This window comes from Equus asinus, chromosome 26 (assembly GCF_041296235.1).
Source record: "Equus asinus isolate D_3611 breed Donkey chromosome 26, EquAss-T2T_v2, whole genome shotgun sequence".
In the NCBI taxonomy this organism is placed as follows: Eukaryota; Metazoa; Chordata; class Mammalia; order Perissodactyla; family Equidae; genus Equus; species Equus asinus.
This window is the reverse complement of record NC_091815.1, coordinates 29,052,564-29,120,751: the sequence shown is the minus strand read 5'-3', so window position 1 is coordinate 29,120,751 and position 68,188 is coordinate 29,052,564. Positions and strand designations below refer to the sequence as shown.

At 55.6% G+C, this 68,188-nt stretch overlaps 4 protein-coding genes across 5 annotated transcripts; 2 read left to right on the top strand and 2 right to left on the bottom strand.

The window, feature by feature from the left end:
- The first annotated feature begins 8,523 nt into the window (after positions 1 to 8,523).
- KCNN4 (potassium calcium-activated channel subfamily N member 4) lies at positions 8,524 to 20,903 on the top strand. Of its 2 annotated transcripts, XM_044758976.2 has the most exons (9): positions 8,524 to 8,886; positions 11,950 to 12,045; positions 13,316 to 13,743; positions 15,438 to 15,573; positions 17,817 to 17,927; positions 18,052 to 18,170; positions 18,520 to 18,589; positions 19,800 to 19,967; positions 20,399 to 20,903. In XM_044758976.2, the coding sequence occupies exons 1-8, from the start codon at positions 8,728 to 8,730 to the stop codon at positions 19,962 to 19,964; spliced, it is 1,284 nt and encodes a 427-aa protein (XP_044614911.1). In that variant the 5' UTR covers positions 8,524 to 8,727; the 3' UTR covers positions 19,965 to 19,967; positions 20,399 to 20,903. The 2 variants fall into 2 exon arrangements, with proteins under 2 accessions (XP_044614911.1, XP_044614913.1); XM_044758978.2 differs by lacking the exon at positions 17,817 to 17,927 and having other exon boundaries at positions 8,590 to 8,886.
- Positions 20,904 to 30,508: 9,605 nt separating this feature from the next.
- Positions 30,509 to 49,682, top strand: SMG9 (SMG9 nonsense mediated mRNA decay factor). The gene is made up of 14 exons (XM_044758972.2): positions 30,509 to 30,802; positions 33,652 to 33,807; positions 36,056 to 36,130; positions 36,223 to 36,487; positions 36,585 to 36,682; positions 38,276 to 38,388; positions 41,530 to 41,641; positions 43,807 to 43,902; positions 44,317 to 44,402; positions 46,788 to 46,894; positions 47,668 to 47,775; positions 47,922 to 48,050; positions 48,367 to 48,511; positions 49,166 to 49,682. The coding sequence occupies exons 2-14, from the start codon at positions 33,658 to 33,660 to the stop codon at positions 49,242 to 49,244; spliced, it is 1,563 nt and encodes a 520-aa protein (XP_044614907.1). The 5' UTR covers positions 30,509 to 30,802; positions 33,652 to 33,657; the 3' UTR covers positions 49,245 to 49,682.
- A 1,347-nt stretch (positions 49,683 to 51,029) lies between these two features.
- LOC139042231 (interferon-inducible GTPase 5-like) lies at positions 51,030 to 52,816 on the bottom strand. Its single transcript, XM_070499537.1, has 3 exons — positions 52,677 to 52,816; positions 52,380 to 52,621; positions 51,030 to 51,799 (listed from the first exon to the last, which is right to left on the bottom strand). The coding sequence occupies exons 1-3, from the start codon at positions 52,814 to 52,816 to the stop codon at positions 51,030 to 51,032; spliced, it is 1,152 nt and encodes a 383-aa protein (XP_070355638.1).
- A 3,629-nt stretch (positions 52,817 to 56,445) lies between these two features.
- On the bottom strand, positions 56,446 to 58,395 carry LOC106848434 (interferon-inducible GTPase 5). Its single transcript, XM_044758974.2, has one exon. It carries the CDS (start codon positions 57,933 to 57,935, stop codon positions 56,541 to 56,543), a length of 1,395 nt encoding a protein of 464 aa, XP_044614909.1. The 5' UTR covers positions 57,936 to 58,395; the 3' UTR covers positions 56,446 to 56,540.
- Positions 58,396 to 68,188: the final 9,793 nt, after the last annotated feature.

The following is a 68,188-nucleotide window of genomic DNA, read 5'->3' as shown; positions in this document are numbered from 1 at the left end:
AGCTGAAAGGTGGTAGGGAAGCAACATTACCAAACTTGGATTTATAATTGGTCTCCATCATGCATTGAGATCCTCCTATGTTCCTGGCCATGCACTGGGCACTGGGCCACGGAGGGGAGTCCCAGGCCTGGAGGAGCTCCCAGTCTAATGGGAGAGCTCTCATATCCATGCTCAGACAGCTGCAAGCCTATGATGGAGGGATGTGCAGGGACAAGAGGAGCCGGGTTGGAGGAGGGATACATTGGGGCTGGTGCCAGAGGGAAGAGAACCTGGTGACAGGTCTTAAAGCATGCCACATGGACAGAGAAGGGAACAGCATTCCAGGCAGAGGGACCAGCCTGTACAAAGACAGAGACACAGAGGCAGAAGTAATCTCAGTAGACAGTCAACAGACATTTGTCATTGATTTTTCTGTGCTGGGTGATCCTGGAGAATCCTGTCCTGAGGAGTTCTTGGTCTGATGGGGGACTCAAACTAGGACCCAGAGGGACATAGCCCCCAGGGAGATCAGGGCAGTAAATAAGGGGAGTGCTGGGGCTGGAAGGGTTGGCAGGTAGAGAAGAAACCTCTGATTGGGAGTTGGGGCATCAGGGGTGACTTCAGAGAGGGTGGGGCCTGTGCTGGGTCCTGAAGGATGAGTAGGAGGTCACCAGCTGGACAGAGTGGGGATCAGCACTCCAGGCAGAGCCCACAAAAGATCTCAGGAAACATTTATTAAATGGCAGAGACAGAAGGACAGAGGCAGGAACAAATAAGAGACAGAGAGAGCTGCAGTAATCTATTCTTCAGAGCTGGGTGATGCCAGGGGCCCAGCGATGAGTCAGACCCAACCCTGCCCTCCTGGTCTGGAAAGAGGCAGTGATAAACCCGGAGGCTCGTGGCTGGTAAAGCATGAAGAAAGAGGATCTAAGGGAGCGCCAAGGAGGAAGACCAGGAGAGGCCTCTGAGAGGAAGGAATCTCTGAGGAGGCACCTAAGTGACAAGTAGGAATTGGCACAGCTGCCGGAGGAAGGGCGTTCCGGGCAGGAAGGACAGTATGCACAAAGGCTTGGTCTGTGTAGAAGGTGTGAGAAAGGAAGATGAGGATAAAGAGGGTGGCAGTGTCCCTGAAGGGCTTAAAATGTCAGGTGGGGATAAAGTTTCCTGAACTTTCCCCTGCAGCCGATGGGGACCCATGGAGGGGCTTAGAGCTGGGGAGAGGCACGGTGGCAGCCAGGTGACAGGACACTCTCCCTGTGACCGTGCAGGGGACAGACCAGGGGAACTGAGACTGGAGGCAGAGAGACGTGGGAGAGGTTGGTGATGGGGTCGCTCATGCATGTCTCCAGGGTCAGGGGCCTCTGAGGGCTGGAGGGAGGAGGAGGGACTTTGAAAACAGCATGCGAGGGCTGTGGGTCTGGAGTGAAGTTCCGTACAAGTGAGGATAGAGGTTTCCTGGAGGTTGGGGTGGGCGCTGTGGTCATAAAGGAGCATACAGGAAGATTCTGGGGCATGGCAATATTCCCTCTGGGTGTGTGTGGTGATTTCACGGGGTTCACTGTGTAATTATTTGTGCCAAATATACCTCTATGTTTTATGCACTTTCTGCATGTATGGCGTATTTCATACAAAAATAATAATAATGCCAACAGCGAAGTCAAGGTGAGAGCCCAGGTCTTTGGACTCCCATATTGTGGCTTTTTAATCTTTGGTGATAGAGGTCAGGATACTGGCTATCTCTGGTGTATCACTTGGGAGAGGGTACAAGAGAACCTCCTGTGACGATGGAGATGCTCTATGGCTTGCTCCAGGTGGTGGTCACACGTGTATACACACAGGTAGAACTGAGTCAATCTGTACACTTAAGATTTGTGAACTTTATGGGCCAGCCCCAGTGGCCTAATTGTTAAGTTCAGCATGCTCCATTTTGGCAGCCCAGGTTCAGTTTCTGGGTGCAGACCTACACGACTTGTCTGTCAGTGGCCATGCTGTGGCAGCGGCTCACATACAAAAAGAGGAAGATTGACGACAGATGTTAGCTAAGGGTGAATCTTCCTTAGCAAAAAGAAAAAATTGTGAACTTTACAATGTGTAAGCCATATCCCAACAAAAAGAAACAATTAAAAATATGACATATAATTAATGATATCATGTCTGGGATTTGCATTAAAATAATATAGGAAGTGAGGAAGTGGAGGCATGGATGAAATGCCATGAGTTGATACTTGTTAAATGGGTACATGGAATTTTATTGTACTCCTCTGTTCACTTCTGTATGTTTGAAGTTTTCCATAATAAAAAGTATATATATGAATGCATGTATACATGTGTAGACAGATGATAGATAGATAGATAGATAGATGATGGATAGATAGATCGATAGATGGAACAAATATCTGTTGAACTCACAGTGACCCAGGCTCTCCCTCCCTTCAAAACTCAGATGTCTGCCTTCTGTGGGCAATCCAGATGATCCAATGCCTAGATCATACACCCAGCATTGCCCCTTTCCCAAGATTCCTCTGCCCTCCCCAGCTCCAGGAAAGTGGGAGCCTAGGTCAGCACCAAGGACAGATCCATAGCATTGGTTCTCAGTACCACAGACAGCAACTCAACTAATGGGGGGACAAAGGACAGGGAAATGAGGAAATGACATCCTCCCCTCCTCCAGGACAGTGTGGAACAGGGTGAGAGGGCAGAGTCGAAGGAGAGCCAGTCAACAGTATTGAATAAGAGCATTCCTTCAACAAATATCCACTGAGCCTCCCCTACGTGACAGATTGAGATCCGTCCCAAACAATAAGAAAAATAAGAAAACAGGATCACTTATATAGTCCTAAGTGCCATGATAAAGACAAAACAATGAAATAGGATACAGGGTTATTTATGGGGCTGGAGGGGACCGTTTTTGAAGAGGTGGTCAAGGAAGAGACTATTTTGAGCAGAGAACTGGATGAGGTGAGGGGACGACCCATGAGGAGGTTGGAGGTAAAAGCATTGAGGCAGAGGGAACAGCAGGCGCCCAGACCTGGGGAAGGAAAGGGCTTAGGGTGTTTGAGGATCAGCAAGGAGGCCAATGTGGTGGGGCAAAGTAAAGAGTTTTGGCAAGATAGGGGTAAACACATAGAGAGAAAGAGATAGAGAAAGAAAGACAGGAAAATATGAAAGACAAGCAGAGATTGAAAGAACCAAGAAAGACTCAGAGGGAAAAACATAGAAGTGGGGCCGGCCCTGTGGCCAAGTGGTTAAGTTCACGCGCTCCACTTCGGCAGCCCAGGGTTTACCGGTTTGGATCCCGGGTGCAGACATGGCACCACTCATCAAGCCATGCTGAGACAACAGCCCACATAGCGCAACTGGAAGGACGTCCAACTAGGATATACAACTATGTACGGGGGTGCTTTGGGGAGAAGAAGAAGAAAAAAAAAGAGATTGGCAACAGATGTTAGCTCAGGGCCAATCTTTAAAAAATCTTTAAATCTTTAAAAAATCTTTAAAAAGATGATACTAGCTGCAATGTATAAAGTGCAATTTCCATAATCTATTCCATCATTCTGTTACCTATTCATATCTACATATTCATACACAGTATATATGTATACATATTCATATATGTATACTTTTTATTAAAAACTTCAAACATAAAAGTGAACAGAAGAGTATATTTCTTGTTCTTATTGCGTAACAAATCAATCCAAAATTTAGTATCTTAAAACAAAAAGTGTATTATTTCTCATGATTCGAGGGTTGACTGGACACTTCCACCCTCTCTCTGGAGGTCACTCATGCGGCTTCATCCAGTTGGGGCTGGGCTGGGGCTCTTGGCCAGGGTACCTTGATTCTCCCCTGCATGGCCCCTCCCTGTGAGGAGCTTGGGCTTCCTCGCAGCATGGTGGTCTTAGAGTTCTAAGGGGACAAAAGCAGCAGCTTTTAGTTCTCTTAAGAACTGGCCCAGCATCTTTTCTGCCACATTCCATTCGTCAAAGCAAGTACAAACCAGTCAGATTGAAGGAGAAGGGACATAGAGCCTAGCTCTTGGTGGGAGAAGCCATATGCCAGCATAGAGGGGAGGAAGCATTGGCAGCCAGCTTGGGAGACAGTGTAGCACAGGGGCTTAACATATCCCAGGTCCCGTGTTGAGGGAACCGGACACTCCACCCCACCTGATCCTCAAGCAACCGTGGGACATAGGTCTCATTATCCCCAGTTTATAGCGACAGCAGAGCTACACATGAACTCAGGGCTGTCTCTAAACCAGGCTGCATGAGTTTTATATCCCACACAAAAATAAAGTTATGTCAACGCTTGAACCAAGGTCTCTAGCCTCCCAGATTGTCAGATATATATATCATTTAACACAATAATATACATAATTGGTAATGAGTGGAGAACACAGAGATACAAAGGAGAAAATAAACAAAAACAGAGAGAAATATAAAAGAGAAAGAAAAAAGGCATGCACTTGGAGACAAAGACAGGAGCAGAAACTAAGAAGAAGGGCCAGCGAGATAGAGAAGCAAAGACTCACAGAGACAGAGGGAAAGCGAGAGATTGACAGAACCACGAGACTTCCTTTAGCCTGGAAGCTCCAGGAGGACGGGGATTTTGTCTGTTTTATTACTTATACATTACCTGGCAGTCAGTAGGTGCTCAATATAAGAGGACAGGAAACTAGGCTAGTCAAGCAGAGTGCCTGCAGTTCCTAAGGCCACCACGAGGTGGCAGTATCCCAATGCCCTGAGGCTTCTCAACGCTTGAATCCAAGACTGCGGCGGAGGATTTGCCGCCATAGGCCTCTGACTTTCAGGACGACTTCCCCCAGGCTCAGCCCCGCCCCTCCCTGGACAAGCCCTGGGCGACGAGTGACCTTTCCGCCTGAGACACCCTCTTCTTCACTCCCCTCCGCCGCCCTGCTCAAACAACCCTTTGTCCCTGGCCCCTTCCGGCTGGGCCCTGAGGCACCTGGGTCCTTTCCAGGCCCGGAGATGGGGCTGGGCCGAAGGTGGGGCAGCTGGGCCGAGACCAAGAGAAAGTCCCAGGGATTCTGGAATCAGTTCGTCTAGCCTTTCCTGGACCCGGAGTATGGGATCTAGCTCCCGCCCTCCTCTGACCCAGGGGTGCAGGCCCCCAGCCCCCTCCTCCCTCAGACCCAGGGGTCCAAGCCCCCAGCCCCTCCTCCCTCAGACCCAGGAGTCCAGGCCCCCAGCCCCTCCTCCCTCAGACCCAGGAGTCCAGGCCCCCAGCCCCTCCTCCCTCAGACCAGAAAGTCCCAGCCGCAGAGTCCACACCCCTAGTCCCCTCCTCTCCCGAAGCCCCATGCAGCAGCCCTCAGCCCTGTCCTCACACGCAGACCTAGGTATAGTGGTCCTCTGGTGTTCCCCCTCCCTCTCTTTTACAGAGACCCCTCTTCCCCTCCAGTCCCCCCTCCAGGGTTGAGACCAAGGCTGACTCACAGGAAGCTCTGGGGCCCTGAGTCACCGCCATCCCCCGGCTCAGCCCCTCCCTGGGCTGGAGGGAGCTGGCTCTGGGGCCCTGTGTCCTCCCGCCTGCCCTCCCCAGCCCAGAGCTTCCCTGTGGAGGCAGGTGCTCCCCCGCTGCGACCCCGAGCTGCCCACCCCAGTGTCTCCCACGTCCAGCTTTGCTCCATTCTTCTCGTCTACTTGTGATCTCTTTGGAGATAAAATTTCCCTCTCTCTCTAACTTCCATGCCTTGATTCTGGCTCCTGCTTTCTGTTCACCTCTGGGTCTCTTCTCAGTCCATCTCTTTGAGTTTTTAAGTTCTCTCTCCCTCTCCTCTGGCTGCACCAATCAAGGTCTCTCTGATTGCCTCTCTCTCCTCCTGGGTCAGTTTCACACTGAGGCACGGAAGCAGTGGAGGGCCTGGAGGTCTCTGTCCCGTGGCCTCTGACTCTCTCAGGTGGCCGCAGTCTCTGTGTCTCCAGCCATTGGCCCCTGAGTGCGGCTGGGGTGGAACTGGAAGGGGTAAGGCTATCCTCAGCTGTGCCGGTGAACAGGAGCGAGAAAATGAGGCACAGATAAGCATGGAGAAGCCCAGAGAGAGAGACCCAGAGTCGGCAAGAGACAGACACAGAGCACCAGAGGCCGAGAGAGAATGAGACAGAAAAGAGAGAGGGAGACAGAGAGAGAGTCAGAGAGTGAGAGATAGACAAAAACAGAGACAGAGGAGGATGAACACACAGAGGGACATAGAGGCAGAGAGACAGGGAGAGAATGAAATAGAAAAACAGAGGGACACAAAGATGGAGACAGAGATGCTAAGAGAGACAGAGAGACGCAGAGGCAAAGAAAGGAAGAGACAGAGAGATAGAAAGAGACAAAGGCATAAAGGAGCAAAAAACAGAGACAGAGACAGACAGATGGAGCCAGAGGTCAAGATGAACCCAGAGGCTTCCATTGCGGGAGACTGAGGGAGGAGCCCGAGGTGAGGCCCGGAGAACAGGAGAGGGAGGAGAGAGGCACAAGAGACGGGTGCCAGGCCACAAGGGGGGCGGGTGGCAGGGGCGGCCAGGCAGCAGCCCCGAGCGCGCCAGCGGCCGCGTTTTCTCCGAACAGACATGCTCGCAGTGTCTGAGTACACCCAGGCGTGTCCATCACCATCCCACCATGTCTCACCCCGAGTGGGAATCACACACGTGCCATGGGGCGGGGCACCAGCGCCGGTTGTGTTTTTGTCACTGGGAGAGTCTGTGTCTGGTGTCTCTGGGTGTGTCTGTGTGGGTTGTGTTGGTGTGATGCCAGCATGTCTGTGCGTGAGTGTCTCGTTTCCCCATGGCTGGCGGGTCCATGTTCCTGCATGACATACAGCATGGGAGGGGAGAGGGGTTATGTCTGTGTGTTCCCCCAAGGGTGCCATCCAGGGGACCACCGGCTGTGTTGAGATGAGTGTGTGACGCTGTGCGAGGCATCTTGTGTCACCACACCAGTGTGTCCCCGTGTGTTGCTGCATGAGGGCTTGGATCTGTATCCAAATGTACAGTGTCCAGATCGTGTGTTACTTCTGTGCTGCTGCAAGGGGTCACATTCTACATTGTGTGTCACCCTTGGAGTCATTGTGCATCATTGTCTGTGTGTCTCTTGATGGGAGTTGTGTGTGTAAAGTTGTGCATCGTTCAGCGATGTGGCCCTGCGTCTCACATCAAGGTGTCTGTCCATGCCGGGGGCCTCTGCTTTCTCGGCCAAGAGCGCAGCCCGGGTGCCCACACTCAGAGTGTGTTGTGTTTGTGCAGCTGTGTATTATACTGTGCTGGGGGGTGTCCCCTGGTGTTGTGTGTGGTGTCATTGCAGGCCTAAGTGCCCGCAGCATCAGTGGGTCACATCTGCTGTTTCATGCGACACACGGTGTTTGTGACAGGTGGTACTGGGAACTACTGTGTTGTTGGGTGTCTGTGTAATACTCTGTATGTGTTGGGTTTGTGTGGCCACACTGTTGGAGTAGATCATGTGCTGGGCCGTAGGGTGGGTGTGGAGTGTGGTGTTTGGAGGTGGCTTGTCAGTGGGAGGCGATGGTGCTTTACTCTGTCCACATTGCGCTGGGCTCAGGGTCCATGCAGCCTGTGCTCCCCAGCCCCCTCCCCTGGGGCACCATTCTGGGCTGTGTCCTGTGTGATGCACCAAAATATATCTTTGGGCACATGCTGCTTGGGTCGCTGTGTGTGTCACTGTGCACCGCAGTATGAATGTGCGTCCATTCATATTGTTCTCTGACTGGACGTTTGAATGGCGTTGCACACTGGCGTATATTGTGTGTCAGGGTGAATCCGTGTGTCTTGCGAATCATTCTATGAGCATATGTGTTTGGGTCACCACATGCCATGATGTGTGTCAGTGTGCACGTCGCCATGTGCCGGGTGACTGGGGACTGCCAGGGGTGTGTCCTAAATGTTGTGTGTCTGTACACGTCAGGTGTCATTCCAGGGGTGTGTAACGTTTGGGACACTGCAAGTGCACTGTTTACATAGATATGTTGTGTGTGGCATTTGGGTATCACTCTGTCAATACATATTGTGTGTTTGTGGAACACTTGGTATATGTTGTGTTTGTGTAGTTACAGATGTCCAGAGTCCCGGTGTGGCTGTTTGTGTCGGAGAATGTTGTGCCAATTTTGACTGTAATGTTTGTGCCTGTGTGTGGACAATATTTGGGTGGCCGCGTGTGCCACGGGGCGCTGTCTGCCTCATTGGCGTGTGTCACACCACGTGTGTGGTGTCTGGGTGTGGCTGTGGGTTTCAGAGTTTGTCGGGAGTTGTGAGTCACTTGGTGTAGGTTGTGTTGTGTGCCCCTGTGTGTTAGGTTTTGATTCCGGCCAGGCTGCGTGTAAGGGTATATCGCCTGGCGTCTTGTGGTGTGTGGGTGTGGCTGAGTGTAGGTGTGCTTTACTCGGGGCAGACCGTTGTGTGTGATGAAGCCCATTGTGTGTCAGCATGTGTCTTTATCCACGTGGATGCACGCCTCTTCCTTGCTCTGCCCCAGGACACACCCCAGCCCCTCCTTAGTCTGAGAAGGGGGGTGGGGAGCCTCCCCTCTGCCCAGAGGCCTCCTCTGCCCCTCCCCGCCCCGCCGTCACCACCCCCCAGAGGGCACAGACTGCGCTGTGCCTCAAAGCAAGAGCCCCAGAGCCAGCGTGTAGAGCAGGCCGAAGACCTGCAAGCCACAGTGGCTGGCCTTTGTGTGCTGCGAGGTGGGGGACCCTGGGCAGGAAGCTGGCTGAGCCCCAAGACCCCGGGGGCCATGGGCGGGGAGCTGGTGCTGGGCCTGGGGGCCCTGCGGCAGCGAAAGCGCCTGCTGGAGCAGGAGAAGTGGCTGGCCGGCTGGGCACTGGCACTGGCAGGAATTGGCATCGGACTCATGGTGCTACACGCAGAGATGCTATGGTTCGGGGGGTGCTCGGTGAGTGGAGCCCTTATCCTGGGCCACAGGAGGCTGGGGGCCTGGACTTCTGGGTCTGAGGGAGGAGGGGCTGGAGGATAGACTCCTGGGACCTGGGGAGGTAAATGCTGGGGACTCTCTCTGCGAAAGGAACACAAGAGGTGTCACAGCATCTCAATCTTTGAAGGTGTTGCAATTAGACAGCAGGAGGTCCAGGAGCCCTGGAGGCCAGGGGGTGGCTGATCAGATTCCTGAGTCTCCCACGAGCAGATTGGGGGCAGCTAACCCCAAGTTCGGTGAAGGGAGGGTGGGAAGAAAGACTAACTTTTTCCAGTAGGCGGCGGCTCCTCGGTCCTTATCTAAAGTTTACCTAGTACCTCTGTGGCAAAGGGCAGAGACCAGAAGAAACTGGCTGGGGTGGGGGTAGAAAATGGAAAACAACCCCCTGCTCTCCCATCTCCATCATTAAGAAGCTCAGCTTCCCCATAATCTACACACTATTTAGTCTCGGAAATAATGGAGAGGTAGGTTTACAGTAGCCAGCCTGGACTCCTGAGTCCCAGGGGAGGAGGGGCCGGGGGCCTGGACCCCTGGGTCTGAGGGAGGAGGGGCTGGGGGCCTGGACCCCTGGGTCTGAGGGAGGAGGGGCCGGGGGCCTGGACCCCTGGGTCTGAGGGAGGAGGGGCTGGGGGCCTGGACCCCCGGGTCTGAGGGAGGAGGGGCTGGGGGCCTGGACTCCTGGGTCTGAGGAAGGAGGGGCTGGGGGCCTGGACCCCCGGGTCTGAGGGAGGAGGGGCTGGGGGCCTGGACTCCTGGGTCTGAGGGAGGAGGGGCTGGGGGCCTGAACTGTTGGGTCTGAGGGAGGAGGCTCAGAGCATCTTTTGGGGGAAGCGGTGACTTTGAGGCTAGTGTGAGTGGGGAGGACAGGTGGGGCCAGGACAGGTTTGAGCAGGCTCCCGACACATTCCAGCCCTGGTCTGGGCAGTGATGGGGTGGATGGAGGCCACGGGTTGGAATCGGTGGCTTGAGGACAGAACACAATTGCTCAACAGGAAAGGAGGGGTTGGAGACCTGTCTGGGGTAAGGGGTGTGGAACTGGGCTGGTCGGGGGGCACTGATTTGAGGCTGGGGTTGGGAAGATTCCTGGGAGACGAAGGCTCAGGGTTGGATTTGGGGCTGGGGGAGGCAGGCAGCTCTGAAGTGACCGGGAGCCACACGGAGGGTTGAGGCAGGCTGGCTTCCTTTGGTCAGGCAGCCGAGGCGAGGGCAGCGGGCACTGAGGGGGTGGGGCCGCCGAAGCCCATGCCAACAGGAAGCATGGTCCAGGCCTGCCCGTGGCTCCTCCGCTTCAGCACCCCACCCAGCAGGGGAGGCAAGGACAGGGGAGCCCTGGCAGATGGGAAAGGACAGGGGGCTTTCCTACCCCACCCCCTCCCTCCACCTTCTCGACTCTCCTTTCTTCCTTTTCTCTACCACCTGCCAGGCTGCTCCCTCCAGCAGTGGGACTCTGGGAAACCTGCTGTCATTCTCTGAGCCTCAGTTTCCCCATCTGTAAACTGGGGGTGAGGATTGAAATACCTGACCCTAGGAGTCCTCCTCAGCCCCCTTTCTAGACTGACTTGATAACATCCATGCCCCCCGCCCCATCTCAGTCTGATGCACTCATTTTGCAGGGACCCAGACACCTGTTCACTAGGGAGGAGGGCTGGAGGAAAGACTGGTGCCAACCCCAGGGAGGGCAGGGGAACAAGACAAAGACATGAGGAGGGGGATGGAGAGAGGTGCAGAGAGGCAGAGATGCACAGAGAGACAGAGACGCAGGAAGAGAGAAAGGTACAGCCACAGAGAAAGCGGTCCGGGATCTGGGGGAAGAGGAATTGGCAAAGCAGAGAGGACCACCAGAGTAGTGGGGGCGGGGGGCATGGATGCAGTGTGCGGAGGGGGGCTATATCTGGTGGGGCAGAGTTTGGGACAAACTGAAGAAAGAGACTGGGAATGGGGAGCCATAGAAGGATGAAGGGGTGGGGGAGGGCTAGGGACAACAGCACCATTGTTCAGGGAGGGGTGGGGGGGCAGGCCCCCCGGAGCAGGAAACTGGCCCTCTTCCCCTGCACAGAGGCGGGGCTGGCCGGGCCGGGGGGGGGGGGGGGGGGGGGGGGGCTGGCTGCTGTCTTGGGAGAAACAGGTGCTGAGCCAAGCCTGGCAGACCAGGTGGCCCCCTTCCCCTGACAACACCCCCCAGGCAGGGACCCCCCACCCCCTCCTAGGGAATCCAGCAGTCCCAGTCCCCTCTAAATCACTCCCTCCAGAATTCTAGGTTCCTCCAAGGTATTGCCACACAAAGAGAGGGAAACAAAACTTCTCCGTGGTTTCTGGAGACATGTGCTTCCGGCCAGATCTGCCCTGGGCTTAGAGCCAGGAGAGAGGGCAGGAGGTGGGGGGTGGGGGGTAGGGGGAGGAGACACAAGGGGAAGGACTGGGGGGCCTTTCCCAGAGCTGGGGCTGGGGTCTCAGGGATTCTGCCCCCTGGATGAGAGCAGGGGAGGGTGTCATTTATTCCTTGAGGACTGAATGATAATTTCTAGGCTCCTCAGGAATTGGGGGGAGGGGAGCTTGAAGTTGCTTTCTAGGGCAGGACCGGCTGAGTGGGAAGGGGTGGGGAGGGGGCACTCTCTAGAGGCAACATGTCTGTTTCTAGACCCCCCCCCCCCACACACACACACACACAGGACTGAAGAACTATTTCTGATGGGGAAGGGGACGGGAATTAAGAAGGAATGTGAGTTTCAAGGTCTCCCCTCAGGGGTGCGGGTCCCAGGAGAAGAGCTGAGGAGGAGGGTGGACGCCGGCATCCAGGACAGGGTTGCCTGGTTGGGAGGGAAGAGGGCACTCTCCCTGGGGGCCAGGTGATGGTCTTGAGACTTCCTCAGAACTGAGACACCAGGAGGCACTGGGTTGGCGGTGGGGGTGGGGGAAGGAGGCTAGGAAATTGGGGAGTAAGAAGAGATGGCGGATTGGGGAAGGTGGGGGGGACTGAGCTGGTGGGCAGCTGGGATCTCACCCCTCTTTCCATCCCTCCAACAGTGGGCACTCTACCTGTTCCTGGTTCAATGCCTGATCAGCATCTCCACCTTCCTGCTCCTTTGCCTTATCTTGGCCTTTCATGCCAAAGAGGTCCAGGTAAGGCAGGCCCCGCCCTGAGCCCCTGCCTTGCTCCCCACCCCCCAGCCCCCACCACACCCTGTCAGCTCACACTTTCCACCTCCTCCCGGTCCTGGGCTGAGTAATGAGGTTCCTCCACCCTGAGAGGCGTCCACACCCTCACCCTCACCCACCGGGATGGGATGAACCAGGCAGCCCTTCCTTCACCTGCAGACTCCAGTCTCCCCTGGCATGCTCGGTCTCCCCTTGATGCTGAGAGTTCCCGCCTCCAGGCTTCTGTCCATCTGACCCCCAGGCAGCCTCACCCCAGGCCCAGCCTCTCAGATCTCTGTCCTCCATCCTTGTGTCTGCACCTATATTCCAGTCCCAAGCAACCTGAGATCACGGCTGTGCCCATAGCTCCTTCCCCACTCCTGAGGTCCCCACCTCTGCGCCAAAACCCCCCAGACTCAGGAGCCTATATCCCCCCTCCAGTATCCTGCCTCACTGGGACATTCCCCTCTCCACCCCTCCCCTTCTTGTCCCATCCCCCACGGCCTAGATCCTGCTGCCCTTCTCCCCATCCCCCCACCTTCCTGTATCAAACGGGGGTTATTGGCCACGTGTGGTAATGCCCCGTCCAGGGCCTGGGACTTACGAGGTGCTCAGTAAGAAGTACATATTATCATTAATAGCAATCATTCGAGCAGTTCAGTGTCCTGGGTTTGTAGCCCAGCTGTGCCACGGCTCAGCCGAGGGACCTGGGCCTCAGTGTCCGAGTCTATGAAATGGGGGCACTAATGCTCTCTATCTCACTGTGCTGTGGGCATTCACTGAGTCACAACGTGTGAAGGGAATACAGCAGTGCCCCTACGTCTGAAGGGCTCAGCTACCGTCACTGCCAATGGGATGCCGGTGACGATGACTACGCGTGTCCGCAGAGGCAGGAGTAGGAACGGCTTACGGATGGGGAATGTAAGCTCCAGGGAGGCAGAGGTTTGCGTTTTCTTCACCCACAGCCTCAAGATATAAAACGATGTCAGGCACACAGTAGGCGTTCAATAAGTGCTTCTGGTTAGAAAGTTCTGGAAGTGGGCTGAACTAGGGGAGGAGAAGGCGAGATGCCTTGCTCAGGTCCTGCCCTGCTCCTTCCCCACCCTCCCCAGCCCCCCGGGCCCCTGGCCCCTGCGCTATCTGCTTCCCTCCCCGGCCTGATGGGGGAGCCCCCTTATCTCCCCAAGCAGGCTGGCGGGCAGCGGCCAGACCTTCGTGTGACCCACCCCTTCCCCGGTCTGTCCCCTCCCCGCAGCTGTTCATGACGGACAACGGGCTCCGGGACTGGCGCGTGGCGCTGACGGGGCGGCAGGCGGCGCAGATCGCGCTGGAGCTGGTGGTGTGCGGGCTGCACCCGGTGCCGGTGCGCGGCCTGCCGTGCGCGCTGGGGTCGGGGGCACTGCCCCCTGCGACGCAGTCGTGGCCTAGCTTCCTGAGCCAGGGGGAGGCGCTGCTGTCGCTGGCCATGCTGCTGCGCCTCTACCTGGTGCCCCGCGCGGTGCTCCTGCGCAGCGGCGTCCTGCTCAACGCGTCCTACCGCAGCATCGGCGCCCTCAACCAGGTCCGCTTCCGCCACTGGTTCGTGGCCAAGCTGTACATGAACACGCACCCCGGCCGCCTGCTGCTCTGCCTCACGCTTGGCCTCTGGCTTACCACCGCCTGGGTGTTGTCGGTGGCTGAGAGGTGAGGGTACGGGGCGGGGGGGGGGGGGGGGGGGGGGCGGGGGCGGGTACGTGGAGCACCTGGAGAAACCGCAGACGGCCATAGCCGCCCTGTACGGTGGTGCAGGTTGGCAGTGGAAAAAGCTCACATTTTCCACCCACCTCCCCCTCACCCCTCCTCGCTAAGATCTGTCCACACTCTCATCCACTGGGGTGGAAGGAACCAACAGCCCAGACCCAGCCCTTCCTCCACCTGCAGCCTCCAGTCTCCCCAGATACACATACCTAGGAAGCCCTTCCCTTCCGGCTTCCAAACCTCTCCTGCCTCGGTTTCCAGGCACCGGTTCACTCTCCAAACCGAGGCTCTGGGGCCCGGCTAACAATTGCATCTGACTTGGAGGGAGGGGACACCTTTCCCAATTAGCACAGACGCACTGTAGGGGCTCCTGGTGACCCCGGGCTGCGGGTGCTTTGGGGCTGCTCTGGAAGGGAATTCCCTGCAGGGCATTGGGACGGGACTCAGGGCTGCTTGCTGGACACTGACCTGATGCCGGGCCTGTCTCCTTTCAGGGCCTCAATCTCTCTCCCACATGCCGGGGGTGGGGGGGGAGGTCATCTTAGCCAGTGGGTCTCAAAGTGCGGTTCCAGGACCAGACCCCACCCAGACCTACAAATCCAAAACTCTGGCGCGTGGAGCCCAGCCATTTGCCTTAACAGGTGGTTCTGATGCCTGCTCAGGTCTGAGAACCTCTGGTTAGAACATCTGGCAGACTCTGGAGGGGAGCTGGAGACCTCTCCTCTCTGAGCCTCTCTTTCCTCATCTGCAAAATGGGTGTCAGATTCCACCATCTAGAGTCTCCCTGGCAATTCGAATCTTTCATGACTTTAAACTCATTCACCTGGCAGGATCTCAGTTTCCCCAATTGGGAAATTGGTGGGAATCGGGATCCGTGAATGCTCCTCCCAGCGTGTGTCTCATGTGAAAAACCGGATGGGGAGGGAACCACACTTCTGAATCCGGAGGCAGCAGTCCTCCAACTTGAATGCATTTGGGGGTGAGGGGGTGGGGTTACTCACAGCGCAGATTCGGGCCCCACCTCCAGACGCTAACTGAGTGTGTCTGAGGAGGCTGGGCCTCATGAACGAAGCGGCCCTGATGCAAAGGGTCTGTGAGCCAAGGTCAGACAAATGCCGATGTTCGATCCCTTCCATGGCTAAACCTAAATGTCCCCTTCTGTAAAGTGAGGGGAAAGGAGGGCAGAGTCCTGCCAAGCCTTTTCGAGTTCCACCACTTTAGTCCTTATACGGCCACCTCTAGGCCACACAGCATCTTTGTGCAAATTAGAAAAAGGCGCCCTTCCTCTGGGTGGATACAGCCCCCTGCCAGGCTCTGATGTGTGGACCTCGTGGACCTCAGGCTGGGTTTCTGGGCCCCCGCAACCCCTCGACCACACGCTCCAATGCAGCAGCCCTGGCAGCCTTGCCCAAACCAAACAGGCTTTGGAATTGGCTGGATCCCACAGCCCAGAGTGGTTGATCATCTTGCCCGGGTTACACAGCAGATGAGGCCAGGCAGGTTCTCCAAAGCCCAGAACTTACTGGCTCTCTCTCTGAGCGCTTCTTGGGACTGTGGGTGTGTGTGCTAGGAAGGAGGGTATCAAACATCGGGGGAAGCCCTGGGGTGGGGTTTCAGAACTAACCCACCCTTCCCCATAGGCAGGGCGTTAATGCCACCGGGCAACTTTCAGACACACTGTGGCTGATCCCCATCACATTCCTGACCATCGGCTACGGGGATGTGGTCCCGGGCACCATGTGGGGCAAGATTATCTGCCTCTGCACTGGGGTCATGGTGAGTACAGCCCCCTCAGGGGCCCTGCACCTATCCCAAACTGCTCATCCCCTGGGCCCCAGGAACCCATAGCGTCGACAAAGGCACTCAGGGACACCCCTGAGAAACTCGGGTGTCTGAACCCCCACGGCCCCCTTCCCTCGCCAGGACATAGACATTCAGCCCCATTTCCTTTTCAAACCTGGGAATCCATCCCCTAAGTCCTTACTCTCTGTGGGACCTAGGACCCCAGCCCTCATCCTCCTCAGGGACCCAGGCCCCTGACTGCCGAGCCTCATTTCCTCCAGAATCCAGGAATCAGCTCCTAGCCCCATCTAGGCTCAGGCATCCTGCCCCCACCCCAAGCCTCACCATCCATGACTCAGGCACCTGGTTTCCCAGCTCTAGGCTCCTCTAGGACCCAGGAATCCAGTCTCCCAGGCTCCATCAGGCCACAGAGTCTAGTCATCACAAGCACGCCTGTGGGGCCAGGCTGCCTGGGTTCCAATCCTGCTTCTGCTCCTAGCTGGGAGCAAGCCCAGTAATCTCTCCGGGCCTCAGTTTCCACATCTGTAAAATGGGATGCTACACTTGTGTACTCTTTGTGGGGTTCCCGAGATTTGATGACTTAAAGCATGTAAAGGGAATGCTCAGGAAACGGGGTGGGCGTGGGGGTGGGGAGGCTGTTATCGGAACTGGCCCCAGGCATCCGGCCACCCCACCCCAGCTCCTGTGCCCTCAGGGATGAGGCAGGGGCTCCCCAACCCGACTTAAGCCTCCTCCCGAATCCAGACATCCACCCCCTCCCCTTCATAGACCCGGGCTTCCTGTTCCCGCCACCCAGCCCCCTCCAGGACCCAGCACCCAATGCCTTGGCCTTCACCTCCCCATGAGCTCTGGCTCCCCTCACCCTCAGGGACTCAAGCTGCCAGCCCCCAGTCCTGACGTCCCAGGAAGGACGTGTTGCATCCCCAAGCCCTCGGTCCACAAGGGATGGGTGGGGTGGCAGGGAAATGTGACCCCTGCCCCCAGTGGTGAGTCTTTGTGACAAGGAGAGAGGCACAGAGACTCAGGCAGGCAAACACTCCCAAAGGGTCAGGGACCCTCAGGGCTGCCCGGGACCTCCTCCTTCATTTGTCAAAAGGAGAAACTGAGACTTAGAGAGACCCAGTGACCTGCACTAGAACTCACAGCCCGCTCCTGGCCCAAGCTCCACGGTGCAGTGGAATGACACTAGCTAACTTTTCTTGAGCACACTCTGTGCCGGTCTCTGCTCTCAACGGTTTCCAGGTGTTGACTTACGGAGTCCACAGAGCAATACTGTGAGCATGCCCATTTTTCAGACAAGAAACTGAGGCACTGAGAGATTAAATAACTTGCTCAGAGCTGGACTTGGAACCCAAGCAGTCCCGGAGCCAATGTTTGTTGCTGGTAAATTGTTCTGAGCGGTCCAGAGCTGAAACACTTCCTCGCTTGTGGGGTGGGGGAGGGCCTCCGAAGGTTCCTTCTAACTCAAGAGCGAGCAGGGGCCACAGGGCAGCTGGGATTTGATGGGGCCTTGAAGGATCAGAGGCCTTGGGAGAAGGAAGGGAGAAGAGTGAGTGCTTGGACCAAGGTGCTCAGACAGGTGAAGCAGAAGGAGGCCTTGGCTGAGCTGTCTGAGAGGGAGGCTGGGCAGAGGCAGAGAGGCCTGGACCTTGGAAGGCCTTGAGAGCTGGGCTAAGAAGTTTGGGGCAGTGGGAGCCTAGAAGGAGATTAGGGTGAGGGGGGCAGTGTCCTAAGTGGGGGTTAGATCTTTCTGGGGTCAGGGTGGGGTGAGTGGGAGGCTGGAGATGGTCCAGGAGGGAGAGGATGGGCAGAGGTTGTGGGGGTGGGAAAGAGGGTGAGGCACACCCTCGGTGACCTGATGGCCAATTAGGTGTGAGCAGGGGTCTCGCAGGAGCCTGAAGTCTGCCCCTCGCCCCGACCAGCCCTTCTCCCCTTCCTCCAATCATACTCTTAATGAAAGAAGACATTCTGGTGGTGTGAATACTCTGCACAGGATTGGGTCTCAGATGCTTGGTTTCTGACCCCGGCGCCACCCATCCCAGCCCTGGGATCCTTGTGCTCCTCGCTGAGCCTGTCTGCTTGTCTGTCAACTCGGGGTGGTCCTGCCTGCCTTCTGTGGCCATTGTCGGGGGGCTTCAAGGAGAGAGAGGTGGTGGCATGGGGCTGGCCCATGGAGCCCCACAGCCCTCGTGTCATAGCGCCTGCTGTGCCCACAGGGCGTCTGCTGCACAGCCCTGCTGGTGGCCGTGGTGGCCCGGAAGCTGGAGTTTAATAAGGCAGAGAAGCACGTGCACAACTTCATGATGGACATCCAGTATGCCAAGGAGGTGAGGGTGGGCGGCCAGCACCCAGAGCACACCCCTCCTTCAAGACCCAGAAGTCCAGGCCCATCCCCCTCTTCCCAGAGCTTAGGGGTCTGTGTCCACTGACACCGTGCCCTCCCCCCCCCAGATGAAGGAGTCGGCTGCCCGGGTGCTGCAAGAAGCCTGGATGTTTTATAAACACACATGCAGGAAGGACTCTGGAGCCACCCGCAGGCACCAGTGCAGGTTGCTGGCTGCCATCAACAGGTGAGGGCCGCTCTGTGTGCGCACACACCACGTGCACCTGTGCCCACGTCGCCTCCTCCCTGCACTGCGTGTGCGCACGTGAGTGCCTGGCCGTCACAGTGACTCAGTGTGTCCGTGACGGTTTATTTTGCATGTCTCAGTGTCTGTGCGCCTGGGTACCCCGATGTCCACCAGGGAGGTGGCCTCGTGGCTGCAGCCGGCCCCCCCAACCACCCCTTCAACTCCCTGGCAACTTTTCCTCTTTCTACTGTGTCTCCATGGGTCTCTCCTCCCCTTATCCTGCCCCAAAGCTCATACAGCTTCTGGGGAACACACTTGGAGGAGAACTGACCCCCACTTCTTCCCACAGGTTCCGCCAGGTGCGGATGAAACACCGAAAGCTCCGGGAACAAGTGAACTCGATGGTGGACATCTCCAAGGTACCAGGATCCCGGGGCGGGGGGAAGTCTGGAAAAAGAGGGGGGCTGGGGCCGCTGGCAGGGGCCTGGCACACACAGGCATTCATTCCAGGTTTGTGGCTGAATAAATGAATGAGTGAATGAATGATGCAATCGTTTCTTAAGCTCACAGAAGGTGCAGATCCCTTTTAAACTTAAAAAAAAACAGAAACAGTACAAAGAACTCCAGTGTTTGGTTTTAAGTTATTTTTATTGTCAAGTTTCTTACGTGTGGACAGACATAAAATTCCTTCCAACCAGGACTTTCATACAACAATAAAACCAAAGCAAATTTGCCAACCAAGTTCAAACATAAATGGCAAAACCAATAAAATACAAATTAAAAACCCTGACACGGAGACGGTGATATTGTTTCAGACAAATCAGTCTCTGCTGCTACTGTAAAGAGTGGGCCAGGAGGCCAGGGCCCCAGGTTGGCCCGGCCCAGGTGTGACTCAGCTTGCCCACCTCCTGCCGAGACCACTGACTCGGCCAGTGTGCCAGTGGTGATGTCAGGACCCCTTGGCTTGACTCACAGCGCCTTCGCTTATCCGGTGGCCTTTGCTTTTTCTCATTAGTCCGAGACAATTCAAACAGTGGCCCTTGGCGCCAATGCCATGGTAAACACAGTCACCGATGCAGGTCCCTAGACTGCACGGCAAGTCTTGGTGAGGCAGTGGTGGCCCAGATCTGCCAGAATTGGCAGGTGATCGTTTGCAAAGATTATGGAGCCACAAACGCAGAACTGAAGGATCCCCACAGAAAGCTCACCCCCCCCCCCAAGGATGAAGCCATGACTCCCAGTCTGAGAAGGCAGCCGAAGGGCTGTGTGGATTGTGAAGCCAGGCATCCATCGACGCCACAGAAATTTCGTGAGCACCTACGTTCTAGACATTGCTCTGGCACTGCCTTGGGCATGTCAATTAACGGCTCCAGGCCTCAGTTTCCTCAGCTGTGCACACGGGAACAGCATTCTCACTCCCCACGGCTTTAAGGAGCTTAAACCATACATGAAACGCACTTGGCCAAGTAGCTGGGCTGGGGCAGGTGGTCAAGAAATGAAAACTTATTATCGAGGATAATCCTCGAGGGCTGGTAAGGACTTAGGAAGTGTTGGTTCCATTGCCTGACTGTGCAGGACAGGGAGGGGTGTCCCCCAGGCCCCTGATGCCGAGACCCTTTCTCTGCCCAGATGCACATGATCCTGTGTGACCTGCAGCTGGGTGTGAGCAGCTCCCACCAGGCCCTGGAGAAGCGGATTGACGCCCTGGCAGGGAAGCTGGACACCCTGACGGATCTGCTTAGCACCGCCCTGGGGCCGCAGCAGCTTCCAGAACCCAGCCAGGAGGCCACGTAGCTGGTGAGGGGGCTGGGAGTTGGGCAGGCAAGCATCCTGGAGGAATGGTGCCTGTGGCCAGCACCCTATGTGGCTAAGGGGGTGGGTAGGGCCTGGAGACAAGGCCACGCTTCCTCTTCCGCTCTGGCTGTCTAGGGGAAAGGCCTCCAAGTTCAGGCTGGACTGGCAGCGAAGGAGACATTCCTTCTCCCCTTCGCTGACCCTCCATAGCTTGCTCCCTCCACCTCTTCTATGCTTGGCCTCCGTCTCTCTCTGCCTGTCCCTGAGCCCTGTCCAAATGCCCGTCTGCACCCGGTCTCTTAGTGCCCACACACCTACCACTTCCTTCCTCCTCTGTCTGCTGGTTTGTCTGTCTGCCTCCACCCCGGTGTCCCCACTCTCCCTCTCCCTCTGATTTCCAGCCTGCCTGTCCATCCATCTCTCTGTCTCCCCAGGACCCATGGAGGAAGAACCAGGCTACTTTCTTTCCCCAAGATTGAGGTCAAGGACATCCTCCCTGCTACTCCTGACCCGGCCCCACGAACAAAGCACCTCAAGTGTGAGGACGGAAGGGGCCTCACGTTCGAGCAGGCTGACTCGCTGTGGCTGCTGGTGGGGACATGGCTGAAGGAGGGAAGCCGTGGCCCCCTCCCTGGGGCCTCAAATGGGAAAATGGTCACCACTACCCCACATACCCTCGACCAAAGCCCCCTCAGTGTGCTGCTATAGACGACCTCCAGCTGTCAGTTAGAAGGGGAGGTGCCTGGGGGCTGGGACTCCTGGGTCCCAGAGAAGGAGGGTACTGGAGGCCCAGACTCTAGGATCCTGGGGTGTCTCAGTTACGGCTGGATGGCAGAGCTGAAGGCGCCAGGCCTGAGGCTGGGATGAGGCAGGAGGCGGTGCCCCCTGGCGGGAGAGCAAGGAGGACACCATTTTTCCAGAGCTGCAGAGAAGATCTGGCGGGTAGGAGGTGGACGGGGGCGCGCAGCTCACCAGTCTCCACTCTTAAACTTTGTAATAAATGTTAAAGCCAGGAGCTTTGCTGTTTCTTTCTAAACATATCCACTCTCCAAATGGGCAGGCATCCAGTGGAAGGCCCTTGCTCTGCTTGAACCTCAGTTTCCCCATCTGTAAAACAGAGGCCTCCTCTAAGTGCCCTCCCAGCTGTGTAGGCTAAGGAGTCCTCTGTGACTGCCCCCTCACTCCAAATCTGGAGCTGAGAACGAGGGCTTTGAATTCAGGCAGATTGGGGTCCAAATTCTGGCTCTGCCATCCGCAGGCTGTGTGGCTTAGGGCAAGGGGCTTGACCTCTCTGAACATTCTACCTCACCTGTAAAATGGGGCCGCCTCCCCATGGAACTGCTGTGAAGATGAAAACAGGGCGTAGCACAGAGGGTCGGCATTTAGTAAGAACTAACTATACGAGCTTAATCATTTCTGTTATTGCTATTGACTTTCAGACAGTGCCTGGCTGCCCTTTCGCCTCTACTCACGTCTCACTAGAACCAGGGTGACGGTTCACCCATCAGGAGACTAACAGGAACCCCAAACCAACCCATATACCCATTTCCTACGTGCTAGGACTCAGACAGGAAAAGGGGAGGGGGCCTCCAGAGGTCCCACCGTATGCCCGGCTCTGTGCTCCCTTTTCATAAATCCCCACGACCACTCCCCCGCCCCACCCCATCCCACGGGACAAATGCAGAAGCTGAGGTTCCAAAAGGAGCCAGGCCTGGAGGCTGGGAGCCTGAGCTGCAGGGCGCGATTCCCACCTGGCCTGCCCACTGCTGAGCCCTCCCGCTCTGCGTGGCCAGATGTGAGTCATAGGCAGAGTGGCCTTGGGCCTTGAACCCTGGCTCTTGCTTCCCACAGCGGCTTCCTTCCACTCCGGGGCTGATTCATCCTGCTTCCCCAGATCTTCGGGGAAGCCAGGCTGTCAGAGGAGTCATCCTCCTCTGCTGAGCTATCTTTGGATTTCCCTCCAAATCCACAGCCAGCCTCGCCCCTCAGCCCTGACAGCTAATCTGGGGCCTGTGCCACCCACTGCCACACACTGCTCTTCCTCTGTATGCAACCCACCTGGGGTGAAGGAGACAGGAACAGGACAGGACCTGTGCAGGCATTTCCAGCTCCCTCCCCCTGCAGGACGCCTTCCCCTGAAACTCACTCCTCAGGGACCACTCTCCTCGTCCCACCCCTCCTCAGCTGGCAAGCTCTTTCCCACTCCTCCTTTAGGCCTTCGCTTAGATGTCCCCTCCTCCAGGAAGCCCTCTCTGAAGCTCCCGTAACCCCATGAACCGGTTTCCATCACGATAATATTTACTGCACCATGCACCACGTGAAGCCCTTTATATAAATGACCTCATAGAATCTCCATGAAAAGACGCAAAGTGGGTACTGTTGGTTTCATTTCACAGATGAGGAAACTGAGGCACAGAGAGATTAAGAAACCTGGCCAAAGCCACAGCAAAGAGGTGGGGGAGCTGGGATTTGAGCCAGCACTTAGCCAGCTGGCCCATTCAGATGCTCAGAGGTCATGACACTATTTTCGCTTTTGCCCAGTGGTACGTCTTCAGTGTCCCACGCAGGGACTCGGTGACTAGCCCCGAATGATCACACTGAATACCCGGGGTGGCCTGAAGCACCTCACCTTCCACCACGTAGGTTTCCGCTGAGACAAGGTAGGAATTGGTGACAAGGGGCTTTTGACTACGAAACTAGGAGAACACGTGAGAGATGTTCTGAAAGATCTCAGTCTGCCCTGCCTGCTGGCCCCATTCTCCTCTGGGGGCCACATGTCCTGACACCCCTTCCCAGATCAGTACTTCCTGATGGCCCTGCCCCAGGGGCTGAAGCCACAGACATGAGCCAGAGGGGTCTCAGCCAGAGGGACTCAGTGTCACAGTAATTCTGGCTCCTTTCCTCTCCTATTTCTGTTTTGCCTCCACTCCCACAAGGAGCCTGGGTGGGGACAAGGAGGTCCAGAGAGGGGTGGTGGCTTACCAGGGTTAGAGAGCCAGTCAGGAGCAGAGGCAGGGCCAAGCTCTGGCCTCTTCCCTTCCATGCACCGCGCCCCCCACCCTCCAAACATGGCCCCTGAGGACCTTTCTGACACCCAGACCTGACTGGGCCCTTCCCGTGCTCAAAAGCCCTCCATGGCTCCCACCTACCCTTGTGTCAAAGTCTAGCTCCCAGGCCCAGCTCATTTTCCCTTTTATTGAGATCTGTTTTACATAAAGCACACAAATTTTAAATGCAGTCTCAATGGATTTTCACAAATGTACTCACCTGAGCAGCCACCACTCGGCTCAAGCGAGACGTTTCCAGCCCCCTAAAAGCTCTCATGCCCCTCGCAGCCAGTACCCTCCTCTGTCCCCAGTAAACACCATCCTGACCTCTATCTTTTTTTTTTTTTTTAAAGATTTTATTTTTTCCTTTTTCTCCCCAAAGCCCCCGGTACATAGTTTTATATTCTTTGTTGTGGGTCCTTCTAGTTGTAGCATGTGGGACGCTGCCTCAGCGTGGTTTGATGAGCAGTGCCATGTCCGTGCCCAGGATTCAAACCAACGAAACACTGGGCCGCCTGCAGCGGAGCGCACAGACTTAACCACTCGGCCACGGGGACAGCCCCATCCTGACCTCTATCTTGATTCTGTTCTCCTGACTTTGAACCTTGAAGGGTCCCTGCAGTGGCTGTGAGGTCCACCCGGCTGCCCACTCTTTTTCACTGCAGAATACTGCTCCATTGAGTTCATCGAGCCACGGCCTCACCTGTGGGCCCTTCAGGCTCCAGCCCCACCCCAGTTCCCCTCCCTGTCTGGGCTGCCATGTCTTCCCCGGAACCATTCTCGTAGCTTAACTAATGGGCTGTAAGGCAATTTTGCCATAAAACAGAAAGAAATAACTGCTTGACGGTTTGGGTATTTTTTTTTTCCTTTTATTTCTCCGTTGACGAATCAACCGCCATAAAAGAAAAGAACATAACTGGTTGACAGTTTTGTCTTTTTTTTCCAGTTTGGTTTCACTTCTCCATTGACGAAGTTCTCACAGTTCCTCCCATTTTTATATGCTATAAATCTTGGCTAGCTCTCAGAGTGGTCTCCACAGTGACCTGCAGACATGGTGGTGACGGTAGCGGTCTAAAATACTTGGCATTTCTTCCAGTCAGTGTCTTACTGATGGCTTCATCGAGCTGACCGTGTCGATGATTTGCCCCAAGAGTTGTTTCTTATTTTGAATCACACTATATTGGAGGAGGAGAAGAGGGCCGAGGGCCTCTTCTTCAAGGGGGCAGAGTTGAACCCACATGTCCCACGGAACAAAGGAAGGTGCTTAGTGAGGTGCAATCCACACACACAAAATAAAACTGGTTCTTTGGGCAGGACTGCCGTGAATCTCCAGACACATATTTTAAACCTATTCAAATCTTTTGTATTTCACAATAAAGTCCTTTTAATTTTGTTATTCATCTTTTTCACGTTTTGTTGTGTCCTTTGGAATGAATGGCCCTCTTTTATTTTTCGTGATTTTTATCTTTTACAGCAAAATTGCCATAAGGCCAAGTGGTTATGCAGCGAAAATACTCGTGGCAAAGATGTCTACAGCAAACAGGCTTGCAGCAAAGTACCAAGAAACCCTGGTTGCTGACTGTTCTGCACCCAGTCTGACTTGTGACGCCTTCCCCGACACCAAGCAATTCTCCGACACCAGCAGGATGTCCTACAGTTCCATCGATTCTGTCACCGTCTACCTGGAGATAGCATCAGACCCCACAGGTTAAGGGCTCAGTTCCACAAGACTGCCCCCACTTCAGACGCCAGTGGCAAGTCCAGGTTGCCACCTGTGCTTCTGACCGGCTGTCTATAGACTGGAGGTTCCAACAACCCCCTCCTTGGGTTCCATTAATTTGCGAGAATGGCTCACAGAACTGAGAAACATTTCACGTACCAGTTTATTATAAAAGGATGTACCTCAGAACAGCCAGATGGAAGAGATGCATCGGGCAAGGTATGGAAAGGGCGCGGAGCTTCCCTGCTCTCTGAGCCGCCACTCTCCTTGCATCTCCACAAGTTCACCAACCTGGACGCCCTCCATCCCTTTGGGCTTTTTACGGAGGCGTCATTACATGGTCACGATTGATTAAACCAGTGGCTATTATAGGCGATCGATTCAACCTCCAGACCCTCTCCCCTCCCCAGAGGTGCAGGGGCAGGTGGGACTGAAAATTCCAACCCTTGAGGTACCTGGTTGGGACCCCTGGCAACCAGCCCCCAACCTTAGGTGACCGAGGTGCTTTCCAAGTCGCCTCATTAACATAACAAAAGACGCCTTGATTGCTCTCATCACAGGAAATTCCAAGCGTTTTAGGAGTTCTGTGCCAGAAATGGGGTACAAAGACCAAATATATATTTATTATAAATCACAGCATCACAGCTGTTCCCGCCACGGGCTCCTCTTCCTTCCCAAACATTCGTTGTCTTAACTACCCACCGCTCTCCTCTCCCTCTTGCCCCAACCACTGAGAACAAACATCGCCTGTGTTTGTTCAGCTCTTTATTAAGGTCCATAAAGGAAGCCATATCATCGACATCAACACGAAACTGGCAGTCCAAAGACCTGTTTTGAGCTTTGATGCTATGTGGAACAGCTGCCAACGCATAAAAACCAGGAGAGCGGTTTTTTACAATTTGGAGGAGATGTCACATAGTCAAACTTGCTTTTCCCAGGACAAGCTGGCCCGGCTTCAATTCAATTCCACCCGCCTCTCTCCACTCTACCTTGTCTGCACCCCCCTCGCCTCCTTGAGGGCCCGACTTCCACATCTCCTGGTCCATTTTCCCGATTTCGCTCCCATCAGCAGACAAACATGTTGTCATTTGTCCCAGCTCAGAAACACCCTGCTCCTCTGACCATGATGGCACCCTGTTCGCAGACTTCCAGCCTCCAGAACGGCGAGAAATAAATTTCTCTCGTTTACAAGCTTAAAAACAAAACAAAAGAAGAAACCCCTGGAACTTGAAGAACTTGCGATCCTCCATTATCCTTAAAGTTGGCTCTGTATTCACCAAACTGCAAACCATATGGAACTGAAACCCAGCCTTTGTTTTAGATACTGTAAAATAGCCAGCATGAAAAATACCCAGTAGGAAAGCCTTTGAAAGTTCTTAAGGAACCAACTCCTGTTACCTGCAACAACACGGAAGGCAGACAGAGCTAAAGAAGCCAGACACACAGAAGGCCTGCTGTGAGGTTTCACTTATGTGAAGGCCAAGGGCAGGACGGGAATCAGATCCGTGGCTGCTTCTGGAGTGGGGGAACTGACAGGGAAAAGGCACAGGGAAATTTCTGGAGTGTTAGAAATGTTCTCTATCACGACCTGCTTAGTGGTTACACAAGTATGCATATTTACAAAAATTTAGTGACCTGTAGCCTTAAGATCTGTGCCCTTCATGCCTTTTTCCACATTTAAGTTACCCTTCACCAAAAAAAGATTAAAGAGAAATAAGTGTAGGGGCCAGCCCTGTGGCCGAGTGATTAAGTTCTCGGGCTCTGCTTCAGCAGCCCAGGGTTTCATGGGTTTGGATCCTGGGTGGGGACATGGCACCGACCGTTCATCAGGCCATGCTGAGGCGGTGTCCCACATGCCACAACTAGAAGGACCCACAACTAAAATATGCAACTATGTACTGGGGGGATTTGGGGAGAAAAAGCAGGAAAAAAAAAAATAATAATGAAAAAGAGAAATAAGTCTAATCTATAAACTTCTTCTTGCAGAATCTATACTACAACACTGAGAAGTTTCTGTAACATAGTTAGACTGGGGGATAAAAAAGTTGTTTTCTTCACCGTGGACCCTACCTCCTCCTCTAGCTACTGCCCCACCTCTGCTCCCTAATCCATCACCTTATTTTCAGATTAACATACTTGGTGTCAACCTTCTCTCTGGAACCCTTTGTTCCCTTGGCACCAGGTCATCTCCTCTCCTGGATGTTCCTGCTCCCGCTCAGCCCCTCTCTAAAATGCTGGTAATTTCACGGATCGCCAAATGTGGGAGGCCCCACGGCCTACTCTGCTTTCTCTACCCCCTCAGCCTGGATGGTTTCAGTGAAACTCAGGGCTTTAAATATCATCTATATATTAACAGCTCCAAAATTTAGCATACATGTATAGCGATTGATAAAATGACACGACATCTGAGATTTGCTTAAAAAAAAAAAAAAAAGAAGGAAACTCCAGGACAAAGTGTGCTTATGTGTGGCAGGAGGAAACAGAAGAAACAGGACAAGTAAAATATAGATTACTGTCAATACTGGGTAATGGGTATGTGGAGGCTCTTTATATCATAATGTTAACCTTTGTGTATGTCTTTAAAAGTCAGTAAAAATTCTGTGTCTACAAACCCTGGCTTCTCCCCCCGACTAGGACCACTTACTTGATGTCCAATGTGCATCTCCAAGTTAAGAAGTTCAAAGCCTTTCCTAGCAAGGCTCCTCCTCCCCATCTTGGTAAAAGGCATCACTTTTCATCCCTGACTCATGCTTCCTCTCCCACAACCCTCTCCCTGAGTCACCACCATCTCCCGCCCAGGCAGGGACACCAGCTTCCTCACCTCCTGCTTGTACTCCTGCCCGGCCCGAGGGCCATCCTCCTCCCAGCGACCCGCACTGCTTTCATTTAACTTCTTTTGGGCATAGATTATAATAGTCACGTGGTTCAAAAACCTAAAAGGCTTTAAAAAGTCTTCCTCACAGCTCTGATCTGAGACCCTCACCTCCACAGCCAACGCTGTTAGGAACTTTTGGTGTTCACTGGAGAAATCTTTATGAAACATACATCACAACCCACTGGTCCTTGCTCAGGGCCCTCCCTCCAGTGGCTTCCTGTTACACTCAAGTAAATTCCCAAGCCCTCGGCATGGCCTACAAGACCCATGTAACCTAGCCCCTCTCTAGCTCCATCCCTAAATAATCCTGCTTCCCTCCCCCTAGCTCTCTCCAGCCCCTCTGGTCACCTTCCCAGTCCTTAAAGAGCCAGGCCCACTCCACCTTCACCTCCACCTTGGGGGGGTCTCTCCACTTCCTGTTCTTCAGCATCTCCAAATGACTCACTTCCTTACCTTCTTTCATGCCTCTTCTCAAATGTCACCTCCTCAGAGCAGCCTTCTCTGACCACCTGTCACTCCGTGACCTCTGTCACTCTCAGTCCCCTTATCCTGATTTCCTTTTCTTCCAAGCATCTTTTACCTGACGTCATCTACCCCACTAGAATATCTGCTCCCAGAGGGCAGGTGCTCTGTCCAGAAAATTACTCCAGGCACTCCAGCTTGCCGCTGTGCCTGGCAGTTGACTAGAGTCCCATTATTCATTCAACAGATGAAAGAATGAATGAAATGAACAGAGAAATGAATCGAGATGAACAGATCATTCGGCAATGGCTCTCAAAGTTCCCACTGCACGTTTTCTTTGACCCAGCAACTCCGGCTCGACTGAGAGTACTACCACATACATGCAATCAGATGTACAAGGATTTCACGGCAGCAAATGTTTGTAAGAGCAGAAGTTCAGCAACAGCCAAAACGTTTATCAATAAGAAATGGTTAAATGAAGTACGGTACATCCACACAACGGCAGGCTATGCCAATAATAGAAGAGAAAAGGCGGCTCTCTGGGTGCTTGACCGCACCACTGACTCACCACCAGGCAGGCTGCCCGGTGCCAGGGAAAAAACGTGGGCTCGCCCTGGAGTGAGACAGGACTGGGTCTGAATCCAGGCCCTGCTGCTTCCTGGCTATGGGGCCTTCAGCAAGGCCCTTCTTCTCTTGCACTCATTTTCTGCATCTGTTAAATGGGGAGAAGGGGAGGTTGCAGTGATGTATATAAAACAGACCCTGGGTCAGGGAGCCCATGGTCAATGCCACGCCCCTCCTTTTCCCTTTTTAAGGCGTTTCCACCTCTGAGGGTTGCCCAGATGAGAAAGTGGCATGGAGGGTGAGCAGGGGTTGAGAAATTCAGATAAGAAAAATAGATACGGGGGCTGGCCCGGTGGCGCATTGGTTAAGTTTGGCACGCTCCGCTTGGCATGCTCCGGGTTCACAGGTTCAAAGAAAACCCACCACACAGATATGATCTGAGTGAAGATGCTACAAAGGGACACTGACAGACATAATACAAAGATGGCCTGTCACATGTTATCTCCACTGAACACCCCCAAACTTCTGGAGAATCCATCAACAACAGGATTCTCCACCCAGCCTGTGGCAGTGCGAAGAAATGGCTCCAGCTGGCACCGGTGCCCAGAAAATGGCAGCAGGGATGAGGCGTGGAGGGGAGGTGGCTGCTCTGAACCAACCACTACCGTTATCATCGTAAATCACAAAATAAGGACAACATATAGCGCTACTGTGCACCAGGCACTGTCCTGTGCCTCCACCCATTTAACTCTGCCAGTTACATCACAAGGTGCCAGCATCTCCATTTTACAAATGGGAAAATCGAGGCCGAGAGGGGTAAGGTACTGGGCCAAGGTCAGCGGCCTGATTCAGGAACCCAGACTCAGGCTGTTAACGACAATGCTTTGCTCTGACAGTAGATCCAGAATGAAACTGGGAACCGGTGCTTTAGGAACGGAATATGGGAACCACAGTAGGAGACTTACTTTTATGGTGTACCCCACTGGCTGCTTGAATTTTGTCAGAAGGTACATGTACTCCCCGTTCAAATATAATTTCAAAAAATACTTTTAATAAGATTTCAAGCGAAAAGTGGTAAACTCCTCATTCACTTATATATCTATGATTCTATTTCTATTTCTCTCTTCTCTTGAACAATCTCTCATTCCCACTGGAGACCACCGGCCCCAGCTAAGCGGCCCAGCCTTTGGACTGGGCATGCGCTATAAGCGGGTAGCGACCTCCGCCTGCAATTTCCCTTTGGTGCGCACAGGGCTTCGCCCGCAGGCGTTTAAATCCCTTGACTGGATTCCCCCTCCACCGCGACCCCCGAGAGATTTAATACGTGGTCCTGTCCCCACCAGTCCGCGTCTCCCCTGCCTTCAGGACGAAGCCCGACACTAGAGGCCCTTGGGGATCTGACCTCCACTGCCTCAACTCCCATCCCGGGGGAACTCTAGGTCCAAGCCAGTCTGAACTTTTCTCCCTCGGTACCCTCCGCCTGGGGTGCCCTCGGCCGCCCTTCAAGGTCCAACCGGACCCGCGCCCTCGCCTATGTGATTTGATCCCCTGGCCGTCTCCCTCCACAGGCTGGGATCTCTTCCAGCGCAAACGCCAGGCCTGATTCATTCCTGTGGTCTCAGCACTCACTCAGCCCAGGACACTAGGATTCCGCCCTACCGCCCCACCCCACCGCATCCTGCCATCACCACTGCCGAGGCGGGACTCGAACCTGAAATCTCCAGAGCGGCCCTCGCTCCCGCTTCTCGGCACGCCCACGCTTAGCCCCAACGACGCGCACGCGCACTGAGGCGGAGCAGCAGCGCCTTCCCTCCGTAACCCGCATGCGTACTGAGGCCAACCGCCTCCATCCACGCATGCGCGGCCCGACGCTCACGCTCAGTTCTCGCGCGCCCACCCCGCGGCGCATGCGCTGGGCCAGCAGCCCGTGGGCTTTGAGCTCAGCTTGGCCCCGCGATACCTCCCGCTCCCGTTCCTCCTTCGGGCCGGCCTTCCGGGATGCCCAGACCGGTTCCGGAGTGACGGTGCTCGCTCTCTCCCTCTCTACCCCGTGCTCCCAGGCCCCCCACACGCCATTTACAGGCTGGTGGCTTGTGGTGGACCTTCTCCGCCCTCACCCCGCCCCGTCACCGAGAGCTCGCGCCCGGGAACCAATCAGCAGCCGCCTTAGGTAAGGGGCCCGCCCCCTCCTCGGCCGTTCAACGGTCCCGGGGCCGCCCGGCGGGTGGGCTGGTGGGCGTCGCCGAGTGGGGACCCGATGAATCCCGGGTGGGCGGAGGCGGAGCCCGTGTGCCTAGGAGCTTCAGAAGTGGGAGGGCCTGAGAGTGAGGGCTGTGAAGTGGCCGGAAAGGACGGTGTAAACAGAGGTTCTCGTTGTAGGGGCCCCGCGGGAGGCCTGTAATCAGACGCCCTGAAGAATGTGTAGACGGACCCCCGAGCTCCGGGGGAGGCCCCGTGTGGGAGCCTGTAGATGTAGAGATGTGTAAATACGTGTAAGTGCTGGAGACCTTAAGTGTGTGTCAGGCTCTTGAGCCCCGAGGTGGGCGAGTGCTTCCTGAGGGTGGGCGTCCATCCGGAGTTGGGAACTGGGGGGGGTCTCCCCCCGCCCCGTGATTGGCAGATAGACGCTTAGATTCGAGGAGAGCCCCCAAAGGGGTGTATTAAGAGATGCTGAAGGACTGAGGGCTGGGAGGTGACCCTGAGAGTCCGAAATAGACTGGCTTTGTAAGTTTTAAGGGAAGCCCCAAAGGAGCCTGGAAACAAGATTGGGGGTCCCCAGGTTGTGTGCCGGTGGACTCTTTTTCAGTTCTGGGGAGCTCCCCACAGGGGCTGTAAAGTAGACTCAAATACTGTGGAGGTTCCCAGAATAAAGGACAAAAGGAGGCTTATTTGCATGGGAAGGGGGTCCCTGTGGGTGTGTAAACAGACACTAGGGTGGGGCAGAAGCCCCATGGAGGCAGGAGAACAGACATTTAAGCGCTGGGGAGGTCTCCAGAATAATGTGCAGGCAGACGCTTAATTGCACAGGAGGGAAGAGTCCCAGGGTCTGAAGGGGCTCCAGCCGAGCTGTAAACAGTCATTTAAGGGCTCAGTGAATCATTTCCCGTAAGCATCCTAGACAGGCCTCGTCCTCTGTCTCCGGAGGCGGGCTTCAGCCCAGGTCGTGGCTCGGGGCAGGTCTGGTGGCGCAGTGAGGAGCTGGAGCGGCCCCTGCCTGGCTGGCAGAATCACCCCTGCATCCTCCTGTCAACAGACATTCATTCTGGGGGAAGAGTCTCTTGCAGGGACCTGCTCCTGTCGCTATACACTGGGGTGGGGGGTGGAGGGGATTTTGTAAAATCATTTAACAGGCACGAATTGGTAAGCAGGGATCAGCAGACTTTTTCTGGAAAGGGCCAGAGAATAATTATTTTAGGCTCTGCAGGCTGTACTCGGGCTGTCTCATCTGCTCACCTCTGCTGTTGAGTCAGGAAGGCAGCCAGAGGCACTTTGTAAATTGATGGTCGGGCCCGTGTTCCAATAAAACTTTATTTACAAAAAACAGAAGGCAGACCGTATTTGGTCCACGGGCTGCGGTTCGCCACCTTGACCTGTGAGCTACAGCTGAGGGCCTCCTCGTCCTGCAAGCAGACTCTTAAGTACTCAGCCTGCCCTAGGTGATGTGTAAACAGCAGGGTGTCAAAATTCACTTAGTGGAGCCATTTTCAAATGAGTCAGAGCCACCTTTCCAGAGAAACTGCCCTGCTGTCTTGACCCTTGGGCCGGGCTGAACCTTTGGACTGGGCCCAAAGAGCAATTGTTTTACAAGCAATTGTTTGAGAAGTCGGCAGGAGAACCGACATCCTGATCGCAAAGACTGAGAACCGTGGACTTTCTGAAGATGGAGTCAATAGTCAGTGTTTAGCCAAGACTAGCTGTCTGCCTCCAACTCCGATTAAAATTCTTTGTAGTTCAACTTCCCTTCAAAGGCCCCTGACTTTTATTTCCTAGGGGGATGCTATTTGGGTTTCTACCTGAATCTGTGTTCCCCAAATTACAATTCTTTGATCCCAAATAAAAGCTTGGCCTCTTAGACTGGTTTCTGTTTTTGCAGGTTGACATGGGGAAGCCCCCTAGGGACCTGTAAACAGATAGTTAAACGACAGGGGCTGGGTCACATAGGTAGCCATACATTTTATAACATCTTAGATTAATTTAAACACTGATGGACCTTGGAGTGCAGACTATCAGGAATGAAAGGTAAACAGACCCTGAAATGTAGGCAGACACCTATTTTCAACAGGCCTCTGAATGCTGGAGCCTCATCCCCACCTGTGCCAGTAATGGGTAATCAAAAGAGAAGTTGTCAGACTGAGGGTCATGTTACTGATTTGTGAGGAAATGCCTTGCTGCATTTTGGGAAACAGAATGTCCCATTTTTATGTGACCCTGCCCATATGAGTTATATTTATATTGGGACAAAGTGGTTAATAGTTGGGAATAGTATGAGCTATAAGTAAGAGACAGGAGTGTATTTGTTTCTGACTGCATCCAGAGGTAGGCAATTCGAGGTTAATAGGGGACTCCCAAAACTTATATCTTGTTCTACCATGCCTTCCTTCCATTAAGTTGCCTCACAGTCCAAGATGGCTGCTTGAGGTCCAGCCTCCACACCCACATTCCTTCCAGCCAGCAGGAGGAAGGGGCAGAAGGCACGTGCCAGTGACTATGAAGGAAAATATCTGAAAACTGCCAGAACACATGTCTAGTATCATACCATTGGCCAGAAAAAACTTAGTCACATGGCCACACCTAACTGCAAACTAGGCTGCGAAGTGTATTCTGGATAGCCATGTACCCAGCTCAGAACTGAGGGTTTAATTTTTTTGAAAGAAGTGAAGAATGGATATTGGGAGCCAGCTGGCAGTCACTGCCACAGCTCCAGAGCTCTCTGGAAAGAAGGGCCTTCTTATAGTCCAGAGTGAGCCACGTTGAGCGGGGGGATGCTCTTCACCCTGGGATTGACCTCTTTCTCTGTAGGTGACCATGTCTGAGTCTGGGCACAGTCAGCCTGGGCTCTACGGGATAGAGCGGCGGCGACGGTGGAAGGAGCCTGGCTCCGGCGGCCCCCAGAACCTCTCTGGGCCTGGCGGTCGGGAGAGGGACTACATCGCACCGTGGGAAAGAGAGAGACGGGTGAGCGTCCGCGCCCAACGGCAGCGTTCACGCATCCGCTCATTCCACAAGTGTTTCCTGAGCCCCTGCCACGTGCCAGGCACTAATCTAGGTGCTGGGGATGTGTCGGTGGACAAAACGGGCTGCCCTCGAGGAAGAGGGTAGAGATAAAGGGGGCTGCCTTAGGTGGAGTGCCCAGAGAAGGCCTCTCTGAGGAGGCGGGTTTTGAGCAGAGACCCGAAGGAGGTGAGGGAACAAGCTGGGACAGACTCTGAGTGAAGAGCATTCTAGCCTGAAAGCACAGCCACTGCAAAGCAGCTGGTGTGTGCAGGGAGTGGCTGGGAGGCCACACGGCTGCAGTGGACAAGGAGGGAGGGTGGGTGATAGAAGATAAGGTCAGGAGGTGACGGGCCGGATCCCGTAGCGCCTGGTGGGGCTCGGAGAGAACTTTGAATTTCACCAAAGAAATTGGCGTTGGAGAGTTTGAGCGAGAGGGGCCACGAGCTCGTGTCTGATGGTGACGGCAGCGGTCTGTGCTTGTTGAGCAGCCATAGTGTGCTGGCACCATGCAAAGGCCTCTGCGGCCCTGGACCTCCCTGAACCCTCACAGCCGCCCCATGAAGTCGGACCCAGGATAGGTCCAATTTGCACTAACGAGGAAAATGAGCCTCTGAGGGGGACGGACTGACCCAGAGGCACCGAGTCAGTACGCTTGGGGCCAGCTAAGCCTCGAGTGCTGCAGCATCTGCCTGCTGTGGGGGGCGCCCCGGCCTGGGAGCCGGCAGCCGCGGGTGGGCCCAGGCCCTGCCTTGCTCTCCTCCTGTGCCTGGGTGGCTTACTGCCAGCACCTGCCCCTGGGTTCTTTGTCCAGGGCCCTGCCCAACTCTGAGAGCTGATGGTGCGGGGAGGAACGGAGCCCTTGGGACCCGTTGCTGAGCCCTAAGTGCAAGCGTGAAGAAGAGTTTGTTCACAGTGCGCTTGGTTCCGGCTCTTCCTTCTCGGGTCACGGCACAGTGAGGACCGTCTCTCTTCCTTGCACATTACATCCTCTGGGGACCGTTCCCGTCTGCCTACACCTTCCGCTTCCATCCCGCACCAGCAGCTCCCATATCTCTTGTCTTTGTTTCTGCCTTTGCTGCCGAGCTCTGGCCGCCTCCTAAATGGCCAGTGGCCTCCTCACGACCTCTGTGTCCCCTGCTGACCTCAGCGTCTTCCGGCCATATGTCTTCCTTCCTGTATCAGTGACAGCCCCTTGGGCCCCATCCTAGACACCTCCCCAGCCCGCCCCACGCCGTCAGGCCCCAGTGCTGTCCACTGTGCCTCCCGAGTCTGTCTCCTGGCCGTCATCGTCTCTGCCCCACAGCCTCGGGCCCGGGTCTCATCTGCTCCTCCACGGCCTGGGAGCCTACAGCCTCTCCTGCAGTTCTCGCACTGCTGGCCTTTGCGAAGCCCTTTCACATCGTCTTTTCCTTTCCTCCTCTCCAGAGGCCAGTGAAGGGAACAGGACTTAAATAAGTGTCCTCAGTGTGTGGGTGAAGAGCAGACCCAGTGAGAGGCCGAGACTCTCCCCAGGTGACTCAGGGACCCAGAAAAGGAGAGAACTCAAGCTCAGTCTCTCCCCTTCTGTAAGCAGAGTCGGGATGAGTCCAAAGAGGCACGAGGAGGGCAAGGTGTGGCTGGTGCAGGAGCAGGGCTGGGACGGAGAGGGTCAGGCCAGCATGTGCTTCCGGCCCCTCTCAGGATGAGCACCTGCAGTGTCAGCCACAGGGACAGTTGAGGGCTTTCTCCTCTCAGCCTCATCATAGGCCTGCGAGGAAGGAGTTCTGAGCCCCTTTCACCAGGTGAGGAAATGGGCCTGAGTGAGGGGGCTTCCTTCCCAGGTTCATACAACCACAAGAGGCGGGGCAGCTTCAAACCAAGATCTGTCTGGCTCCAGAGCCCAGCTCCTTCCATCTTAGCTTGTCCGTCAGAGGCAGCCAGACAGAGTGGCTGACAGCGTGGTTCTGGAGCCAGGAGGCCTGGGTTCAAATGGGGGCTCCATTGCTTGTTGGCTGTGTGACCTTGGGCAAGCCACTTAACCTCTCTGTGCCTCAGTTTCTTCATTTGTAGAATGGAGCTAATAATAGTGTCTATCTCACAGGGCTGTTGGTAGGACTGAGAGAATTAGTATGTGGAGGCATGTAGATAGTACCGGGCACATAAAGGCCTTCGGGAGCAGCCTGGAGAGGTAGGGGAGCCATCCGTGAGTAACTGCCCTCCATCACCACAGGATGGCAGCGAAGAGACAAGCACGTCGGTCATGCAGAAAACCCCCATCATCCTCTCCAAGCCTCCAGCAGAGCGGGTGAGCAGGGAAGATGGAATCTTCGGGAGGGGAGGCCAGGAGCAGTTAGGTGAGGATCTGTCCCACTGACTGGCCCCTTATCACCCCCGTAGTCAAAGCAGCCACCACCTCCTACAGCGCCCGCGGCCCCGCCTGCCCCAAGCCCTCTGGAGAAGCCCATCGTCCTCATGAAACCCCGGGAGGAGGGCAAAGGGCCTGCGGCCACCACCACTGCCTCAACCCCTGAGGGCTCCGCCCCCCCACCTCCCGCCGCCCCTGCGCCACCCAAGGGGGAGAAGGAGGGGCAGAGACCCACACAGCCTGTGTACCAGATCCAGAACCGGGGCATGGGCCCTGCCGCGCCGGCAGCCATGGATCGTGAGTTGGGGCCGGGCACGGCCTGCCTGGGAGCTGGAGCCCCCTCACCCGCAGACCCTCACCGCATCCCCTGTCCCCTGCTCTCTCCTGTCGCCAGCTGTCGTGGGCCAGGCCAAACTGCTGCCCCCGGAGCGCATGAAGCACAGCATCAAGTTGGTGGATGACCAGATGAACTGGTGCGACAGTGCCATTGAGGTATGGGGGGCTCTCCCTGCTTGAGGTCCAGTGCCCTTGCCTCCTCCACCCGCTGCCCCCAGCATCCTGGGGGGCACCATCAGGCCAGACGCTTTCAGGCAGCTGGAGCCGTGAGCTGGGATGGAGCAGAAGGTTCTCACCTGGCCGGGGCTGGATTTCTGTCCCTTATGCTAGCTCAGCGGTGCTGGCAGGTGATACTGAAATACTTTGATGCTGGTTGGCCAGGAGGTACTCCCCTAGCCCCCCACCCAGATGCCTGGGATCCCCTGCACCACCCCACAGTGGGGCAGCCTCCTGGGCCCTCCAGTACCCCTCCTCATCGGTCAGAACCCGTGTGGTACCAGTGTTAACTGGTTTGAATGTCACTCCCCAGAGGTCCTGCCATCCCAGCAGCCCTTGCTCTGGATCAGACCTCGCATTTCTGGACTGTCACACCCACGTCCACTCTCCCAGTCTTCATTTCCGCTCCTCTGCTGCTCTTCCCCCCAGACCTGTCACATCGCGCCCCTGCTCCACTTGTCCTAGGTGTGTAGCTGTGTTCCCTCCTCTTCTCTAGCTGCCTGGACTTAGGAGGACAGCGTGCTGGGCCCATTTTTACCTGGTCCCTGCCACCTCTCTCTGTCCACCCTCACGTGGATATCAACTAGGAGCTTTAAAAAAAAAGAACCGGTATCCAGGCCCTCCCCTTCCGCACTGTCAGGTGGAACTCTGCAGTGACGAGAATGCTCTGTGTTTGCACCATCTAGTATGGTCGCCACTATCCCTGTGTGTGGCCCTTGGGCCCTTACCCACATACGTCCGTATGTGGCCAGTGCAACTGAGGAAACTGAGTGTCTTTTGTTTCATTTTGATTAAATAGCCACAGGTGGTCAGTGTCTCCCACTTTGAACAGGGCTATCCCTGGATACTCTAGTATGTCTGTAGTTAGGTCTAGGATTAGCTGCCCTTTTTTTTTTTTTTTTTTTTTTTTTAAAGCTCTTCAGATGAGTGTAAGGCACAACAGCCTCAGTTGAGGCAAATCCGTTTTCCTTGAAGAGGGTCTCTTTTGCCCCCTGGTGGTGAAAGTCAGCACAGCTGGCTGCCTGGAGGCAAAGGTCTCAGGAATTTCCGGGACTCCTAACTAAAGCCCACAGACCAGAGCCTGGGTGGACGAATCTCCCTTCCCACGCACAGTGCCCGTTCTCACGCCTCCCCACCTGAAGCAGAAGGCCTCCCAGTGGTCCCCTCCAGTAGCCTCGCTCACCACGTCTGATCCATGACCTGTCCTTCCGTTCCTGTGCCTCTCACCTTCTCTTCCCCAAGGTCAGGCTTCCCTTGGCCAACTGTGTTCCAGCCCACAGACTTCCTCTTAGCTTCTTGACCACGGCAGGCTCTTTTCTACTTTAGAGCTCTCACAGATGATGTTCTCTGTGTCCAGAACAGTCCACATAGCCCACCCCCACCGCCACCACCACACACACACACAGAAGCCATAGAAGTTTTTCTTCGTATCTGACAAGGCAGGTCGATGAGCCTCAGAGGTCTCTGGGGCCCCCCGTCTCACTCCGGCAACTGACAGATTTCTGATGGTCACATTCCTACGTCTTCCCCCAGTACCTGTTGGATCAGACTGATGTGTTGGTGGTCGGCGTCCTGGGCCTCCAGGGGACAGGCAAGTCCATGGTCATGTCGTTGTTGTCAGCCAACACTCCCGAGGAGGACCAGAGGTGAGGGGGACATCAGGTAGGGGCGTTCGGGGTGTGGAAGGCCAGGAGGGAGGTGGGCACCCACCTGGGGCAGGGGAAGGGTGGGCCTGGGTGTTGCATGGAGTGTTACCAAAGGCCTTTGGGACATTGCTTCCCCTCCCTTGGCCTCAGCTTCTTCGTCAGGTGAGGATGACAGGGGCTGGACTAGATCTTTGTGTGGCTCCGAGGTCAGCAGTCCTGTGTCTCCCTCCTTTCCTTCCTGCCGTGCCGCAGGCAGTGGTACAGAGCCCTGCCGGGAACTGGGACGATGCAGTCACTAAGCCCCACCTCAGTCTCAGCCCTGCCGCTCCCCAGCTGGTTGACCTTGGGCAAGTCACTTCGCCTCCCAGTATCTCAGTTCTTCACCCGTAGAGTGGGTTTTTGGAGGACGAGATGAGATCAGGAAGGCAAAAGTTAACAAGGCACAGAGCAGATGCCCACAGGATGCAGCTGACGTGCCTGGGAAATAGAGTGGGGAAGGAGCCCTGGACGTAGGGCGTGGGTTCTGTACCAGCTGCAGGCCTGCATTCTTTTTTTTATGAGTCCTGCATTCTTGAGTAAGAATAGGATATGATCATGAACATAAAGGATGAAGTCACGGGAGAAGATCTGGGGGAGTAGGGAGCTGAAGGACCAGGGCCCAAAACTGAGGGCGGGGAAGGAAAGGGAGAAAGGCAGGGATTAGGGAGTAGGGGACGTGTACAGTCTAGTGAAGGAAGGGTCAAAATGGGGGCTCAGAAGGGGTAGTAGCTACTTGGGGTTGTCTGAAAAACATAGGGGTTCGTTTTTGATAAAGCAGGTGATATTTCCCTGGACTCCATGGACGGGCCTCCAGGGGTCCATGAACCTCCCGACAGCATGTGCAGAATCGTACACATCTGCAGTCAGGCGTTTCTCCTAGGGAGCGCGGCCGCGGTTCCAGCAGATCCCAGAGGGGCCCGGGGCTAAGAACCACTCTTGTGAGAATACCAATAGACCCAAAGCTGCAAGGTTGTCACGGCTCTCAGGCCGGCTACCCCTCTCCCCTCACTCAGGACCCCGGCTCAGCCTGGGTCCGCTCTGGACCCGCTCCAGCTCTCTCGGATAGCGTGGTTTCTATCTCTGCTTCCACCCCCAGCTAGCAAAACTTCCCCGTGCCTCTCAGCTCTGCTTCCTGAACTAGAGAGAATTCTGCTGGCCTCGCTTGTCTTTTTGAGCCGTGTCAGCCTGTGGTGTGGTGGACTTTGGTACCAACTCTGGTCATCAAATCTCAGAAGTTTTACCTCCTGATTATTTTTCATCTGCTTTTCTGCTCCATTCCCACTTCCATGCCAAGAGCTTCCTAACTGGTCCCCCTGCTTTAGTTCAATGCAACAAATATTAATTGGGTGCTTACTATGTGCCAGGGACTGCCTGGGTGCTGGGGAAACAACATAAACAAGACTGCAAGAAATCTGTGTCCTCATGAGGCCCACATTTTGAAGGAGGAGGCAGTAAACAAAGTAAATACGTTGTTTGGCATGTTGGGAGATAGAGTGGGAAGGGATTGTAGGGAGGCGGTGCTGGGGCTAGCTTACAGTTTTAAATCAGATAGTCGGGGCAGCCCTCGCTAAGGGGACACCTGAGGGAAAGCAGACTCCGCGGAGGAAGAGCATTCCAATCGGAGGGGATGGCAAGTGCGAGCCTCTGTGGTGGGAGCTTGCCTGGCCTGTGAGCAGAGTGGTGTGGAGGCCGTGGAGCTGGAGGAAGTCAGGTCGGAGAGGCACAGGGAGGCCGGAGTCCTGGGCCTGCAAGTCTTGTTACCCACTTTGTGCACCCTACAGTCCTCGCCACGCAGCCGCTAGGGGGAGCTTTTCAAAACCAAAATCCAGTCCTGTCACTCCTGCTTAAGTCTCTGCAGGGCCTTCCAGGCTCCTGGGCCAGAGCCCCCGTTCCTGACTGCCCCACAACAGCCCATGTACCTTCTGTGTGCTCCCTGCACCTGTCGCTCTCTCTACTCTCGCCACACTGGGCCTGGATTCCTCATACACGCCTCATACCTGCCTTCTGCCTGGCGTGGTCTTGCTTCCTTCCTCCACCCCCCTCACCTCCCCTGTACGGGAAATCAAGTTGCTTAATTAGCTCCCTTTTCTCTTTCACCCTCAGCGTCATCTTTTGCCTCTTAGGGCAGCCCTTCCCAGCTCCACCAACTCAGTTCCCCCCTTGGAGCCCTGCACGCCTCTTTTCCTAAGGCCCGCAGTGACTGATGCTGTTGGTTTGTGAGCTGGGCCAGAAGCTGCATGGGCAGCGGCTTTGTCTTCCTGGTTCCCTGCTGCATCCCGAGATCTGGCACATAGGCCTGCGGTCCAGTGTTTATTAGTGGGAGGCCGCCTGCTCTGTGTCAGCGACATACGAGCATCTCAGGGAGGCGGGAGTGGCCCTTTGAGAGGCAGGTACTATGACCCTGATTTTACAGATTCAAAGGGGTGATGGCTTTGTCCAAGTCGCAGAGTGACCCAGTGGAGCTCAGTGGCTTAGAGCAAGGCCCAGCTCTGCCTGCTTTGCTCTCGTGTCCCCCTCATCCAGCACAGGTAGAAATGGGGGAGACACCTCACAGGGGAAGAGCTGGGCACCAGGACACCAAACAGCCTCCCCCTGTGGGGCGGGGGGTGTCAGTGCTGTGTCTCCAGGGCCTGATGGAGGTGCACTTGGTGACTCATAGTGAACGATGATTTACCGCTGGAGGTCAGGCGCTCTTCTGAGGGCTTCAAGTGAATTAACCTCGCAGTAATCCTGAGAGGTTTGAGACTCTCCTTAGCTCCATTTTACAGATGAGGAAACCGAGGAGAGAGACATTAAGGACCTTGCCCAAAGCCACACAGCCAGGAAGAGGCAGAGCTGGGGTTTGGATGACAGCAGGCTGGCAGAGTCCCTGCTCTTCAGCACCTCAGTCTGTTGACCTCGTTCCAGGAGTGAACGTGTCTACTTGGGGGAGGGGTGGAGTCATGTGGTGTAAAACACAGCCCCCCAGACACGGACCATGGATGGAAGGACGTGTGGCCCGGCGGGGAACCTCGTCCCACATGCTCACTTCACAGGTCATGCCCTGGGCTGTCAGAGGCTGAGAAGTGGACCACTAACACGCCCGCGTGCTCCTCTCCACAGGGCGTATGTTTTCCGGGCCCAGAGCACCGAAATGAAGGAACGAGGGGGCAACCAGACCAGTGGCATCGACTTCTTTATTACCCAAGAGCGGATTGTGTTCCTGGACACACAGGTGCCAGCCCCGCCTGCCCCACCCCCCCGCCTGCCCCACCCCGCTGCACTCCCTCGTCGCTCTTTCCGTGAAAGTCTTTAAGCCGGAACCCTGCTAGCATGCCATGTGGCTCCAGCCAAGCCATGGACATGCTAGGTGCCCTCGGGCAAGTTGTGTCTTTTCTTGGCCCTTAGTCTCTTCTTGTCCAATTTTGTCCCCTCCCACAATCCATTGTGTACACAGTAGCCTAAAGAATTTTCTAGCATAGCAGTTAAAGGTGTGGGCCGTGGAGTTGGTCCGTGTCCGGATCCTGCCTTTAATTCTTACCAGCTGGGTGACTTTAAGCAAGTTTTAATTCCCCCTAAACCTCAGTGTCTTGTCTGTACATGGCGATGATAGTTATACTCAGCCTCAGGATTGTTGCAAGGATTCAGTGGAACATTCCAGCAGAGTGCTTGGCACAGGACCTGGCACGTGGCTAGCATTCAGGGCCTTGACTGTCTTTAGACCTGACCTGTCACGCGTTCAGCAGCTTTCCTTGGCTCTCCCTTGCTCTCAGGTGAGGTCCCCGTTCCCTCACCTGGCATTCAGGCTGGGTGGCTTACCTCCTTCAGATTCCCTGGTCTCCCCCTCTGGTGTGGTCACCAGCCTGCCACACCTACCATGAGGCCTCACCATGGTCCCTCCCCACTTCGGGCTTTCCTCTTCTTGTTCCCTTTTCCAAAACCACCTTCGACTGTAGGACCTTGGCCAAGTTATTTAACTTTTCCATTCCTCAGTTTTCAAGTGGGAAAAATAATATTGCCCACCTTGTAGGGGTTTTTATGAGGTTTCCATGAGTTAACACAAGTCCTGAGGACAGCACCCAGCATGAAGGGAGTGCTCAGTACTCTTAGCCGTCCGTACTGTCATCGTTAGAACACTCCCTCCCTTGCCTTTAGGCCTGGCTGAGGCCTTCTCCTTAGTGAAGACGCTGCTGGGGTGTTGCCTCCCCCGGGAAGCCTTCCCCTCCTCTGAGCGCCCACTAGTGCCTGAGCGCAGCTGCCAGCGCATGCACCATGGGGTTTATCACAGTCTGCGTCCTGTGTCCTGCCCCCACCCCCTGCCTGCAGCTCTGTTGGTCAGGGCCTGAATGTTAGTGGAATAGCATTCTGGTTGCTGTGGGCATTGGTGACAGGAAGAGTGGAAAACCTGCAAATGTGCCGTGAGACCAGTGTGCCAGGCCCCGTGCAAGGACCACCTGGACCTAGAGAGCAGCTGAACTGGTGTCGAGCTGGGTCAGAGGCCCACGTAGGGCAGAAGGGAAGTTAAGGCAGAACAGATCAGGGCGGTGCTTGGAGCTTTAGAAAGTGAGCAGTTGGGAAAGCCTCTTCCTTAAAAAAGTCCACTCACCGCAGTAAGAAGTCAACAGGGGCCAGCCCGGTGGTGCAGCAGTTAAGTTCACATGTTCCAGTTCGGCAGCCTGGTGTTGGGCGGTTCGGATCCCGGGTGCGGACATGGCACTGCTTGGCAAGCCATGCTGTGACAGGCGTCCCACATATAAAGTAGAGGAAGATGGGCACAGATGTTAGCTCAGGGCCAGTCTTTCTCAGCAAAAAGAGGAGGATTGGCAGCAGTTAGCTCAGGGTTAATCTTCCTCAAAAAAAATAAAAAAATAAAAAAAAAAAGAAGTTGACAGACTCTCAGACTCATTTAGCTCCTGTCTTTACGTGGAATGTTCCTTTAAGAAAAGTGATGCGCTCACCACTGATTCTTTTACACCCAGTGATGCGATGATTGAATCTTCACCGGTTTTCACACTAATCATTGCTTTTTGACCTAAGTAATTATCTTAGCAAAGTTTTGAAAGCATTTGAAACAACAAACAACAGAAAGGGTCTTAAGGGATGTGACTCGTTGAAGTGTGTGTGAAATTTGTCAGCGCGAGCAGAGTTCTCCTTGGGCTGGCGGCTCTGGGGAGCAGTGAGATTGTGGAAGGGCCGGGGCCAAGGGATCTGCTCTGAGACTCTCCTTCCCCTCCTCCTGCTGCCTGGCACTGTAGTCATTGGAAACTCCGTGTTTCTCACCTCATTTTGTCCTGAGAGAGGCGATGACTTTGCCTTCAACGTGTGGAACATGGGTAGCCGTGGCCCCAGGATGCCGACCCCAGGCCCCTCCCTGACACCCTCTTCTCTCTCTTGCCCCAGCCCATCCTGAGCCCCTCCATCTTGGACCACCTCATCAACAACGACCGCAAGCTGCCTCCGGAGTACAACCTGCCGCACACCTACGTGGAGATGCAGGTGAGGGGCCGAGGGCACCCTGCCCCGCAGGATCTGCCATGGGGAGCTGGGTGTGGGTTGACCTTGTCTCTGCTTCGTAAGAGCCCTGGGTGCCCTGGGAGCCGCAGGAAGAGAACAGCCCTGGGAGTCTGATCTGGCTCGGCTCTTGGCTCTGCCCCTCGGAAACGTCACCTGCCGCCCCTTCCTCCTTCAAGCCTCGGTATCCGCCCATGTGCAATGGTGGTGACCATTCCTCCCCTGCTCGATTTAGGCGTGGCCTGTAAGGGAAGTGCCAGCACAGTCTGGGCACAGAGTAGGTGCTTAAAGGCCCTCAGGCCCTTGCCCTGCTGCCCCCCTAGCTGAGTCCTGGCATCAGGGGCCCCAGTCTGGACAGGGGGGCCTTCAGCTCTGTCGTCCCTTCCTGCCCGCCCTCAGTCACTCCAGATTGCAGCCTTCCTCTTCACGGTCTGCCACGTGGTGATTGTCGTCCAGGACTGGTTCACGGACCTCAGTCTGTACAGGTGAGGAGCTGGGGAGGGGGCCAGGCCAGAGATGGCGGCCCCCCGCCTGAGCCACTCGGCCACATCTCACAGGCTCCACAGCAGTCACAGGGGCCCTCTTAAAATGTAAGGTGGCGTGGGTCACCGCCACCTAACTCTCCCTCAGCACACATACACTCACTTAGAACCTTCCACTGACTACACATCACCCAGAATAAAGTTGAGTCCTTCCCACGCGTGGCTTATGAGGTCTTATGCAATGTGCTCCCAGTCACCCTGCTGACCTCCTCTGCTACCGCTTCCCTCTCTCCCTCCATTAAGTGGGGGTGGCCTCATGGCTGCTCCTCGTGCAGCTGGGGACCTCTGCACTCCTCATGCGTCAGCCAGAAACACTTCCTGCGGAGCTCAGACTCCCGCCTCGTGTCCTTCAGGTCGACCTCAGGCCTTCCTGACCAACTAACATCGCATCCCTGTTACTCTCCCCTCCTTGCCCTGCTGTGTTTCCCTTCGTTGCACTGTCACTCCCCGACAGGAAACTGTAGATCTCTGTATGGTCTGTCTCCCCATTAGAACGTAAGCCCCAGGAGGGAGGAGTCCCCAGCGCGTCACACAGTGCCTAGTACGAGGTAGATATTTAATATAAATTTGTTGAGTGAATAGCACGAGGAGCTGGCTTGTCTGCCCCTTCGAGTCCTGTCGTCCATGTCCTCCAGCCATGTGTACCATCCCGTTGGTACCCTGGCGGGCAGGAAAAGGGAGGGAGACAGGATCTGGCAGGAGTCCTGCCTGAAGCAGCTGGAGGTTCCAGAAATGCCACCAGACAGCACTGGCTCAAACCTGTGGCTACAAGAGTTCCTCTTGGCCTCGGGCCCCAGGAAATAGCTGTGGGGAGGCCAGCAGCCTCGGGCAGAAGGAAGGACGAGAGCTCATGGGAAGGGAGGGCTGAGCTGGAGGAAGCAGATGTGTCCGAAGGCAGGCAGCTCTCACTAGGCGAGTGGCGTCCTTTTCCACAGTTGCTCAGAGGCAGGCTGTTTTGTACAGATTAGCTGAGGTAGAGACCATGCTTTCAGCGTGGTACCTGGGACGTAGTAGCCACTTGATCGGTGGGTGCTTGCTGTTCGTGCTGGTAACCCTGGGGATGGGGCGAGCTGTGGGGCTGGCCAGCAGTCCACGACGACTAGCTGGGGGGCCGCTGTGGTGACGAGATCTAAGTGACGTAAGTCTGAAACCTCCACTCCTGCCACCGCCGCCCACAGGCATTCATTTACCTGGCAGCTACACTGAACGCTTGTTTATACCATCTGCTGCTGGGGCACCGGGGAGACAGACATGTGAAGGAAACAGACTGCACACGTTGAGTGGGGGTGTGGGCTCGGGCTGGCACGTGGCAGAGCGTTGTTTTTAAGCCGGAGTCTACAGCTGGGCTTCTCAGAGCAGGTGAACCCCTTGAAACTGTGGACACCGTGTTTGTGTGTCTGTCTGCATGAGGAGAATGTCCGTAGCTTTTATCGGATCCTAGTACCCTTTACCTCAGAAAACAGGTTAATTTTATCTACTTTTACCTATTTGGGAAAATTATTTTAAAGTAGCATAAACTGAAAACTTACGTCCACACAAAAACCTGCACACGGATGTCTGTAGCAGCTTTGTTCATAATTGCCAAAACGAGGGAGCAACCGAGACAGCCTTCAGTAGGTGAATGGATGAATACACTGTGCATCCAGACAGTGGGGCGTCGTTCAGCGCTGAGCAGAAGTGAGCTGTCAAACCGTGAACAGGCATGGAGGAACCTTACACGCGTGTCGCCAAGTGAAGGACTCCAAGCTGCCCTCTAGTCTGATTGCAGCTATATGGCATTCTGGCAAAGGCGAAACTATGGAGGCAGTAAAAAGATCAGGGGTTGGGGGGTGAATGGGTAGAGCATAGCGGATTTTTCAGCCAGTGAAACTTAAGTGTGATACAATATGGTGATTACATGTCATTTTTGTCAAAACCCGTAGAAAACAGCAAGAGTGAACCCTGATGTTAATCATGGGTTGTAGCAGGTGTGCCGCTCCGGTGGGGGATGTTGATAGTGGGGGAGGCTGTGTGTGTTGGGGGGGACAGGGGTGAGTCTACGGGAAATCTCCATTCAGTTTTGCTACGAACTTAAAACTGCTCTAAAAAATTAAGTTGGTTTTTTTTTAGTAGCGTAAACTCATTACAAAATGCCACGGGTCCCTAGATTGGTGTCTGAGAAGGTTGTCTCTGAATTCCCTGAAACTGTGTGAGAAATCTGGTGCGTGTGGGGCATTTTTCCAAGTGTGGCTGTAGCTTTCGTCACATCTGCAAAGGGAGCCCCTCCCCCAGGCTGTGGGATATGGGGTGCCCGTGCCTCAGCACCACCCTCTCACCCCAAACCCCAAGGTTCCTCCAGACAGCAGAGATGGTGAAGCCCTCCACCCCGTCCCCCAGCCACGAGTCCAGCAGCTCCTCAGGCTCTGATGAAGGCACTGAATACTACCCCCACCTGGGTGAGAGGCTTTCTGGGGCCCTGGGGGTGGGGAGAGGTGGAGGAATGAGGGGTGAAAACCAGGAGTGCTCCAGGGAAGTGGGGAGCTCGGAGGAGCACTTTTGAGAATTAGGAGGAGGGGAGTCAAAAAGGATTAGCTGCCGCTTCCTCTAAGGGTCCCTTGGCCTCAATTCCACCCTGGCCACTGAGGGCATGACCCCGAGTCTGGGTCTGGGTCTGTCTCCTTGATCAGAATGGGAGCCTCTTGGGGATAGGACCCAAGTCTGCCCATTTCTGGCTCCCTGGCATCTCCCAGCGTGGGGCTCAGGCCACCAGTGGTGAGACAGCCCACGGGCCCCGTGCACCCTGTGCGCCCTCCTGTGGCCCTCGCACGCGCCATTCTTTCACCTGCTCTGTCCTCGCCCTGCCCTACTGACGCGCCGCTCCTCTGCAGAGATCTAGTTCATCTGTGCACCCCAGGGAGGGTCTCCCAGCGTCCTCTGGCCTCGCCAAGACCGTGGTGCCTCTTCCTGTCATACTCCTGGTCACATAGCCATCTTCCTCTCTTGTCTTTTCCATCAGACTGGGGGCTCCTTGAGGGCAGAAACCAGATGTGACTCATCTCTGGGTCCCAGCATCCCCCAGCCCAGGGGCTGGTGCAAAAGCACAGTTTCGTGAATATTTACAAGTGATCTGAACTCAGGGGTTAGGGCAGGTCCTTAGGGTGAGAAGGGGGAGTCCACGTGGCCGAGCGCAAGCCGCCTCACCGGTCCCCATGCCTCCTCCCCGGCTCAGTCTTCCTGCAGAACAAAGCTCGTCGAGAGGACTTCTGTCCCCGAAAGCTGCGGCAGATGCACCTGATGATCGACCAGCTCATGGCCCACTCCCACCTGCGCTACAAGGGTGAGGGTCCCCAAACCACCCCCGAGCTGGCCAGTGGCCTCCTGACTCCCGATCCAGCCTGGTCTCTGGTCCTACTTGACCGTCACACACATACCTCCCCTGCCCCGCTGCATGGTGCCCGCAGGCTGATGGGTTCTCTCCCCCAGGTACTCTGTCCATGTTACAGTGCAACGTCTTCCCTGGGCTCCCGCCCGACTTCCTGGACTCTGAGGTCAACTTGTTCCTGGTGCCCTTCATGGACAGCGAGGCGGAGAGTGAGACCCCCCCACGAGCGGGTATGGCTCCCTATCCAGGGAATCTGGTTCATAGGGAGCCAGGAGCTTCCTTGGTCTGGAGGGAGACACGGGCCCACCTTGGTTAGGGGGTGACTTGTCTTGGGAGCCCACCCTGGTCTGAGGGGAGTCTCCAGCCTGTCCCTGAAGTACCTGGACCCTTTCTTAGGAGCATGTTTCAGAGTCGTGGAAGTACAGGAACAGCTGGGCCAGGGCCCAACTCGGAGGTGCTTCTGGAGGCCCAGGATGCTGGTTGACTAGGAGGAAGGCCCTCTCTTGGCAGGCTACCCCCCTTATCCTCCCCACCGCAACTTTCCAGGTCCTGGTTCCAGCCCGCTCTTCTCCCTGCTCCCTGGGTACCGTGGCCACCCCAGTTTCCAGTCCTTGGTGAGCAAGCTCCGGAGCCAGGTGATGTCCATGGCCCGGCCACAGCTGTCACACACCATCCTCACTGAGAAGAACTGGTAAGGGTTCTTGGCAGAGGGGGTCAAGGTGAGGTGCCCTGCCCTGGTGCACACAGAAGGCGTTTCTTAGAGCTCTGTGTGACCTCATTAAGCCCCTTGGTGCCAGATGTCAGTTTCCTTTTCTGAAACATTGATGGTTGCTCCCAGCTTGTAAGCGCCTCTTCCATGTCAGGCAACGTGCTGTTTCACGTGATTTTGAATCCTCCTATTTAGCCAGTGGGGTATATTTCTTACCACTGGTTTGACTGGTGGGGAAGATTTGACACGGAGGGGAGAATGTGGGAGGTGAAAGGTTCCACAGCTGATAGATGTTTCTGATCCTCACAAGACTGGAGGGAGGTAGAGAAAGCCCCAGCCCCACGGAGGCCAACCCTGGGTGGAGTGGGAAGAAGTCTGGACTTGGAGCTGGGGCCCGAGGTCTTAGTCCAACAGCAGGCCCTTCAGCTTCCCTTACCGCGGGGGAGATGGGAGAAGCAGGGCCACCTCCCATCGGTGCTGGCATCTTCCCTGGATCCAGTCGAGGAGACTGGGTTCTGAGAGGCCCAGCCACCCTCAGGTCGTACATGGGGCCTAGTCTTCCCACCTGGCCAGGGCCGGTGTGGGGCTGGTGGGCTCCCAGCAAGGGCCGCCCTGACTGTTGGCCTTCTCTCACAGGTTCCACTACGCTGCCCGGATCTGGGACGGTGTGAAAAAGTCCTCTGCCCTGGCGGAGTACAGCCGCCTGCTGGCCTGAGGCCGAGGGGGGATGTCATGCAGGGAACCCCTCCTGGGTCCCCAGTGGATGGCGAAGGATCACATACGTTCTCCCCGCTAGTGGGGTGGAGAGTGGCAGCAGGCCTGATGGACGAGGGACCACGACTTCCTCACCCGGAGATGTGTCCAGTGCCAGGCCCCCCACCCTCAGTAGAGTGTTGGTCGGGGTGACTGAGGTCCCACCCCCAACCTGGGACGGGGAAGCCCATCCTCAGTCCCCCACAGGGTCGGGTGGTGGGCGGAGCCAGAGTGGTCACCAGGAAGGCCAGGCTCCATCTTTACCTCCCTCTGCAGGGACGAGAGCAACGGGTCCCTCTTCCCTGACGCCAAGCCCTTTCCTGTCAGGTGAGGCAGGGTCTGGGGAGCTCCTCACGGGGGCAGATCTGATGGTTCGAATAAAAGCAGTCGTGCAAGCCTGTCTGGTGCTCCTCCCTCTCCCAGCATGCTGTCCTGGGAAGCGGGGCAAATTTGGGTCCCAGCTCTTAGGGGCCACCCCTGGAGCCTGAATGAACTTCCTGCCGGGACACATCCACTGTAGGTGACGGAGTCGTCGGGAACAGATGAAGAGCAGTCCCTGCTAGGGAGGAGGAAGCCCCCAGCAAGGGTGTTCTGTTTCCTGGGGCGATGTCAGGCGTCCGTCTGTGTGTTATGGGTGGGAGAATACGTGCCCTCCTTCGGGCAGGTGCAGTGACTCTCCTCGCGTCGTCTGCTCTCACTTGAAGGCAGTGCGTGCTTTGGTGGAATGCCTGGTTAAGTACAGTGCCCCAGTCAGTGCCTGGTTAGAACAGACATGTGCCGAGTGAGAGCCTAGTCAAATACAGTACTTCCCCTCCGAGGGTTGAGACGGGTCCGATCCGTGTTCACATACTCACACCTTAGCTTAACGGCATGCCTACTGTCGGTGAAACATGGGGCCTGTGTTCCTCTCTAAACCTCAGCCACTCTTGCTTAAAAACGCTCCCTACCTGTCATTTCAGTCCACTACCTACCCTCGGTTAAAGACACCATGCAGTTCAATATCGTACCTGCCCTAATCTGCTCCGTTAAACACGGTCCATACTCCTAGTTTAGTGTTTGCCAAAGTATGTCTCCAAGTTGGTCTGGCCACCTCAGCCATCACAAATTAGTCCTGACTGTCACATCATGCCACTCCACCCTTGGTAAAGCAGTCAGTTCTAGTCCAACCCAGCGTCTCATCTGTCCACTACCTAGCCCCATGCCACTTTGGTCTCCCTGCTTCCCCCTGCCCTTGGATGTCCCCAGAGAGTCCTGGGGTCCATTTCTTGGGAATCCCACGGTCTTCCAAGAAAAATACACACTGGAAGAGGTGGGGGCCAGTGAAGGGAAGGTCTGGCCAGAAGTAGGGAGTCTGCACAGATGTCTGAAGGGGGGCTGAGGTCTGGGAGGTACAAGACCCGGGGTGGGCTCTGCTCTGTCCTCGCTGACAGACCTCAGGCAGGCTCCTCTCTTAATGATCCTCAAGGCCCCTCGGAGCTGTGGCCTCCACTGCCCTCTTAGGGAAAGGTTTCCGAGTCCTGTGTCCCACCACCCTGGCCTGCACAGCCACCCTCCGAACTGCCCTCTCCAGCTAGACAACTGAGCTCTTCCCACCTTGTCAAAACTTGTCTGTCCCGTGTCCTGTCCTCTTCCCCTGCTTTCCAGGGGACTGCTGGTTGACGTGGGGGTCCGCCAGAGTAGGGAGGATGGGGCAATGGCCAGAGAGGGCATGAGACCCAGGGCGTGAGGCACAGGACAGCACATGGGCTCAGTCCAGGACAGCTGGCGCTTGAGTTTCTTTCTTCCCATCCCCAGAAACCACCTGGCCTGGGGACAGGTAGAGCCTGGATCCTCCCAGCTCTTCACTGCCACCTCCAGCTGGCCTAGGCTCAGGGCTGGGATTATGATGGGGTTTCTCTGGGAGCTTGTGGTCCGAGTTGTTGAAAAAGGCCTGAGTCAGCATGTCTTGGGCATCCTTGACTGCCGCGTCCAGGGACAGGCTGAGCATCCAGTAGATAGTGGTGAAGGAGGTGCCGCAGGCAGCCAGGGTGCCCAGGACGGGCACATTGAGGTGCTTGCGGGTGAAAACAGAGGCATCCCCGGGGGCCTGGCCCAGCAGCTCCACCACCAGTGCCTGGCTGACCTTGGGCTCCTGGCCCTGCACCGCCTCCCAGATCTTGTGCAGGGGCCAGCCCATCCGCTCAGCCCGCTTGACCGGGCAGTCGTCCAGGCCGAAGCTGTGGCGGCAGCCTTCCAGGGAGTGGATGAGCGTGTGTAGGTCACACCCCATATCCTGGGCGCCCAACATGGGACTCAAGTTGACACCACAGGCCACCGTGGCCACCAGCCAGATGTGCCCCAGTGGTGAGGCCTCCTTCGCTAGTACGGGCTTTGAGGTGCTGGGCGGGGCCACCAGGAAGGCGTGCCGCTTATGGCTCTCTAGTTCCTTCACCACCGACTCCTGCAGCAGGTGGAAGTCATCCTTGCTCAAATCAATCACGCAGAGCAGGAAGACCCGGGGATCCCTCAGGCCCTCCACTGCAGGAGACAAGAGCGCCGTTCAGCCCGGAGCAGGCCAAGGTGTCCTGACAGCTGCCTGGGCTCAAGCCCTGGCCAGGAGTCGGCACAGCATGTAGCTTAAGAGTGTGGCCCTGGAGCCAGGCTGCCTGAGTTCGCATCCCAGCCTGCTACCTACCACCAGTGTGGCCGTGGACAAGTTACCAAACCTCTCTGGGCTTCCATTTTCTCACCTGGGAAATAAGGCGATCATTGTACCCACCTCCTTGAGTGGTGAACTGAGTTCCTGGAAATGGTGCCTGGCCTGTGGTGAGCCCTTAGTAAATATTGGCTGCTGTCAGCGACGGGTGCCAATGCACCAGCTAATACACAGCCTTTTTTCCTTAATGCAAGTGGCTAGTCTCTGTCACTGAGAAGTGCCAGCTCTCAGGAAATGGCAGCTGTAAACCTCTGTCACTGTGGGGCCTAGTTCAGTTGTGCAGTGTAACTTTGGGCGACCCCTCTTCCCACTCCAGGCCTCAACTGGAAGATGAAGGGGAAGGGGTGGGCAATCCCTCAAGGGTCCACCCACCCACCCCCCCAGAGCCTGCGCCTCACCCACTGGGTGCTGCCCACAGTTGTCCCAGATCTGGCTGAGCGCACTCTCCCCAAAGAAGGCACTGGGTGGCGGTGCTCCAGGCAGCAACGTCCACATCCACCTTGGAGCGGATGAAGTAGGGGCGCTTGCCTCGTTGCAGGGTCTCGCAGGTCAGCCGGGCTTGGTTGGCCGTGAAGCGCTCTGACGTCACCATGATGATGATGAAGTCGTACTGGTCCAGCAGCGCCCACTGGAGGTATGTCAGCCTGGAAGGTGGGTGTGCCTATGCCCGGCAGGTCCCAGATGATGACGTTGGGGTACTTGGGGTGCGGGTATGGCGTGGGGTCCACGGTCATCCCCACCATGCCCTTGCAGGCTGAGTTCGGGTCCTCATCTCCCAGCCCCCAGATGGCGTTGACAAAGGTCACCTTGCCTGGGAATGCCAATGTCCGGCCTGACATTCTCCAGCAAATGAAGTGTGGCCTGCAACGTGGCGGCTACTGCTGGCAGGCTCCCCGCCTCAAAGGCCTCCTTGAGAGCCCCAGTGTCCCTCAGCAGCTCCGATACCCTGGCCTGGCTGAGGCTCTGTTGGAAGACTGCCTGCCATGGGCTGCCTGGCCCTGGTTCTCCATCTCCAGGACCTGATGACCATTGACAGGACAGGTAAGGGAGTATTTCAAACTGAGCTGCCCTCTCTTCTCCACATCCCTCAGCAGAGGAGGGTAACCATATGCCAGGCCTGGTGCCAAATGCTTTATTTTAGCGAACTTTATTTTATTCATCACTGGAATATCTCATAAAATCCCCGTAACAGCCCAGAAAAGGATATTTTTTGTCTCCACATTTGGCACCGAGAGGGTAAGTCACTTGCCCAAGGCCCCCAGCTAGTGCGTGGGCTGTTGGAAATGGGACTGAGGTTTTCTGATCCTAGAATTCAAGTTGTTTTTCTTGATTGGCACTTGAGCTAACATCTGTTGCCAATCTTTTTTTTTCCTTCTCCCTAAAGCCTCCCAGTATGTAGTTGTATATTTTTAGTTGTGGGTCCTTCTAGTTGTGGCGTGTGGGACGCCGCCTCAGCATGGCCTGATGAGCGGTGCCATGTCCACGCCCAGGATCCAAACCGGCAAAACCCTGGACCGCCCAAGCAGAGCGCACAAACCCAACCGCTCAGCCCCCGGCCCAGCCCTCTCAAATTCTTGAATAACTCTTTTGGGCATGCACCACGCACCAGGCACTGTGGTCAGCAATTCAGAGCAGTGCTTAGGAGCTGGAACCCTCACCATCGCTGAGAGTAATGGTTATTTAAGGTTTACCCCGGGCCAGCCACTCTCCTAACCTTTAGTCCCCATTTTGCAGAGGAGGAAACTGAGGCTCAGGGAGGTAAAGGTCACTTGCTGAATGTCTTACAGCCTGCACCAGAGCCGGGACGTGGGCCAGCTCCCGCGGACCCTTCTGCCGTGTAAACCACCCACTCCTTGCACAGTTGAGCACCCTCTCACGGTGTGTGAAGACCCCAGCAGATGCCACAGTTCTAGCACCAGGAGGACAGAGCCGTGGGCCTGGGGCATTTGTGGAAGCATTGCCCACCCTTGCTGCCTGGCCTCTGAGCTCCTGCATCTGCTCGGGAACTGCAGTGCATACCTACGCCAGCCCCGTCCCGCCTCTGGGCCTCAGAGTCCTCCCTGGTATGATGGACAGGGGCGGCCAGCGCAGACATCCTGGGGTTGCATGGCTGCATCTAGTCCCAGTCATGCCGGGGACTTGCAGTTTGACACCAGGCTAGTCGTGTCCCTGTGCAGTCTTTTTTTTTTTTTTTGGAGGAAGATTAGCCCTGAGCTAACATCTGCTGCCAATGATCCTCTTTTTGCTGAGGAAGACTGGCCCTGAGCTAACATTCATGCCCATCTTCCTCTACTTTATATGTGGGACGCCTGCCACAGCATGGCTTGCCAAGCGGTGCCATGTCCGCACCCGGGATCCGAACCAGTGAACCCCGGGCCGCTGAAGCAGAATGTGCAAACTTAACTGCTGCGCCACCAGGCTGGCCCCCCCGCCCCCCGCCCCCGTGCAAGGGGTGGCGGTGTCAGATTCCTCACCTATGAAATGGAGAGAGGACTCCTCAGAGCCCCCAGCTCTGCTGTTTTGCAAAGATTCAGGGTCTTACTGTCAATGAGGTTTAGGCAGAGGCTGGCTGGGGAAGGGCTGGAATCGTCAGGCTGAGCTTGATCTTCATCTGTGGGTACCATGGAAGGGGTTTGAGCAGGGAAGGGAGAGGTCGGCTTAGAAAGAGCCCTCTGTGGTCTTACAGGGAATGAGACTGGAGCCTGGGAGACAGGGCAAGGGGCTGGGGCAGGAACTGGGTGAAGAGAGCGAGGCCTGAGCTGAAAGAGGGGTCGAGGGGGTCACGATGGCGGACAGTGAAGGGAGAGATGGAGGCAGAAGGGATGGGACAAGGCCACCAGTTGGAGAGAGGAGACAAAAGAAAGCCATTCCTTCTCCACTTTAGGCCCACGAGCTAGTCTTGCGTGAGCTTTCCATCCCAGCCACTTGGGGCTGGTGAGTCCTGCATTTAGGATGATGACTGCGGCTCCACAGGGGTGGGGGTGTGGGCTGTGTCCCCTGAGAATGGGTTTGGAAGGGACCATCTGTCCTGTGCATCTGAGGACCTGAGATTTCCCTACCATGATCCCCCCCACCCCTTTTGCTGCAGAAGGGTCCATGTGAACCCCAGTAGTCCTGGCAGAGCCGATGCGGGTCCGGAAAGAGAGGAGTCCTCCTGCAAAGCACAGAGCTCTTCAGCCAGGAGCACCGGCACCCCGTTTAATCCTCCAGGTAAAGGCGGACCCTCTTAGTCTGGAACGTTTCCCAGGGTTGGGGGTCACCTGAGGCCTCACAATGAGGCTGGAACCATCACGAGATCCTTTTTGTAAATTCTTAGAAACTCGCCCTTCCCTGCACTTAAATCCAACCTTCCCCTGACCCTTGTGCCAGCCACAGAAGCCGTGGCAGCAGCCCTTCCCGCCCAGACCCCCCAGTCTGGTAGTTCTTCCCTTTTGTAAATGTGTGTGATCTTGACCGAGTGTGAGAGTTTCTGCTTGAGCAGTGTCAGCTTCGCTCTTGCATCTCCACCGGCCAGCCGAGTGCAGAGCGACAGGAAGTGCTGAGCAGTTTGGTTCACAGGGACGCCTGGGCCAGACGCCCATGCCCTCCCCCAGTGTGTTGCACAAACTGTCGCTCGCAGCTTCCTTCAGCTTTCAGAGATCCTAGCACAGTCACCCTCACTCTGAGACCCACGGCCTGTCAGCACCATCCCAATGTTCACACCCACACACCCATGCAGAGACGCACAGGTCACCCCGTCTCGGCAACTCCTCCCAACCTTAGCCCACAGCATGGGAATCACGAGACTTACCGAGATCCTCCCCATCATGGACGCACCGGCAAGCTTACTGCCACGCCCATCCACGCTCAGACCCACCTGCCGCCTTTCTGAAGCGACTGTGCTTGGTGGCCGAGCTGCGCCCTCTGCCTCCCCTCTCCTGTGATGCTCAGGGAGACCGCCGCCGCCCTCCCACCGCCTCTGCTCTCATTCTGTCTTCCCAGGCTCCGCGCGGAGGCCAGCCCCGCTGCCATCCGTCCTCCCCTCTCCCTGCCGCCCACCCCACCATCACTCCTTGGCTGCAGGGCCGGCCCAGGATGCCCAGGCTCCCCCGCTCTGTTTAACTCAGTTGCTAAGCACCATTGTGCCCATCCTGGGCACCAATTGGCCGCCCCACCCCGCTCCAGAGGAGGCCTTTGGGACGACATGACATTGCAACTAAAAGAAGTACCTTGGCATGCCCCAAGCCCCACTCAGACACCCACCTAGGTTGACACTTGGCTCCTCTCTTGGATCTCTGCTGGGTTGTCCCATCACCCTAAAAATCCCCCGTTGTCACTTGGGGACCAGGGAGAGAGACACCACCCAGGAGCGCTCAGGCCACCATCCATCCCCTTGAACCTCTGCCCCCAAGATCGGTCCCTCCCCAGTTCAGTCTGTCCCTGTCCGACCTGGGCCCACCTGCCTCCCTCAGAGCACGCCCCTCCGCACACAACAGCTCTCATCGTCACTACATCAGCCGTTTTTGTTTGGGTGGTTTTGTTAAGGCTTGGTTTGTGGGTGAGGCAGGGGGTGGGGGCTGCACTTTACTTCTCTTCCGACAAGTCACGCTTCTTCCAGCTCTCGAGAATGTACTTGAGGAGGAGGCCAAGCTTCCTGCGGGCCGAGAGCGGGGCTTCCTCGCTGACTCCTTCCCCGGACGCCCGCTTTTCCACTCCATTGTCACCCGCCGCCTCCAAGCTGACCTCCGACTGCGGCTCGTCCTCCTCCAGGGCCTTGATGCGGACCCGCTGGGCGTCCTCGGCCATCTCGTTGAGGCAGCCCTGGAGCATGGTGTAGACGGTGCCGAAGCTGATGCCGCCGGCCACCAGCGTCCCAAACACGGGGATGCCCTTCTCAAAGGCGCGGGCCACCCTCATGGCGCCGTCAGACGAGCGTGAGTAGAGCCGCAGGATGGTCTCAGGGGAGAGCTCGTTGGCCAGCGGCGAGCGGATGACCGAGCGCAGGTCGCCGGCCTGCTTGCCCACCTGCTCGGCCAGCTTGGCCAGCGAGTCGTCGTCCAGGCCGAAGCTGCGGTGGTAGCCGCGCAGCGAGCGGATGAGCAGGGCGTCGTCGTAGGCGGCCGCCAGCCCGGGCACGGGCAGGGCCTGGATGACGCCCGACACCAGGGCCGTCTTGAGCACCTGCTCCTGGAGCATGTCTTTCTTCTTCTGCAGGGCCTCCAGTGAGATGTCGGGCAGTGACAGCAGGCCGGCGTGGCGCCGGTGTGCGGGCAGGTCGTGCTCCCAGGTGGACACGAGCAGAGGGAAGTCATAGCGGACGGGCGAGAGGTTGGACACGAGGAAGATGCGGGGGTCGGTCACCCCGGCCACCCGCAGCCGCTCGGCACAGTGCTCGCGGATCTCCTGCAGGACGGCGGCCTCGCTGAAGCCCGAGGGCCGCTGGGTGCGGGTGGCCGCCAGGTCCTCGTCCACCTTGGTGCGCACGAAGTAGAACTTCTTGCCCTGGCGCAGGATTTCGGAGGCCAGGCGGGTCTCCACGGCCCCGCAGCGGCGCGGGGACACCAGCAGGAAGAAGTCGTAGCGGCCGAAGTCCACCTGCTTCAGGTACTTGTCCGCCGGGCAGCCCGGGGAGCCGGCCCCCGGCAGGTCCCACAGTGTCACATCGGGGAACTGCGGGTGCGGGTAGGGCGAGGGGTGCATTGTGGTCTCCACGACGCCCGTGAGAGCCGCGCCAGGGTCCTCGGCCCCCAGGCCCCGGAGGGCATTGATGAGGGACGACTTGCCGGCGCCCGACTCGCCCGTGACGCCCACCTCCAGGCGGGTGCTCTCCGAGGAGGCCAGCAGCTCCCGGAGGCGAGAGGCAGCCTGGGGGATGTCGCCCGACTCGAAGGCCGTGCGCAGGGCCTCCAGCTCTTCCTTGGCCATGAGGATGGTGGTCTCCTCCTCCCTGGGCACAGCTGGCAACTTCGAAGTAGCCATGGTGACCAGCGGTTCAGAGGGCGCGGGGGATGGGGAGAGTCACCGGCCGCGTGATCCTCTGCGTCTGCAGGGGAGAAGGGAGCCGTCCACGCCTCCTGGGCCTTGGCACGGGGCAGGGAGAGAGACACACCAAGGATGTAAGGGAAGTCCCTCTGGAAACCCACAGCCCTCTCCTTCTCAAAAACCTGGGGTATGTTTTTGACACAAGTTGGCGGCTTTGGAGTCTTATAGGCCCAGGTTCACATCCTCTCTCTGCCACTAACTTGCTGTGTGACCTGGAGGAAAATGAGGCACCTCTCTGAGCCTGTTTGCTTCTCTGGGTAACGGGCATAATGACTGACCTGCTTCCTGAGGTGCTGAGGAGTCTTCGGGATAACCTAGAAATGGGGCTGGGTTCGTGGGCAGCTTGTGACCACGCACGGAAGGCCCAGCTCTTTGCTAAATGCTGATCTGCTGACACGGACTGAAATTCTTAGTAATCTTTGAACCAGGGGCCCCGCGTTTTCGTCTTATACTGGGCCTACAAAGGAAAGGGCGTAGGCCCAGCTCCTGGGCCGGAGCAGAGCGAGTGGCTGCACTCCTGCTGCTGTGGTTACTGGGAGCAGCAGGAAGTGAGTGATGGTGACAGGGCCCAGCCCTGGGGTCAGATCCTGGCCCCGCCACACACTCGCCACTCGCCACTCGCCAAGTGACCTGGGGCAGGTTGCTTCACTCTCTGCCTCACTTTCCTCATCTGTAAGACGGGGGTAATAGCTATGATAATAGCAGACCACCTCCTGGGCTGTTGAGAATTAAGTGAGTTAAGCCACAGAAAGCTCTTAAATAGTGCCTGGCACAGAGCAGGTGGTCTGTGTTATCAGCATCATCACCATCATTCTTAATATTCCTAGCTGTGTGACTTTGAGCAAGTCCTTGGCCTTTCTGAGCCTCAGCTGCCTCATCTGCGTGGACGACAACCCTGCCACCAAGCAGGGCTGCTGTGACAAATGTGAGCCCCCGTCTGTCCCTAGGCCAACTTTGAAGACATTCTTGGGTCCCGCTGACCGGGGAGTGCCCGGACACTGGGAGTGCTTCTCATTCTACACCCAGTCCTGCCGTGGCTGGCCAGGTCCCCTCCCGCCTCCTGGAGCCTGTCCCCAAGGTCTCGCCTCAGATCCCACTCTCCTCGCCTCAGAGCCTCCCTGGCCCTCGCTCTTCCCATCACACTCTCTTCTCGTCCCTCGCCTCTAAAATACGCTTCCTCCCGGACTAAGACTCTCCAGAGAACCCTGGGAGAGACGCTCACGTCGGGGCCTGTCCCCACAGGTCGGAGAGGGACTGAGGCTCAGGCTAGATCAGTGACGCCCCCGCTCAGAGGCACAGCCAGGACTCAAACCCAGGTCCCTGGGCTCCTTCGCCCTCTGAAGAGCTGACTCCCTTCAGGCACCTGTCTGTGCCTCCCTGTCTCCTTGGCGGCCCCTGTCCTCGCCCCCTGCCCCTCCACAGAAATCTGTTCTGATGTCGTTCCACCAGCTCTGAGCCCCATCCCGGGTGGGGGTGTCCCTGTGCTATACCCAGTCCCTCATGCGCCCTGTCCCCCAACCCATCTCAGGGTGTGGCCCGGGGGGAGGGGAGTGGGAGCCTGGGCCGGGTCCCAGCAGCAAGGGGCAAACAGGTGAGTGGCCCTGGGGTGGAATTCGGGCGGGGGAGCTGGGAGTGGGCCTGGAAGCTCCCCCCGCCCCCCCCCCGTCCCCCCTGCCCCCCCCCACCTCCGCCCCTCAGCGGGGCCCAACTGCAGAGCGCTGCCCTCAGGTAACTCACCTGCCTGCAGGCTCTCCCTCTCCCCTCACACTTTCCCCACTGGTGGGGGCTCCTCCCCTGTTAGCCCAAGGGCGTACCCCCGTTGCTAGGACCCATTATAATAACAAGCAGCAGCTTATTGGTCAGCCAGCCCTGGTGCAATAATGGGACAGTGACCTCAGGGGGTGGGGTCCCACGTGGGGCAGGGACCCCACCCCTCAGCTGCTCCGGGGGCCACCACTCCACCACCACTCTGTCACACGGGGCCCTCCGTCCCCCACCAGGGACCCAGAGCCGTCTTTCTAACACCAAGGCCTGTTCAAAACCCGTCCGTGGTCTCCATTGTCCCCAGGACAAAGTCCCAGGTCGGCAGCCTAGCGTCTGAGGGCCTGGCCCTGCTCACAACCCACCCTCTATTTCTCCTCCCTCCGGTGGCCTCAGTTTCCCAAACAAGCCATTCAAGTGCCCTTCTCTGCCCCATCTACTCACCTGCCCGCCTCACAATGCATTGCACGTGCTCTGTGGGTGGCGGTTCAGCTCAGCCAGCACCGGCTGGGAGGAGAGGAGACCCCCCCAGAGAGGCCAGGTCTGAAACCACCAACGTGGTCACCGCCAGTGCCACCCTGCCTGGCCCCGGCAACGTCCTCGCCTGCCCACCCCCAGCCCATCCTTCTGACCCCAGCTCAGGTGCCAACTCTTCTGTCCCGCCTCTCTCCGTTCTGCTCTCTCCCTCCTCTGCTCCCCCACAACCACTTAAAACGGCGTGAGTGTGACAGAGGGATGGAAGCTGGCGGAGATGTGAATGAAAAAAGAGGGAGAGTTGGGATGGGGAAGGAGACTCCCCAAGAAAGCACAGGAAGAGGCAGGAAGAGGGAGTGGACGAGAAACCCAGTCCGAGAGAAAGACGGCAGAGGCACCAGCTAGAGAAACAATGAAGAGATGCAGAGCCTGAGAGACAGGGATCCAGGGGCGGGGACCAGGACACACGCTGGGAAGGAGCTGAAGGTCTAGAGACCAAGACACCCAGGACCCCAGCCCACTGAGGGACACCCCGGTTCCCCCCAACTCCAGCTTCTGTTTCTGCAGCTTCCAAGCCTCCCCTCAACCCGCTAGTCCTTTGGAATTGTCCCCACCCTGTCTCCCCTGCTGGCCTCCTCTCTGCCCAGGCCGGTTGCCCAGCCTCCCCCACCCCCACTTCCTGGATGGAGCCAGAGGCCCCTGGTACTCAAAGGGTTTTCCTGATGATCTGAAGGTGGTTCTGGAAGGGGGCCTCCAGAAACAACTGAGGAGGAGGTGGAGGCCAGAAAGGGAATAGATAGCGCAGGCCACACCGAGAGTCAGGGAGGGAGTGATCTGCTGACCGCAGTTCAGAATCCTTAAACCACGGGCAAGAGAGAGACGCAGACCGGCGGCCGCACAGACTCATTCACATCCTCATTGCTGACACAACGCACAAAGACCAAGATTACAGAATATTCCCAGACACCCCCAGACACCAAACACACAGACCAAGACTCCTCTCCCAAATCCACAGACGCACACCTGGCCCAAGAGGGAAATACAGGGTCGCTACAGAAAAACAAACAAACAAACGTACAGACACGGGCCTCGCAAACAACACTGGCTCAGGGATGCAGATTGCAGACCAGGAGAGACACAATTACACGCAGACAACACAGACAGACCGCATCACCGAAACCCACCGCATCCACTCCTGACCCTTCTCAATTTTGCTCCAGCTCCTGACCCATGAGTCCAGCCAGAGCCCGGGCCACCGAAGGGCATTGGCCCAGGCTCTGCCCTCGGGGGCTCCGGATCAGAGGAAAGGGAGACAGTTGCAGCCTGGGGTGATGGGGGCCAAGACAGCTGCAGGGCACCTGCGCAAATGTGTCCGATGAGGCTGCCACGCTCCAGGGGCACTTCTCCCAGCTCCTCAGCACCAGCCAGAGAGAGGCTGCACCCTTGCCTGTCTGCCAAGCCTCCGCTGCCCTCTTCACTCATTGCATACTTGGCACCTCTCCAGGCCCCGTCTTGAGCTGACTGCTGGGAACACAGCAACGACCAGGACAGCCCCGGGGTTCTGCCCTCGCAGGACTCGGAGTCCAATGAGGGAGTCAGATCCATCCCCAGACAGTGGTGACCAGAGCAGACAGGACTGAGACGGGGGGCCCCAGGAGGCTGTGGGAGCACAAAGGGGCCACTTGACCCAGGCTGGGGGTCGGAGAGGCCTTCCTGAAGGAGGGGCCCCCTGAGCTGAGATCTGAAGGACAAGCAGGAGTGAGTCAGTGGCCTGCTAGGGAGTCTCGAGTCCCAGGCCAAGGGACCAGCCTGTGCCAAGACCCCGAATTAAGAGAGGACTTTCATTGGCCCGATAATTCAGTCGGTTATTTAGTCATTCCACAAACATTTGTTTAGCCCTGACCCTAGCCCAGTCCCCGTGCCGGTCCAGAGATGTGACTCACACTTCTTCCTGCTCTGATAGACCTCATAGGCGGGGGGACACTGGCAGGATCACACACAGGCCCAGCGTTCACTTCCTGAGCATCTACAATGTCACAGGCGCTGTGTGAGGGCCCTCAGATGGAATAGCTCACTTAACCCAGACGAGACCTCGGTTCACCCACCTGTCATCCCACGACAGACATAAAACCCAGGAGCTGAGACTGGAATAGAGACGAAGACAGAGACAAATGAGGCGAGCACGTTTATTCACCGTTCCTTCCACGGGTTCCCTGTAGAGTCAAGGCTAAGGCACACTGGTTGTCAGACGCATCCTTTTCTGTCCCACCAACAGGGGAAAAAAAGCTGCCAATAAAACTACGACACAATATTTCCTTATCACTTACAATTTTTATTGTACACTTATTGAAAGAGCTGCTTGTAGACTGACTTAGAAAATACACATTTTTACCATATGTCACTCATGTGTGCATCGAACTAGGAAGATACAAGGGAAATAAATTGACTAAGCTGTTCCCAAAACCACACGGCCTGACTCTGTGGAGTCACTTCTGCCTCCGAGGAGTGGACGTGCACGCTTTGACACACCACGTGTCCTCCGTGCCATCAACGGCGCCAATGATGCTATTAAAAGCAGCTCCATTATCACATCCAGGCAGTGACAGCTACGTCACAATGGCTGCCTGGCTGACAGCAATTGTAAGGTGCCATCAACTGTGACTCTTCCTGATTTAGAATTGCTAAAATGTGGAGGGGAAGATGCATCTTAGAATCAGTGAAGGTGTTTCCTCAGTGTCCTCTCGGTTTCCACCAGGCTGGGAACGCAGCGATGACAGAGCCAGCCCTTTTATCCAGGGAGGAAGTTCACGCAGATATGCACCCTGTGTGCCAAGGGTCTGTTGGATGATGTTCGGGACCCAGCAATGACCAAGACAGCCCCAGCCGTGTCCCCAGACAGTGAGGACCCACAGAGGGTAAGGTAGGGTTGGAGTTGCCCAGAGGGGTGGGTGGACCAAGAGGGCGCCTGACCCGGTGGCAGGCAGGGGAGGCGGCAGGGGAGTCAGAGAAGGTTCCTCCACTCAGCATACACTTGCTGACCACCTGCTGTGTGCCAGGCCCTGTGCTGGTTGAGGCTGGAGATAGAGTCGGGACCAAGACAGTCCCCGATCCTGCCCTCATGAATCTCCCAGTCCTCTGCCTCGTCTTCTGCCCCCCAGTTCTCCTGCCCACTCCTAATCCCCCTTTCCTCCCTGTCCTTTCTCTCCGTGTCTCTTAAAAATCCTCAAGCGCTTCCCTCGGAATATCTACACGCTGTGGCTTCACCTTCTCTCCATTCGCCAGAATCCCGGGGAAACCTGAAATTAGTCCCTAGGGTTTCATTCATTCATTCAAAGACATAGGCTGCCTCCTGTGTGCTCGGCACGGTTCTAGGCACTGACACGTGGAGAGTAGACACAGACGGCCCTCATGGAGCTTACATTTTTTGAAAGATAAAGATAATAAACAAAAATAAGATAGTGTCAAACAGTGATGAGGAAAAAGAAGGCAGCAAGGGTGAGAGATGGGTGAGGGGGTCAATGAACTGCCTGTAACCGTGGCCACCAACAATTTCTCCCATCTCTGGAGGCACATGCCCCTCTTCACATCATCCTCTCCCCTTGCTTCTGGGCTGGCCTCGTGACTTGCTTTGATCAACAGACTGCAGCAGAAGTGACGTTCTGGGCCTTCCAAGCCCAGGCCTTCCGAGGGCAGCTTCTGCTTTCTCCTCCTCAGAGCCCTGAGCTGCCATAGAGGTCGTGCCACCCTGCTGGAGAAACAGAGGCCACGTGGAGGTGAGCCTGAAGCCATCTAGGACATTCCTGCCCCAGCTGAGCTCCAGCTGAAGGCAGCCAATACCACATGGGAGTAGAAGAGCCATCCAGCTGAGCCCAGCCAACCCAGAGACTTGTGAGAAATAACAAATCGTTATTTTAGGCCACTAGGCAGCCAAGTGATTCGGGGGAGGGAGTGTGCTGTTTTTGATAGAGTGGTCCGGAAGGCCTGTCTGAGAAAGTGACATTCTATTCCAGCAGAGATCTGAATGAAGCGTGAAAATTAATCCAGGGAAACCGCGTTTAAAATGGAGTGGGGAGACTGGAAGGGGGAGCTCTCACGAAGCACCACGGGAGGTCAATTACAGGAAAGAGTCAATTACAGACCCCAACGGAAAGAAGTTGTCACTAGGAAGAATCATCTTCTACAGACCCCAAGAAGAAATGTACGTTGCATCCCAAAGAGAAATCGACTACCCCAGGAACTCAGCCAATGAGAAGCCATCACCACCTTGAACTCTTGCTTTTCTCCAGTGGACTTTCATTCAAAACATCCCTTCCCAATTTCCTCCTTTCTCCCTATGAAATAAGGTTCTCTTTTTTGATTGTTGGACGTGCCTATGGCTTTTGCCATAGCATGCAGGTCCTGAATTGAAATTCTTTGGTTTTCCCCTAATAAACTCATTTTGCAGTTAAAATGATTGGCTGCTTTGGGTTTATTTTTAACAGAATTATGGAAACAAGCCATGTGGACATCAGCAGGAAGAGCATTCCAGGCAGAGGGCATGGCAGTGCAAAGGGCCTGAGGCAGAACTGAGCCTGGTGTCTCTGGGGAGAATCATGGTGGCCAGTGTGGCTGGAGCAGAGTGCTAAGGGAGGGACTTCTAGGAGATGAGGTCTGAGAGGTGACCCAGGCCCAGATCTCATGATGGACCACAGTGAGGATTTACACCTTTACCTGGGAGGGAATGGAGGACCTTTTAGGGGTGTCCTGGGAGGGGACCAGGGATGAGGTAGGTGTCCTTCTACCCTCAGTGACACAACTTGGTCAGAACTAGGGCAAGGACTGGAACCAACAAGTGAGGCCCTGGCCTTGGGTGTAAAATATAAGGGGGTGTAGACGCCGGCCCGGTGGCACAGCGGTTAAGTGCGCACGTTCCGCTTCAGCGGCCCGCGGTTCACCGGTTCAGATCCCGGGTGCGGACATGGCACCGCTTGTGAAGCCATGCTGTGGGAGGCGTCCCACATATAAAGTAGAGGAAGATGGGCACAGATGTTAGCTCAGGGCCAGTCTTCCTCAGCAAAAAGAGGAGGATTGGCGGCAGATGTTAGCTCAGGGCTGATCTTCCTCAAAAAAATAAAAATATGTAAGGGAGTGCCAAAAGACTGAGTTACCAAGATAAATGACATTTTAATGCAATTCTTTTTGGAAAATCAAAGTTCATGCAAAAAAATCCATGAGATTTTGATGAACAAAATATCAAAATTTCAAATAAAGACCAGTATCCTGCCAAGCCATGTTGGTGCATCCGGGCTTTGACAGAAACAAACAAACTCATCGATAATGGTTTCAGAATCTGATTCTTAGCTTATCGCATTCTCAATTGAGAAATGTATTTTCCTGCCTGACAGTTTCTCCTGACCAAATAATGATGTTAAAGAATTTTTAATTAACATACTGAAATAAAATTATAATAAATTCTGTTTTGGTATAAATAAAATATTTTTTTTAAAGATTTTATTTTTTTCCTTTTTCTCCCCAAAGCCCCCCGGTACATAGTTGTATATTCTTCGTTGTGGGTCCTTCTAGTTGTGGCATGTGGGACGCTGCCTCAGCGTGGTTTGATGAGCAGTGCCATGTCCGCGCCCAGGATTCGAACCAACGAAACACTGGGCCGCCTGCAGCGGAGCGCGCGAACTTAACCACTTGGCCACGGGGCCAGCCCCATAAATAAAATATTTTAACTCAAAATAATGTGAGTTTTAATTACACTTTTTATAATTTGTCAATATTTTTTTCAACTGATTTAGTGTTCTGGAAAAAAAATAGGCATAAAAAAAAGAGGGCCAGCCCAGTGGCGTAGTGGTTAACTTCACCTGCTCCGCTTTGGCAGCCCAGGATTCATGGGTTTGGATCCCTGGTATGGACCTAGCACTGCTCATCAAGCCATGCTGTGGTGGCATCCCACATACAAAAAATAGAGGAAGATTGGCAATGGATGTTAGCTCAGGGCCAATCTTCCTCACCAAAAAAAACCCCAAAAAAGGCCCCCATAGAAGCATGTTGATAGGACCTTTTGCATGGGACTCCAACAGGCTCAACACAGCACTGGGCAGAACCCCAAATTTTTGCCTGCAAAGGGTCAGGGAGATAGGCCAGGGCTGTTTCTTGAAAGAAGTAAGCAGAAGAGGAGGCTGGGAAGTCAGGTTCAGCCTGCGGAGAGAAATAGGTGCTCCCCACGAGAAGGCTGCAGTCAAGAAGAAACACTTGAGGCCAATCTGGCATCATGTATCAGTGAATTAAATGCACACATTCGGGGCTGGCCCGGTGACGTAGCGGTTAAGTCTGCACGTTCCGCTTCTCTGTGGCCTGGGGTTCGCCGGTTTGGATCCCAAGTGCAGACATGGCACCGCTTGGCAAGCCATGCTGTGGTAGGCGTCCCACGTATAAAGTAGAGGAAGATGGGCACGGGTGTTAGCTCAGGGCCAGTCTTCCTCAGCAAAAAGAGGAGGATTGGCAGCAGTTAGATCAGGGCTGATCTTCCTCAAAGAAAAAAAAAATGACAACTGCAGACATTCCCTTCAGCCCGCATCCCCACCTCCTGAGAATCATCCTCTGGACATTTAAGTACTGAGGTGATTGAACTGACTGCTCCCTGGAGTTGCAGGGGAGAGGGGTGTCGAGGGGGCCTCGCCTGGGTGAAGATGACACCGGGGGAGGTGAGGGAAGCTGCTCTCTGGGCCCCCAATTCACTATCTCTTACTTTCAATTTTTAACTGTAACTTTCGATTCCATTTCATTATATCTTTTAGAATTTTCCTTAAATGCATTAAAGGGATATATCATCCAAGCTTTTAACATTTACTAGAAATTTTTCAAGGCACATAGAAATATAAGCAACACCCCCCCCCCCCCATCAGGATGTTTACGGCTGAATGGCTCACAGTGGGAGGGGGAGAAAGAAACAGCGTGAATTCCCTCAGTAGGATCACAGCTGAATAAATGTGGGTACATCCATGCCAGGGGTGACACTTCAAAAGGTGTGAGTCATATGACTTGGAGGATTTCCATGAGGCACTGTCAAGCAAGAAGAGCAAGACACAAAGAGCTGTGGCTGATATCATATTTTTAGAAGATTAAAAAAACCCTATATACCTATATGATATAGACATGACATGGATATGTCTATATGATATACATATGACACATATAGATATGTGTATATCTACATATGTATTGATATCTATACATACATATGTATAAGTATCAAATGTCTGTATAGGATTATCTGAGTTTGGACAATAACAGGAAGAGATATCCAAAGTGGTTAATATGAAATGCCGGGGGTTGGGGGGCATGGGGAGAGTCCACGGCAAGAAAAGAGTGGGAGGAGAGAGCCAAGCAGAAAAGGAAAAGGGTTACGGACAGCTAATACTCAACAAAGGAGCCAAGAACGGACAGTGGAGAAAGGACAGTCTCTTGAATAAATGGTGTTAGGAAAACTGGACAGCCACATGCAAAAGAATGAAAGTAGACCATTATCTCACACCATGCACAAAAATTGACTCAAAATGGATTAAAGACTTGACTGTAAGACCTGAAGCCATAAAACTCCTAGAAGAAAACATACACAGCACGCCTTTTGACATCGGTCTTAGCAGCATCTTTTTGGATATCGTGTCTCCTCAGGCAAGGGAAAAAAAAGAAAAAACAAACAAATGGGACTACATCAAACTAAAAATCTTCTGCACAGCCAAAGAAACCATCAACAAAACAAAAAAGCAACCCACTGATTGGGAGAAGATAATTTCAAATTACGTATCCGATAAGGGGTTAATAACCAAAATATAGAAAGAACTCACATCACTCAACAACAAAAAAGCAAACAACCTGATTCGAAAATGGGAAGAGGATCTGAACAGACATTTCTCCAAAGAAGATATACAGATGGCCAACAGACACATGAAAAGACGTCCAACGTC

Bases quoted from the DNA above. Each gene is read 5' to 3' on its own strand.
- KCNN4 (XM_044758976.2), top strand. From the start codon at position 8,728: ATGGGCGGGGAGCTGGTGCTGGGCCTGGGGGCCCTGCGGCAGCGAAAG. The intron at 12,046-13,315 runs GTAAGGCAGGCC...CCCTCCCCGCAG, and splicing joins TTCATGCCAAAGAGGTCCAG to CTGTTCATGACGGACAACGG. The intron at 18,171-18,519 runs GTGAGGGCCGCT...TTCTTCCCACAG, and splicing joins TTGCTGGCTGCCATCAACAG to GTTCCGCCAGGTGCGGATGA.
- SMG9 (XM_044758972.2), top strand. From the start codon at position 33,658: ATGTCTGAGTCTGGGCACAGTCAGCCTGGGCTCTACGGGATAGAGCGG. The intron at 43,903-44,316 runs GTGAGGGGCCGA...GCCCGCCCTCAG, and splicing joins ACACCTACGTGGAGATGCAG to TCACTCCAGATTGCAGCCTT. The intron at 44,403-46,787 runs GTGAGGAGCTGG...CCAAACCCCAAG, and splicing joins ACGGACCTCAGTCTGTACAG to GTTCCTCCAGACAGCAGAGA.
- LOC139042231 (XM_070499537.1), bottom strand. From the start codon at position 52,816: ATGTCAGGCCGGACATTGGCATTCCCAGGCAAGGTGACCTTTGTCAAC. The intron at 52,622-52,676 runs GTACCCCAACGT...CCCACCTTCCAG, and splicing joins ACGCCATACCCGCACCCCAA to GCTGACATACCTCCAGTGGG. The intron at 51,800-52,379 runs GTGGGTGAGGCG...TGTCTCCTGCAG, and splicing joins ACAACTGTGGGCAGCACCCA to TGGAGGGCCTGAGGGATCCC.
- LOC106848434 (XM_044758974.2), bottom strand. From the start codon at position 57,935: ATGGCTACTTCGAAGTTGCCAGCTGTGCCCAGGGAGGAGGAGACCACC.